Below are 60948 nucleotides of genomic sequence, written 5' to 3' on the forward strand. Positions count from 1 at the left end.
ACCTACTTAGGGCTTGTCTTCATGTAGCCATTACTCTTAGTCAGTCCTCCTGGGCCCAGGAAGCTCATCTAGGCAGCAAGTTGTCTCACGCCATTGGCTGACAACAGGCTTCCCTCACCAAGGAAGAACCAGAACTCTGATCTCCTGCCTGGTCAGCCCCAAACTGAGCTGGGCCTCTTCATTTTAACTCCCTCTCTACACCTGACATCTGCTACAGGTGTAGCAGGGCAGGGCCAATTGAGTCCACAGGCTCTCATTAACCCGCTCCCTGCCAGTATGAGCCCTATATGTCCCATCACAAATAGCATTATTTATTGTTAAGGATAACTCTGTTGGTGTGTATGATGTGTGACACTGGCAGACCAGGTGCCAACTCTTGGTAAGGCATTAGGCCTCAGCTGAGCACTGACAAATTCATTGCTGGAAATTAATCTGTTTCACCTTTGTGTTAGTATGGTTAAGATGGGTACTGGACTACTAACAATGTGTGTAGTGTTTAGACTTCATGAAATGCTTGTAAGTTGCTGCCTTCATTAATCTCTCTTAGAATTTCTATATCAGCTGCTATAAGGTAATTAAGTTTTTTTGCTTTGTAACTGGAAAAAATGTTTGCTCTGAAACCGTGAACTGCATCAGAAGGGATCTGCCCATCAAGAAGGCCTACCAAAACTAATTGGGCCACTGTGGGACATCATAATACAGATTTATTTTTTTTTAAATTTCCACCTTGCAGCCATGAAGAGGCTAGCGCAAAAGGGCTCATCCCATCAGCTTGCATTCTGAAAAGAGAAATAAAAAATAGCCAACATGAAAATTTTTCATTTCTTTTGCTGTTTGGGCTCTCAAGTCGGAGCTACAAAACAGAACGAGATCCCCTGGGTTAACCCTAAAAGACATTCCGAACTGACAGATTACTACAGTTCTGTCACCTTTTTAAAATCATATAAACACAAATGAGTTGCAGCCTATGTGCTTGCCTGCTTTAACCTTGTAATAACACTCTCATTTCTTTTCTTAATTAATAAATCCTTACATAGTTTACTATAGAACTGACTACAAGCATTGTCTTTGCTGTGAGATCTAAGGTACAAGTTGACCTGGGGTAAATGACTGGTCCTTTGGGGCTGGGAGTATCCTGAATATTTAGTGATCTTTGGTGTATAGCAACCATCTATCACTGGGTGGCAAGATAGACTGGAATGCCCCAGGAAACTGTCTGTAACTCTATGATAAGACTGTTATAGTGCTTTAGAAGTTCACCCCTGTTACTGGGTTGGTGAAATTTGGGGTCTCTGCCCTGCTTCTTGACAATATGTCCTTAGATCAGCCCTCACAGCCATGAGCAACTCCATGACATGGTGCTTTACAGACGTGGTGCAAAAGGCTTGGAATCCAGCTAACTCAAGGTTTGCCTCTGTGGCCCACCAGACAACATGCATTCAGGAATTCTTAAGCTAAGAAGGGTGAATCTCAGAGGCAGGGCATCCTCGACAGCAGGCCCTCACCTCTGAAATTCACTAAAATCCAGGCCTTGCCACATAAGGAAAGAATTATAAGAGGTGTTTTTTGGGGGGCGGGGATCAAAGCTTTTTAATAACTGCTGGCTACATTGTTTAGTCTTCGAGGAAGAGTTCCTCACTGCTGTCCTTTTAAAGTCTATATGCTGACAGGAGCGTATATATGGGAAATGCCATTGTCTTAATTTAAATGACTTACAGTGCTCGCAGAGAGCATAGTGATAAGCAACATATAAATGCCTGAGTTCAGTATGGCTAAGTAAAGGTCTTCATACAAATATTTGACCCCAACTGGAATTTCACTTGAGTGAGGGATCAGATCAGTGAAGGATCAGATCATAAGGCTCAACCTTTAGAGGGGCTGGGTCTTTGCTCCTCCATCCACTGTCTCCTCCCTCCCCTCCAGCAGAGACTCAGCATAGCAAGAACTAGCTCCAGAAGTGCTGCACACAGCCAGAAGCAGCACTGGTCACTTCTTGAAAATTTGGAAAGAGAAACAGAAATTTGAGTAAATGATTGGTATGGCTGACCATGAGACACTGCTGTCTTGTCTGAGATGGCAGCAGGAGTCCAAGATAAAGTGCTAAAATGGTTTGAGTCCTTCCTGCAGGGAGGCACCTAAGGCATAGTGATAGGAAAGTTTCTGCACCTTCACCATTAGACTCCTCATTGGTGGACTCCCACAAAGATCAGTCCTCTCCAGGGCTTAAATTCTTAGACTATTTTCCAGCCCCTTCCACACACACCCCATTCAGGGCTCCAGGCTTCAGCTGCGGGGTGGGAGGTCTCAGGACTCGACATATGTTCTCCAAGCACGTGGACTAAGGGTATAAAACAGAACACAGGGGTCCCATGCTTGGCCTTTTCTCCTCCCACCACCTATGCTGCAAGCAACGAGAATGCTCAGAAGACTGAAGACTCCAACAGATGAGACTCGCCCAAGTTTCAAGGGTGAAATTTGTGTATTATGAACTGCAATATACAGTGAGATGAGAAACTGCTTAATCTAGATATTGCCCAGCCTAATAGGGTTGAGTGTTTAGACTACGTGCTTATGTTTTAGTTTCTTTTGATAACTAACTCAGGCAAAAAGTCAATCACCTATAATCACTTAAAATCTATCTTTTTGTAATCAATGAACTTACTTTAATGTTTATCCTTACCAGTGAGTATGACTGAGGTAACTGGTAAATCTGCTTCAGTTACAAAGGCTACTGTATATCTATTTTCCATTGATGAAGTGGTGAACCAATTAATAAACTTGCTTTGCTCAAGAAAGGGTCTTGAACAATGCAAGATAGTATATTCCTAGGGTACAAGGCTGGGAGGATTTGGCTGGTGCCTTTCTTTGTGCATGAATGCTTCCAGAGCCACTCATGAATCACAATCTAGCTGGGTGTAGGGCTCCACATGCAGTTGAACTGAGTAGAGACAGCACCTGGAGGGGTTTGCTGCTTCACACCAGTAAGGCAGTGTGAGAGACAACCCAGGATAGTGAGAAAAGGGGCACAGCGGTTCCACAATCCCAGGTTGCACCCAGGGGATCCCGTCACAAAAATATATAGTGAAATTGCTTAATGCACTACTGGAAGGTGCTCAGATACTATGGTGATGAGTGTGGTATAAAACTATATAGAATATAATGTCTACAAATGCTTTTCTGATGTAAACTACTCAAGTACATGTAGCATATGGTTATTAAATGCAAAACTCTATGTGGGTCAGCTTTCCTATAAACTACGTCCTTCAAAGTAGCATTGCTAGCAGGCAAAGTGGTACTTCTGCCAACAAAATGATGCTTTTCACTGTCACACTTCTATATGTTAAACAATGATAGCATTTATAATCTTTTATTTCTGAAACAGATTTCTGTATATATATGACTATTAGATTCATTTGCTAAAGTTATGTTTTCCTCAGCAGACTGTCATATGATCATAGAGAAGAGCCCAAATAAATCTTATTAATTCCCCCTGAAACTGTTAGGACCTTCCATTTATTTCTTTGTGAGGAGACAACTCAGTAATTATGTATAACTCTTAATTAATTAATGTGGTCACTGGAGAATACAGAATCAGAGTGGCCTTAATCACCTAACCCAAACTAATACGTGGGGAGCTGTCTGCATACTGTAAATATTGTTTAAGGCAGACAATTTCCAGGTGCTCCTAAGTACTCAGTAGAGGCGGCCTTTCCGGGCAGATATTAGTAAATGTCTTCTTTAGCATCTTTCCTGAAACTAATATCCATGGCATTGGATTCCTGCATTCAAGACATGGGCATTTGCCTACCTCACAGGGGTATTATGAAGACTACTCACATTACATACTAAGCATTTTGTGCTAAGTATTATTATTTATAGCCATGACAGGCAAAGAAGGCAGGGTGGGGAACTTGCAGGTACAAGGAAGCTCCAAATAAACTCAAGAGACATTTTCCACAGAGGATGTCAGAGACATACTTAGTGCTGGAAAAGGCAAGATACGTTGCTTTGTTGAGCTTTACCAAACTTCTAGATGACTGTGAGTAAAGTGATTAATGTTTAAAGTTCCCCATATGTTATATACTGCTATACTTTAAAATAAATACAACAGCTTTCCTTTTTATCGCATCTGTACTGAATGTGTCTGTTCTGTTTGAGAAAATACTGATTGTTACTCTCTTGAAGTATGAGAACTTTCTTGCCTCTAATTCTACAAGAAGGTAATAGAGAAAAGGGAATTAACTATTGCACTGGCAGTCTGGGGTACTCAGACTTAAGGTATGCATTGGCTGGAGAGTTAACACAGGCTCTTACTTGGGTGTTGCCACTAATCCGTCTCCCATCCACACACAAAAACTGTCACCTGAGTTAAGGGTTCTTTCAGCCCGGTCTAGCTGGCCCAGCTGGGTGTGGGGGTTAGAACCCAGGTTCTGCTTTCACTTGGGCTGGTATACCACACCCACTTTGCAACAAGGACGCAGGCTCAATCACTCAAGTTCTGATAGTTGTCCAGTCTCTTTTCACAATTCCCCTACGTGCCCAGAAGAGCAGACAAATTCTCCCACATTTCACCAGGAACAAATCATAGGTAGGTCAGCTTACTGCAGCACAAAGACCCATGACATGTGCCCCTAGAAGTTCTAGCGACACACAGTTGGGTGCAGCATAAGTGGAGACCCAATAACTTTGGGAGAGTTTTGTAGTTTAGCTGCTCAGACCCGGGTGCTGATAACCCAGGTTAACTCTGTAGCAAAGATAGACCCTTAGAGGCCCACTCTCACTGGAATTGGTACTGTTTATAAGTAGGCTGGGCCCTGAAAGAGAAACAGACTGGGGGGGTGGGGGGGAGGGGGGAAGAATTTTGTGCACAAACAAATTTGCACTAAATATAAACATAATGTTTCCCCTTTTGACCTAAGGGGTTATTCAGGGTCTTGCTGTTTGTTTCTCTTAGGAAGAGAAATTAATGATTGAGTCAGTACTTCTTTAGAGCAAACATATTTGTTTACGAAGAATGTACACAAAGTCCTGTTTCCCTGAACACAGTCGGACTCAAACAACAGGAGACAGTTTAGTTAGTCAATCCTCCAAGCCTCTTTCTACAACCAGTATTCTGTCGAAAAAACTCTCTTTTAGCCTTCTCTCGTAAAATTGCAAGTGCATCGCTGGCTGTCCTGGGCTTTCTGCATGTGGTGCTTCTCACTCTGTCCACACAAACATACACACTCCACTCTGCCAAAACAATACCCAGTGCCCTGCATTTGCATCCAGTGAAAGCACTTTGCCCACAAAACTCAGCTACTGATTGACCTTGCATGTGGGCTGCGTTTTGGGGGATGGCTTCCATTGTCTCAGCAATTTTATTCCATAAAAAAGCTTAACTGCTTTTTCACTTGTATCCTGAATAAAGGGCAGCTAGCATGCTCACCATCTTCAACATGGTTTCACCCAACCCTAGCAAAACAATTCCATACAGTTTTTGGATCAGATATAGTACATTATATTTTTATACAAATCTAATAACCATTTCTAACAAAGATGAGCACATATATATGAATTTTTAACATAAGTTTGGAAATGTTTAGATCTAGAATTTTGGGTTGGCTCATTATAGAGGTTGGATCCAACTGCAAAATTCTGGATTCAGCGCCATACCACTCATCCACAAAATTTCAGGTTGTTAAGATGTAGAATTCTGCTCAAAGCAGCTCTTATTTTTCAATTCAAGGATAGAAAAATAAATGCTATTTTAAGGCTTTGTCTAACTTTTGAATGTTCTTCCATGCTTCTAAAACTAAAAATAAGCTTTTAAACAAAAATTTTCAAGATATTAACCCATAATGATTAATGTTTTGTAGGTTTTAAAATCATAAGGTCCAGGTTATTAAAGTTGGAATATGGTCTGCTTGTACATATGCTGTATAATACTCTTATTTGTTTAATATGCATCTGAATTTCAGAACAGCTTCTATATATGGATTGACATGAAAAATCATATTGGCCTCCGAACAGCCACTTAATGCCATACCATGTCAAAATACTCATTTGAAAGCATCTCTGTACCACCAAACACAATTTTTTAATGCTGTCAGAAACCTTTAGTACAAAAATTAACTCTGGTCTAATGCTAGCACTTCTAGGGACAATGCCAGGAGACATTATTTATTCACGTTACTACAATAATTGCTAACCTGTGAAAAGCTGTCTGTTGTACTCATTTAGACGGACGGTGTCAACATAACCCAGTCCAGGGGTTCTCAGAACCAATTATTTGGTGGCCTCAGAGTGCGGCCACCAACTCTTGCTGGTGGCTGCTCTGACAATTTTTTGTGAAATTCTTAATTAACTTTGGGAAAAACAAATAAATATGCACATATACATGTCCAAAGCATTGTCATTTATTGGTAGCTAGTAAGTCAGCTGTGAAACGTGATATTAACAAACATACAAGTATCATACACAAACATACACTTTTTACACCAGACTTACTCAGTTCTGGCAAGCCTGGGGACAAATTAAACCCTGGATGGGTCATCAGGGGAGGTAGCAGGGGCCAGAGAGGTGGGGGGGAGGGTTAGAGCCCGAAGCCCCATAGCCCAAGGACAGAGTCCAAAGCCACACAGCCGGAGTCTGGGGCCTTCCACAGTGCAGCCGGAGCCCAGGGCTGCAGCCTGAAGCCTGAAGCCCTACCGCTAGAGCCTGCCACCCCACCACCCCAGGACTGAAGCCCAAAGCCTGAGTCCCACTGCCCCTGGGAAGGTAGGGTTATGCCCCAGGTGTCTCCAGAAGGAGGCAGGGCCCAACCCCTGCTGGCAGCCCCAGAAACCAACACCAAGGTGGTATATCTAGGAGCACCAGGGAAGGGGAGTGGCCACTACTTTCTCCTCCCTCCCATCACAGCTCAGGAGGCCGTGGCTGCAAGAAAAGCTCCTGATGGCCACATGCAGCCATGGTGGCCGCATTTGAGAAATGCTGACCCAGTCACTGTCAAACATTAAAGAGTGTTAAACAGGTCCAGGGCTTGGTTATAGACAGGCCCCAACCTGCTTAGACCAGTGGTTCCCAAACTTGTTCCGCCGCTTGTGCAGGGAAAGCCCCTGGCGGGCTGGGCCGGTTTGTTTACCTGCCGCGTCCGCAGGTTCGGCCGATCGCGGCTCCCAGTGGCCGCGGTTCGCTGCTCCAGGCCAATAAGAGCTGCTGGAAGCGGAGGCCAGTACGTCCCTCGGCCTGTGCCACTTCCAGCAGCTCCCATTGACCTGGAGCAGCAAACCACGGCCACTGGGAGCCGCGATCGGCCAAACCTGCGGACACGGCAGGTAAACAAACCAGCCTGGCCCGCCAGGGGCTTTCCCTGCACAAGCGGCGGAACAAGTTTGGGAACCACTGGCTTAGACCCATTGCAAACACACCATTAAAAATCCTTTTAACCTTTTATTAAAGTGATAGCCTTTGAAATGTAAAGTATTAAGTAAACCTCTTGTTTTTAACAATTTGCCTTGTTCCCTTCCTCTTTAGCTGGACAGAGTTTTTAGAAGGAAAAAAACCCCTTGTTTGACAGCCAGCTGGTATTGTTTCTATTGTATTATCATGTTGCACTTCAGTAGGGATTTGTTCTCCTGTCTGTGCAATATACTGTAAATGCAAATGTAACAATATCAGAGATGGTAATAACTGTCCCTGTGGGGAAAAGAGAAGAAGTTAGTTGAGATGGGGCTGGTGCTGCTATTGTCCCTACTGTTGTTAAAGTCTGACCCCGTTTCATCTCAAATGCTGTTTGGGATTCCACTGGAGCTGGTAGGGTTGGTCATCTCAGCTGGATCCCTCTCTCTGGTCTGATCTGGTCAGCACATCCCATAGGATTAGGACAAAGAAGGTTTGGGGTCCCAGGAGGGCAGGATTGCCAGCCATGATGGTGAAGCTCGCTCCAGTAGCCTCCATCTGTTCTTCTATATACTTCCCTTCCCCTGATCCCAGCATCTTTTCTTTTAAGGACCCAAAAAGGGAGTTGTGGGCGGAATAGTTCATCCCTCATTATTTTGTCTACCAAGTTGGCCAAATAGATAACACACTAATTTTGGTTCATTAATTTCTGGCTCTACATCTTCTGTTTTTAACCAAGCATTATTTCAGCATAGTCCTTGAATTATATCAACATGGCCTTATTTATTTATTTATTTTGTTTGGGCTAATTTAAGCTCTCTGTCTGATTCACTTATAGCATCCATTATTAAATGCATCTTGACTTATTTTCCATCAACATTTACTATCGGTTATTGTAACATCTTATATACATTTACACACTTTTTACAGTTGACCTCAGCCCAATTATTTCTCACTAGCAAACAGAAGGGGAAATAAGGATGGACAAGTGGGATGAAACAAAAAGCACTTTAGGCCAAAATGATGAATGGTTCATTTAGTGTAAGAAAGCAGCATATGAACAGGTATATAGAAATTAACAAGCATGCCCAGAAAAACCCTATGTTGTTTCCTCTCAGAATCACCAGTTAATAAAGATAACATTGATAAACAAATGGAGAGTGAAGGCTAAATTTTCATAAATGGGCTGTTACAAATCAGGCTTAACACACAAAAAAGGGTACACTGAAAACTCTACATTTTCATACAAAAAACATCCAGCCATTATTTGAACTGTTTGAAAATATACTGTCGGGTTTTTAGGCTTGCCTGTGTGCTCTTCCCGCTCCAGCATCTCCAGTGTTGCCAGCTCTAGTGATACCTGCTGTTTGCAAAGAGTTATAGATTCCAAGGCCAGAAGGGACCAATGTGAGATCATCTTCTGTCCCTCTAGTCTAACACAGGCCACAGGACTTCCCCCAAAATAAATCCTAGAGCACATTTTAGAAAAACATCCAGCCTTGATTTAAAAATTGTCCATGGTGGAGAATCCATCACAATTCTTGGTAAATTGTTCCAATGGTTAATTACTCTTACCATTAAAAATTTTACACCTTATTTCCAGTATGAATTTGTCTAGCTCACGGGTAGGCAAACTTTTTGGCCTGAGGGCCACATTGCAGAATAGAAATTGTATGGCGGGCCATGAATGCTCACAAAATTGGGGTTGGGGTGAGGGAAGGGGTGCAGGTTCCGGCTGGGGGTGCGGGCTCTAGGGTGGGGCTGGGGATGAGAGGTTTGGGGTGCAGGAGGGTGCTCGCTGCTGGGATTGAGGGGATTGGACAGTGGGAGGGGGATCAGGGCTGGGGAAGAGGGGTGAGGTATGGGGAGAGGCTCAGGGGTGCAGGCTCCGAGCGGTGCTTACCTCAAGCAGCTCCTGGAAACAGTGGCATGTCCCTTCTCCAGCTCCCAGTCTGGGAACAACCCCTGACCCTCAGGGCAGGGCCATGCCATGGTTTCCAGGAGCCACGTGGTGTGACCCCCGACCCGGCGCCCCGGCTGGAGAACCAGAGTGGGGCCAAGCTGCGTGGTGTGGCCTCGACCAGGCACCGCAGCGGAAGCTCGCGGGCTGGCTTAAAACGGCCCTCGGGCCAGATCTGGCCTGCGGGCCGTAGTTTGCCCACCCCTGCTCTAGCTTCAACTTACAGTCATTGGATTCTGTTATATCTTTCCCTGCTAGATTGAAGCCCATTATTAAATATTGTTCCCCAGGTAGCTACTTATAGGCTGTAATCAAATCACCGCTTAAACTTCTCTTTGTTAAGATAAATAGAGTGAATGCTTTGAGTCTCTTGTTATACAGCATGTTTCTAATCCTTTAGTCGTTTTCGTGGCTCGTCTCTGAACTCTCTCCAATTTATCAACATCCTTCTTGAATTGTAGGTACCAGAATTAGACAGTATTCCAGCAGCAATTTCACCAGTGCTAAATAGAGGAAAAGTAACCTCTCTACCCAGGTATCTGTCAGAGAAAAAAATACAACCACCCCATGCTCCAGGTGTCCCTAGCTTGACTGCCAGAAGCTAGGAGTGGATGACAGGAAATGACTCACTCAGTGATTGCCTGTTCTGCTCATTTCCTCTGAAGCACCTGGCACTAGCCACAGTCAGAAAACAGGATACTGGGCTAGATGGATTACTAATCTGACACAGTATGGCTGTTCTTATGTTCATCATCCAAGGAGTTCCTCAGGTACAAAGAAAACAACCTTAATGATTCTAAAAGTAGAAGCTTCAGCTAGAGAAGATGTGCTGAATCTATTTCTCAGTAGATGATCCATCTTGAAAAGAGAAAAAGCAAACCAATTCATCTGGAGAAAAATAATGGAAATAGAGGTAGTTGTTGGGAAGGAGAAACCTGGAAAGTGGTAATTAGCATGAGTTTGAATGTGGTATGACACAAAGGTAATAAAACAGAACAATATGGTTGATTTTCCCACAGCCTGTTAGGGTATGTCTACACTGGAACAAAATTCCCAAATGGGCAAAATGAACCCAGGTCAGCTCACTTGGATTCCTGAGTCTTGAGTTTCAGGGCTAAAAATTGCAGTGTAAATGTTAAGGCTCAGGATTGAGGCAAAATAACCGTTGAGAAAGGCAATCCTCACCTGAGCTTCATTGGAGGATCAAAGGCAACTGAAGAAAGAGTAAATTTGTGGGATTGGCGAGGGGGGAGGGGGGGATTCAAACTTTAGAAATAAATTAGTAAATTACAAACTTACAGTGACAACCAAGTGCTATACTGCACTACAAAACACAGAGATGTGATTGCTTAAGCTACTACAGTGGTTCCTAAACTTTTTACCTCACATCCCGGACTCCAGCCAAGGCCAGGGTCCGGGCCATGGCTCTGGGAAGGGGGCTGAGGCCAGGGGTAAGAAGCGGAGGCTGGGGCCACAGCCGGGGGGCAGGGACAGGAGCAGCGTGGAGTGGGGTGGCGCCAGTAGTCGTATTTTCGGGGCTTGCTTGCTATTAACAATGTAAATTAAATAGCACAATGACAAAACCTGCCCAAACCAGGGTAAAAGTTAGCGTGCACAGAGCACTAGGAGAAGATTTTTTGTTTTTAAATGGTCAGGAAGGGAGGTCCAGTTGGCGCGAGTTACAGAAGAAAAGGAAGGCCGAGGGCGGCAAAGGAGAAGAGAAGCCAAAGGGGTGCCGGGCCCGTGGGTTCCCCGCCTGACGCCGGGGGGAGACCGCCAAGCGCGGCTGCGCGGCACGGACGCCCCGCGAGCGGGGTGGGCCTGGGGGCTCGGCTCTGGGCGCTCGAGAGTCAAATACTTCACTGACCGGAGTCCCCTCGAGCCGCCCCCCTGCCTCAAACGTCTCGGGCCTTCAACCCCACGGCCCAGCCAGCAGGGAACACGCGCCCCGCGGCCACCCCCACGCCGCCCCCTTTCCGGCAGCTTTTCTCGCCGCCGGCCCCCTCGCCCCGGGGCGCACTTCGGCCCCGGCACACGGGGAGGCCCGCCGCGGCGGCCGGGAAGGGAGCGCGGTGTCGCGGCTGGCTGCTGCCTCGGACGCTGCGGCGCCTGCCTGGGGGGCTGCCCGCCACCCCCTTCTCCAGGGCCGGGGGCACCAGGCTGGGGGGGCCGGTCTCTCTCCGCACTGCAGCAGAGAAATGCCCCTTCCCCGGCCACGGGGAGTGCTGCTCCCCCAGCCTCTCTGCGCCTAGAGGCGGGGGGCAATAGGGCCCCCCTGCGGCATGGGGCCCGGGGCCGGAGCTAAGGCGGCGGCGGGAAGAGACGAGCGGGGAGATTGCCATTGACTTCGCATTAAGCGCGCCGAAGGAAAAAAAAAAATCATCTGCCGAAACCCGGGATCGAACCAGGGACCTTTAGATCTTCAGTCTAACGCTCTCCCAACTGAGCTATTTCGGCTCATGTTTAAAAGGTTTCAGGGACTCCTTGAAAAGTCATTTCACTGTGATCCTCCTCCCCTTTTTGTTGTTTTATATTCACTGTGCATTATTATTTGCTAAGTATTAAAGTGATGCGTGGGGAAAATATAGGGAAATATACATTCTCTGCCCTTCAGCAGCTCATAAACTAGTTAGTGTTTCCCATTGTGCTTGTCTTAAATTACGTAATGAAACGTTTATGTTGGCACCCCCATCTCCACCATCAGCGTGACACAGATGCAAGACAACCTGAGGGAATACTTGTTTTGCACATTCTCATTGTTTTTGAGGTATATGTAAATAAAACAAATCAACCCTTGAAATAAAAAAAGCCAGTTGCTGCTAAACACATCTATTACCTACTGCATAGAATACAGCAAAAACAATATTCGCCAACAGATCCCGGTAAATACATTTTGCCTACTATATATAGATAATTATGATTAATAATAATATAAAATCCTTTGTACCCCTCTATTTCCAGATGCACATAATTTTCTGGAGAAAAAAAAATGATCTTTAGCAATAAAATTTCTTGTATTGCTCCTGAGTCCCAAAATATTTGCTTTGATTTTTGGTGCTGTTTAAAGGCTGATCAGGTCTGTATGGCCATCTTGGAGTTATCAAAACATGAATGAAGTGTGATGTTTTTTCATAGCACAACACTTTGAATGCCTTTATTTTGCTCCCTGATAACTCATAAACAGTAGCAGGTGTGGAGAGAGTTGTCCAGCTTGACAGTGCCCAGCCCTCCACCCTCTGGTCTTAGGAACATATAGAGTAGTTTTTCCCTCAACCTCTCGAAGGGTTTGTTTATCACCTAGTGCTCCAGCTACATGTTCTGTATGTGGAGCTCTGCACAAATTCCTTGGTTTATTTGAGTGTCTAACTCCACATCCTTGCAAAAACACAGCTTATTCTCAGTGTATACATTTATTTCAATATATACAATTATTTTAATAATATAAAGCTTTGGGGGTTACAGGGCTTTATGTACATGCATGTGGGAGTAGCTAGAGCTGGAGCAACTCATATTTGGCTCTCACACCTCTGTGCATTTATTTGCAACTCACAGCATTCCAGAAGGATCAGACTGGAAGAGGTAGCACTGTTTATATTTCCGTTGGATAGAGGGGAAAGATCACCCCCTCACTCTACTCCACCTTCTGTTTGGTAGCTTAGGTTGTTGATGGGCCCATCACTTTCTTCTTTCCAGGGGTGGGTGGGGCGAAAGAGGCCACTCCCAGACATGCCAGCTCAGGTGGAGATTGTCCAATGACGTTGTCCACATGGAGGTGGACGATATCACAGGAAACCCTCATAATAGACGACTGTAAGTACCAAGCAAGAAGAACCTGCATTGAAGATGGGATACTTCATGGATACAGGTTTGAAAAGTGGAATTGAACATAGGAGCGATTTTTTTCTACTAATCTTTAAAAAGACAAATATATTGTTCCATCAGTCTGAGCACTAGGCAGCACTAAGTACCCAAATAATTTTGAGGGTTGTCCTGGTCTCTTCTGCCACACTCCTCCACATTGCCCTGTTACTCCCCTCATTGCATCTGCAGTTAGCCTGTAAGCTCCTTAGGGGACAGGAGATTGCTTTGATTTGTACTAGAAGACAGCACCCTAGGCTTGGTTACAGATTACTTAAGTCAGGGGTCTCAAACTGGGGGTCAGGACCCCTCAGGGGGGCACGAAGTTATTACATGGGGGGGTTGTGAGCTGTCAACCTTCACCCCAAACCCCGCTTTGCCTCCAGCATTTATAATGGCATTAAATATATAAAAAAATGTTTTTAAATTATAAGGGGAGTCACACTCAGAGACTTATGTGAAAAAGTAAAAAAAAGTCTGAGAGCCATTGACTTAAGTTCTAGTCTTGTCTTTGCCATTAGTCTGGGCAAGTCATGTCATTTCTCTATGGCTCAGTTTCCCTCTCTGTAAAAAAGATGATACTGACCTCCTCTGTAAAGTGCTTTGGGATCTACTACTGAAAACCAGTATGAAGCACAAGGTATTAGTATTATTATTACTGGACTGTGCTAAGCACATTGTTGAAGCATCAATGACATAATAAAAAAGAATTAATATTTGTCTTACCAAGGCGGAGGGAGTGTGTGCATTTAAGGATAGCTCTTGCACAGAGTGTAATTGTGCCTCATAAAGTGCACCTACTGGTGACTAGTTATTTACTGAGATTTGAATAGAACTTGGTGAAGGTACCTGAGAGATTTCTCTCTTTCTGAGGGCTAACCCTCAAAAGCCTTACCATCATGATCCTGCTGTCTGCTGCAGGATACAGGAAGCAATGCACCACAGCCTCTGCCCAGGCAGCCCCTAGAGAAGAACATGGTGGCATATGTCACCTCATTTATATCTTTTTTTAAGCTTTAGACCAAGCATCAGCTTTCTCAAGCTATCCCACTGCCCCTTGGGAATTCTTTTGCTATCCACTGTTTTCCCTAGCATTCTGCATGTAGCAGCGCTAGCCGAGACATACACTTTCAGAACTCAGAGTAACAGCCGTGTTAGTCTGTATTCGCAAAAGGAAAAGGAGTACTTGTGGCACCTTAGAGACTAACCAATTTATTTGAGCATAAGCTTTCGTGAGCTACAGCTCACTTATGCATCCAATGAAGTGAGCTGTAGCTCACGAAAGCTTATGCTCAAATAAATTGGTTAGTCTCTAAGGTGCCACAAGTACTCCTTTTCTTTTTACTTTCAGAACTAGAAATGCTGAGGATATGATCAGTGGTTGCTCATGAAGACATCTCAAGAACAAAGCAAACAAAAGAAAAACAGGTGGAAGATTTCAATTGCAGAGAGCGGAAAAAACCCTCATTTTGCTTAGTGGAAAGGTGCTCTAAAGCAGCAATCATTTATGACAAAATGAAAATCTTGGCGTCTCATATTCTTTTCATAATTTTCCATTGCTCTGGTTATGACTGGCTTGTTCAAAACTGATGCATGTAATCAATTAGTGAGCACATCTTCCAGTGAACTAGCTCGCCTAATCTTGTAATCTTTAGAATCTTTTTAAACTCTACAGCATGTGTGACCATATTTATAAAATTTGAAACACTAGTTCCAGGAGAGTTCTCACAGCCCTTACACCCAGAGCAGCAAGGGCCTTTCGACTGGCCCTGACCTTTCTAAAATGTTTGTATTTGTTCCAGTTGATGGCAGCTACATCAGCATTCTCTCTGCAGCCAACATCAGCAGTGTAGAAGTGCTGGTCAAGAAACACCAACTCTGTACGTATACCTGACACTTGCCTCCCGAAGCAAGTACTCTTCTTTCCCTTAAGTCAGGGACGAAAGGCTTGCAGAGTGCAGCAAAAGTGCTTCAAAGACATACTGAAAGTACATCTTAAAAAGGGAGGCCTCAACCCAACAAACTGGGCGGACTTGGCGTGGAACAGAACACACCAACCCACAGCTCATTTTCAGGAGAACAGATGTGCTCATGAGACAGAGAAGCAACAAAGGAGGAGAGAAAGGGCACAACAGTCCAGCTGTCTATGTCTCCTCCAAGATTACATCTGTCACTTCTGTGGGAAAATCTGCAGGGCACGAATTGAGCTCCTCAGCCACCTAAAAACTCAGCAATGAACCCCCTCGGCGGACATCATCCCCATATCAAGGGATAGCTGAAGGAGGAGGCTGCTGACTTTGGGTAGTGTGTATGCAAAACTCACTTGGAAAGGTAAACTCAGTTTATAGTATAATTGTGATGGGTACCCCAGACTGAGTACCTTGTTACCCCCAGCCTCAGTAAGAGGGAGTCTTACTTGTGCTAAACTGGGAGTCAGCTCCCTAATAACACCAACCTGTTATAGTAACCCAAGCACTCTCCTCTGGGCTATGCCAGCCCTTACTTTCCCTTGCAGATTAACAATAAGTGCACCTGAGTCCCTTTGAAGCCACCCCCTGTAGTGTCTCATCCCTTATCCACTGAACACTCATAGAAATACCAGGTCTGTCGTGCACACACCACGCTTGTAAGATTCAGCAATTTCCTTAACACTACAGCACTGAGAAACTTATTCTTGTTTTCATTAAAAACATATAATTAAAAACTAGAGTTTCAGAAGATAACGAGGAAGACTATTGGAAACAAATGGTTACATGTAAAACATACAATTGTAACATGCTTTCTAGAGACTAAACTAACAAGTTAAGCTTCTTTAGATGGGAGCTTCTCATATCCCAAGTCCTTTGCAATGTTTTCAACCAAGCTTGGCTGAAATCCCATGTTCCTGAATGTAATTGCACTGTCCATTTATTGTTTAGGTGCAGGAAGAGGGGATCTCTTCTTTCTTTCCTAAATATACAACCAATGTTCATTGTTTGTACTCAGACAGGATAACCACCCATGGCTTGTTTTTCCTATGTGTTGCTTCCCTATTGATTTCACATTGCTTTGTTAACATTTGACTTCATATGTGTGTTAAGTGTTACATCCTGACAGACAGGTATGCATTTCTTACCTCTTGTCTGACGGAAAACCTGTCTTTCACTTTGCTTGAGACTGATACCTTGATACAGACTTTAAAAAACATATTTTCAGTATAAATACACAACCTCTTACATAGCATCTGTACATATATTTCACAACAGTATTAACAACCAGCATGACCTTGGCTTTCATTTAAGACCTCACAGATATTCTCTGGGGAACCAGAATGTACACACCAGAATCAGGATATGCCAGTAAGCCAGTTGGCATTAAAATTTTCTTGGGTCACAATAATATATTTTACAGTTTATAGTGCAGGGTAATTAAGGTGGGCAGACATTCCTGATACTGTTTATTTGCATTATGATAGCATGCAGAGGCCCCAGCCAAGAATAGGGTCCCCTCATACTAGGTATTGTACAAACAGAGAGAGAATCCCTACTCCCAAAGTGCATACAATCTAAATAAACAAGACAGACAAAGCATGGGAGAAAGGAAGAGTTATTATCCCCATCTTACAGATGGGAAACAGAGGTAGAGAGACACCTGGCAATGGAACCAACATCCCTTAAATCACACTTCATTTCTTTCATCACAAGGCCAGCCTTTTGCTCCAAGGAGCCACCATCGATTGAACTGTTGTGCATAATTCCCTTGCTGTGTCCAATATTTATTGCTATGATTTCAACTTGTCAGGTAACGTTACACTTCCCTCTATCAGCAGGACACTAGAGGACCACTGTCCTTCCACAGTAGAAGCAGGTGTGATAAAGGTAAAAAAATATTCCTCCCGGGACATTTCCCTGACAGGGCAATCTGACCTGCTGAATCTAACCAGCAGGTGATAGGGGAAAAGAAATGGGGAAACTACTGCTTGAGAACATTGGGTCAAGGAGAGCAGGAAGTGGTTGAAATGTGGGATTTTCAAAAGCACAACTTGGGCTAGGATTTTCAGATGTGACTAAGTGACAGACTCAAGTCCCACTGATCCTCAATAAGTCCTAAGTCACTTAGTCACATCTGAAAATCCTATCCAACCTCATTTCAGTAATATTACTCACATGACAGTTATACCACTGTTAGCTAAGTCAGTGCTTCTCAGCCTTTGTAGATTACTATAACCCTTTCACGCATCTGATTGGTCTTGCATACCCCAACTTTCACCTCACTTAAAAACTACTTGCTTACAAAATCAGACATAAAAAACACAAAAGTGTCACAGCACATTATTACTGAAAAATTGCTTACATCCTCATTTTTACCATATAATTTTCAAATAGATTGATTGGAATATAAATATTGTACTTATGTTTCTGTGATACTTGAGCCTGTTTTTCACTTGTGAACCTTGTGTGAAGCCTGAACCCAGGCAGCAGGGCTGAAGCATGTATCTTAGCTCCACGGAGCACCCTATAGCGTGGAACCCTGGGCATTTATCCTGCTTGCCATCCCCTGATGCCAGCCCTGCACTTGCTACCCTCCCAAAACCCATCCCCTGAGGGCTGCAATCCCCAGGTTGAGAAACACTGTCTAGATGAGTGGAGTACCCCCTGGGGTACATGTACCACTGGGCTAAGTTAATAGCTCAAGATCAAACATCTTTGTTTAGGACACCTTTCAACAGTGATAGAGATGAGTGGGATTTCTCCAACACATCCTCCCTCCTGCTGCAGTGAGAACAAATGCAGAAGAAATACAATTTTGCAGGGCAGTTTACAAAAGCAGCCATTTGAAATATCTAAACTACCTAAAATATATGACTCCTGAACAAGAAGAAGATAAAGTAATTCTTCTGCTTGTTAAAGAGACTATATCTGGGGACAGCTTGTGATTAAGCATGTATTCAGACAATATTCAAATTCTACTTGAAATAAACCTGTTTGCTAGACTGAAATTTTAAAAAATCCCTTTTTTAAAGAATGAGATTTAAAATGATTGTTTAGTTCTATTTTTAGTCTAATGTATTTAGCCCCATATGCCTGCAAGAACTTTATTAATTAGGTGTTCGGTTACTGGCACTGAATCCTGTGCTTCTTGTGTCCTTCCAGAATATGAGCTTAATTTCCAAAACACAAATATGGAAAAGCCATGAAATACACAGTTAAGGTGATACTTCTCACACAGCACAGCCATGCAACTTTAAATCTGCGTCCTTGAATTCCTACCTTATGGAGTCAGGGGGGTGTGGGTGGGGTGTATATTTGATTGCCAATTATTTCAAGTTAGCTACAATGCTAGCCTGGACACTCCACAAACACTTGTACTTCATCCTAGGCTGAGCCACAATCATATGTCCTGGAACAAATGTTTGCAAAGTGACCTGACTAGCATGCACAAATATGTTTGCTTACTCCAATTAATTGGCAATTAACTCACATTAAAAGCTCCACTGTATACATACCCTCAGGGAACTTGTCTTGTAACTGGAGGTAAAATCCAAGTGAATACTAGACTTTAAGCCTACCTGCTAACTCCCATGTCTTCCCTAGGATTAAGAACACACCTTTTTCCATCGTGAAAACAATGCCATGGGAATCACAGCATGTCATCCCTTCCTCAACCTTTCTGCACAGGCAAAGCGCTGCCAACCAGCGGCAAGTACTCCCAAAATCAACGGCGTATACGAACGGAAAGGACAGTGGGAGTGCATGAAATGGCGTGCTTAAGTGGAGCTGCAGGCACAGGAAAAAAACAGCAACCTACCGTTACAGTGCCAGTTCCTATTGCCAGCACCACAGGGACTCTGACTGCATTTTTGTCTGGAAAGTGTGACCATAGCGCCGTATTTCCTGATTACCCACCATTTGCCTTTGGGGAATTAAATGCTCACATTTTGGAGGGGTCTAGGATACCCTTGGAATAACCATAACTCCACATTAATGACACTTTTGCACGTGAATTTCCCTTGTTTGAGTAAGTGGGCATGACTCAGAGGCAATTGCAAAAAGGAACAGAGCTGTGAGGAGGTTTCCTGAGCGCTCATCAGCTACCAGATGGAGGCAGTGCCAGAACGTGAGGGACTGCCTCACGGACCCCCAGGCTGCATACTTTCCCATCAGGGCCCATACTCCTTTCTGCATGTTGGGAACTTCAGGAGGTTCATGTCTGTGCACCAGAGGTAGGTCATGGCTAAGCACTCCAGGAGGTCACCTGTTCACAGCTCCCCACCCCAGTCTTGGCTCTCTGGACCGGTTCCACAAAGGAATGAATGGCTAACTTTTAGGTGACCAGAAAATCCCTGGAACAACATTGGGATCCACAAAACCTAAGTTAGGCACCTAGGCTCCCTATACAATGAACACCTCAGAATGCAATCAACAAAGCCACCACACTAGGTAGGGAGCTGCTTAAGCATCATCATGCTAGTGTCCACCTTATAACTTTTACTCTAGGGGTTAGAACACTCATTTGTGATGTGGGAGACTCAGGTTCAATTCCTCACCCCCTCTGCCTGACAGAGAGAAAAGATTTAAACAGTGGTTTTCTACTACTCAGGAGCTTTAGAATATTATGATTTGAGCTTCCACCATCTTTCCTGTTTCACTATGGATTAAATAATTAGTCTTTGGAGCAGGTGGACTGGAGCCTAAGGATATGTCTGCACTGCAATTAGACACCCAGGGCTGGCCTATACCAGCTAACCCAGGCTCAGAGAAGAGGCTGTTTAATTGTGGTATAGAAATTCGGGCTCAGGTTACAGCCTGAGCTCTGGGACCTACCTCGCTGGGTCCTAGAGCCCGGACTTCAGCCCAAGCCCAAATGTCCACACTGCAATTAAATAGCCCCTTAGTCCAAGTCAGCTGGCACAGACCAGCTGCAGGTTTTTAACTGTAGTATGGAAATACCCTAAGTCTCCTCACCACAAGGTGGGTTTCCTAACCAGGCTAGAGTCATTCTTGCACACTCTCTTGAGCCCATCTCCTGCCCCATATAAGCACTGCAAGGTTCTAACAGAGGGGCAGGATCATGTGGTACTCCTCCTTGCCTGGGTTCAAAGATACAATCTAAAAGTGTTATGTCAAGCACAACACTGGCTGACAGGCCTGCAGCCTCCCCAGATATCTCCCATAAGTCTCCTCCTAAACCCCCATCCCCTGAAGTACCTTAACCTTAGAACATTCCACATCCCCCAAATCAACCAAAACCCTCCCCTAAACAGATTAAAAACTGGCTGACAGGTTTCACAGGGTAATTATAAGTGATCCTTGACTAAGGGACTCTAGTAGGGTCCCACAGGGACCAATTCTTGGCTCTATGCTATTTAACATTTTTATCAATGACCTGGAAACAAAAATAACTGATGAAGTTTGCACATGACAAAGACTGGGGGAGTGGTAAATAATAAGAGGACAGGTTATTGATACTGAGAAATCTAGATTGCCTGGTAAGCATAGTGCAAGCAAACTGTGTATGCTTTAATATGGTGAAGTGTAAAGCTATATAACTAGGAACAAAGAAGGTCAGTCATACTTACAGGATGAGGGGACTCTATCCTAAGAAGCAGGAATGCTGAAAAAGACTTGGAAGTCATTGCGGATAATCAACCAAACATGAGCTGGCAGTGTCACACTGTGGTCAAAAGGGCTAATGTGATCCTTGGATGTATAAACAGGGGAACCTTGAGTAAGAGTTGAGAGGCTGTGTTACATCTGTATTTGGTACTGATGCGACAGCTACTGGAACACCACATCCAGTGCTGGTGTTCACAACTCAAGAAGGATGTGGATAAATTGGAGAGTTTGGCGAAGAGCCATGACAATGATTAAAAGACTGGAAAATCCACCTTACGGTGATTGAGCTCCTTGAATCTATCTATCTATTTAGCTTATGAAAGGGAAGCTGAAAGGGTGACTTGATTACAGTTTATAACTATGTGAGGAACAAAAATTTAAAGCTAGATAAATTCAGACCAAAAATAAGGCATAATTTTTAACAGAGAGTAATTAACCACAAACAATTTACTAATGGAGGTGGTGGATTTCCCATCACTTGCATTTTTTCAATCAAGGTTGGATGTTTTTCTAAAAGAGATGCTCTAGTTCAAAGAGGAATTAACTGAAGGAAGTCCTTTGGCCCATGTTATACAGGTCAGACTAGATCGGCAGATGAACACATTTTTGGGGTCAGAACCCATTTGTAAATCTTGTAGCCTGTTGGGACTCAGAAGCCTCCAAAAATCCAATGTCCCCCTCACCTGGAAGGGTCTGGCAGGGGACAATAGGTTTCAAAGCGAAGATTCCAGATGCAACTGGGGGAGGGGCAGTGAGCCAAGACTATCCCCCTCCCCCAAATATACACATCCCATAAGGGGCAAAGGGAAAGTGGAAGTTGGGGGCCTGGAGGGAAAGTGGAGAGAGTGGGGGTCTCAGGGTGCACTGAGGAAGGAGCTGGGGAAAAGATATGGAGACTGGTGACCAAATAGCACCCCAGAAAACAGCCCCCACATATTAAGGGATGGGGAAAGATCTGGGAGGCTGGGGTCCAGGATGGGTAGTGTGACAGATGGAGAGTTGCCCAGCCGCCGAGGAGGGATATATTGGTGGGCCCAGGCTGAGAGGCCAGATAGGGGTTTGGAACACAGGGTGTCATCCAGCTGCAGGGTGGTACAACAAGGGGCCAGGACTGGAGAATGGGATAGAAACTACTTTCTTCCAGCTCCTGTCCCAGAGGGGTCTGGGCTTGGCTCCCCCTCTGGGCATTGCAGCAAGCTGGGTTACATTGCTGCTCAGGTTTGGCCTAGCCTTCTTGACAGGAGGCTGGCCAAGCTCAATTCGTGAGAATGGTGTTGCAATCTAGTACATGGGGTTGAAGTGCCAGTCAGTCAGATTTGGCCCAGTAGGCCCCCATCACCATTTATGCCATCTATTGCACTGGGTGCTTACGCTGTAAGCCAACCCTGAGTGACTGTAACCTTGTGCAGCGGATGGCAAGGTCTGGAGCGGAGGGCTGAGCCCAGCCTGTCCCGCAACCCTTTAACACATTCTGATGACCCAATTTTGAGTCATGACCCAAAGATAGAGAAACCCTGAACTAGAGGATCACAGTGATCACTTCCAGCCTTAAAAAAAAAAGTTATGACAGCCACCTCTGCCTGAAAAGAAAGGAGATTTAATCCACTCCTGTTTCCAAGACTGAACTGCTTTTTAAGGACAAATCATTTTAGAAACTCCCTGCTGGAAAAACATGGGAGCTACCTGCCACAATCCCAGAGAAGAAGACCAGAAGCCAGCTACATCAAGCTTGTAATGTTCAACATGTACCAGGCAATTTAACTGCCAAGGAAGTGTACCACAGAAAAATGGCAATGGCAATATCAAGGGAAAGGAGACTAGACGAGCCCCTTCTCCTTGATGTTCTACTCTTCAGATAGGTGGGATGACTCCAATAACTATGGGGGGAAAAAAAAAAAAGATATAAAATTATCTGATGCCCCATCACAGCCTGAAAACCAAGGTAGAACCACCAGGAAACCTTGTTTAGTAAAAGGGAGAAGCCTCCAATGATACAAACTGATCTGCAGGGGTGAACCTCTATTTGTTCACACAAGCCCAACTGGGTGACTGGAGACGCAGATCAACATCCAGCTGAAACTACAAAAGAATATAAAGAGAATTACAAATACCAAGCCAAATTCAATCAAGCCACAAGATCTCTACTCTTGCAAAAGTAATAGTTCTTTCACACAAAAAGTGGCCATGTACTCAGTAACATCTCCTCTGCATTACAGTACCAAGACCTGCAGCATTATGAGATCAATACTAAACCAGTGCCCCAGCAGAAGGAAGAATATCACCTACTTAATCAACATTAGGACTTTCCCTGAAGGGCTCTAGTCCAAAATCTGACCCAGGTAGATGCTGCTAAGCTTGTGAGACGTCACAGAATCACAGCACAAACTGGTAGGCCTATTTGCCAAGGCAAAACATTTTGAATTGGATCTTCAAGTGATTAAAGAGGCAGTTAAGCTATTTGAGGACAAGTTGATGCGATCATAAGTCTTGGTACAGACAAGTAAGTGCAGAATAGAAGCATACGACCGAGGTGAGGGATCCAGGATTTATGGAGACTACAGATTAGGGAGCTGCAGTTTTCAAGATCAGAGATAATGAACTGTCATTACTATGAAAAACGAGATTGCAGTGTTGTTGTAGCAGTGTTGGTCCCTTGATATGAGAGAGACAAGGTAGGTGAGTTAATATCCTTTATTGGACAAACTGCTGGTAGTGGAAGGGACAAGTTTTTGAGCTTCACAGAGTTCTTCCTCAGGTCTAGACATGGTAACCAAAGTGACCAAGCTAAATGCAAGTTGAGACAGACTATTAAGCATAAGGGGTTCACACATGCTGTAGGGACCATTTAAAATGAAGTGGACAATTAATACCTCTGCAGTTTTTGCCAAACAAGGACATTCCACTCGAGAAGTAGATTGTATCATGGAATGGCCACCCAAATACCTCAGGAGAGCCTGCTTCAATACAGAGGGAAAAAACCCACTGCCTGCACATCTCTAGTAGTCACCCCTCAACCCACAACAGAACCTATTTGGGGCAGCAAACACTTACAACCCATATTTGATGGGGACTACATCCTGAAAGAAATCTTTCCCAAACCCCCTCTTCTGGCCTTCAAACAACCCAACCTCATCACAAGAAGCAAGCTCCTTACTGACCAGGACACACCAACCAAAGCAGCACAAGACCCTGCCAGAACAGATGCAAAACCTGCAGTCATAGCTCCACTACTATGACCACCAATACCCCCCGCCCCAAAACACATCTTTTAAAATCCATAGGTCCTACATACACCTGTTACAAAATAGGGTGTACCTCACCCAATATATCAAATGCCCCAACAACTATGTGGATGAAATCAATCACTGTGCTCTCTAATGAACTCAGGCAGCACAATGATAAGACAAAAATATTGTATTACCCATGAGTGAACACTTCACTCCAAAGCAATCACTCCATATCCAGCCTCAGTCCTCATCCTCAAAGGAAACCTCAAAAGACGAGCCTGAGACCTTAAATTCATAACTCTGCTCAACACTACAAACCATGGACTTAACAAATACACTGGTTTTATGGCTCAGAACAATCCGTAACACACTCTGCTGCTTAACGTTCCATCGTCCTACGACTGCAGAGCTATTCATTGCCTACTTAATTTTAAGTCGTCTCCTACAAAACGTGCAAACCCTTATGCTTAACAATATGTCCACCTTGCATTTAGATCTGACACTGTGGTTACCTTCTCTAGACCAGAGGAATAACTCTGTGAAGCTCAAAAGCTTGTCCCTTCCACCAACAGCAGTTGGTCAAATAAAAGATATTATCTCACTATCTTGTTCTCTACAAAAACCTTGGCTTTTTCCATTCCTTATGTGTTTAGTGTTACAAGCATGAGCTTATATTAAAATAGTTTATGAAACAATTTCCCTGGTGACCATTTAATGCTCTCTTTACTTATTCACATCCTTGTCATCTCCAAGAGAGGGTAATGTCTTGTTCTCGACTTAGGGCTACTCTTCAAGACCCCTGGAAGATTCAATTAATATACAATGCCATCATTTAATTTTTTACCAAGAGAGGCACAGATTGAATCAACTCATGCATACCAGAAGATAATCAAGTTAGACAAAAAGAAAAGGAATACTTGTGGCACCTTAGAGACTGACCAATTTATTTGAGCATAAGCTTTTGTGAGCTACAGCTCACTTCATCGGATGCATTCAGTGGAAAAAGTTAGACAAGCACTTTATATTCAAAAATCAACATTGAAAAATCCATATTAGCAGCTTTTCCATAATTATAGTTTTCTACAGAATTTTGTGAAAATTCAGGATATTTCTCCCTTAAAAAAAAAAACAAAACAAAACATTTTACAAGGAAGTTTTACTAACAAGCAATGTATCATTGATAAGATGATCTAAACTCTGATAATGCAAACCATCCCTCAACTCAGTGAAACAAAAAACTATTTAGCTTTTATCCCTCCGGCAAAAAATATTCTTCATATCACAGGACATAACATTTGAAATACTGTAACAAATTTAGCATTCAAGTTTTTCCAAACATTCCAATTGTAAACATGAAGGAGAAAAATTATTTGGGGTAATACAAGAGGTAATAACTGGATAATGATCACAGTGACAAAATCCTTTGAAAATAATGGAGACAGATAATGGAATGAAATTAAATACAAGCTTCATGAAAGATCTTTTAGGGTGAGAACAATTTCCCAAGAAAGGTGATACATACTATTTAGGATATTTAAAATTAGACCAGACAATGTTCTAGAAATGTGATCTATAGAGAACAATACTGCAATGGCAGGGAAATAGACTGTAACCATTTAGGTCTCATCTCTACCTTTTGTGATTCTGTATACCTTTGGTAGAGTATAGAACATTTGGCTCCTTAATGTTTAAACAGCTGAACAGAAAATATAATTTTGCAGCTAACATGATGGAATAAGTATAAGAAGTGATGACCTCTCTAGTACATATGATACATTTCTGAACTTAAACACACCAATAACTTATTTTCATCAAAAATACCAAGAGTTGTATTCAAAATGTTTCTTAATCAAAGTGAACAAAACAGGTTTAAAATCAAGCGTATCAATGTATAGTATTATAAAAATCCTTCATATAGTTATTTAAAATAAATGTTGATAAAAATTTAAGGATATTGCACTGAAAACTGATGTTAACAGATTTACATCTATAAAATCAAGTATTAAAAAGCTCTGAAAATCTTTCCCATTTTGTTCCTTATATAAAACTGTGAATTCATAATTGTCCATGTATCTTGAAATATGAGAAGACTTCAGCTTGGTCACTTGACTGCAAGTTTCTATAAAGAAGACATGGTCACGAGGAGAGAGGATGAATTTCCTTTATGTTCTCTCTTCCTCCCTACAGTACATCAAGCTGTGCAAATAGTTCTCTCACAGGAAAGGGTTCCAAAGCTTTCTCCGCATTCTTCCAGTTGCGAAAATTGTCTCTGTACCACTCAACTAGCATAAACGAGAAGGTTGAATTTAAGACATAGAACAAATTAAACAGAGAAACAGATAGTTAGGTATATTTGTACCCTTTTCCAGATACCACAAGGAAGCTAACACAGCAGTAGTATAGTTATACATAAATTGCATTCTGTGAAATATATAGCTAATAATATTTGAAATCTTCAGTGAAGTCCTTAACCAAGATACTATTGTACCATATCAAAATGTCTACTTTATTTTTGCCCCTGTTTTTAAATGATATTAATAATGTTAAGGTGACTTAATGGGTTTCTTTTAAAAAAAATACTAATAGGAACATAAGCTACTTAAAGAGGAATCAGTTCTACTGGCTAGTTTGAAGAAGTAAGCTCGGCAGCATTCTAACTTTAGCTACTCGTAATATAACACTAAATTTCAAAACCAAAATAGTCTCTACTTCTTTACTCCCAAATAACCACCCCTAAGTGAGTTACAGATATTAAATGTAGCATACTTGTTTTCTTTATTCCTTCCTTCCAAGGAACTTTAGGTTTCCATCCTAAATTGTGCATTTTTTCTGAATTCATTGGATATCTTAGGTCATTGGTAGGTCTTAAAAAACAAATACAAAAATACAAGTTTAAAGAAAAATACAGTTAAAGCATGTACAATATTTTTCAAAACAATTCAGTGTACAGCACTTTGCCTAATATGAGTGCTTGAGGGCACTGTAGAGCATTCTTTAATTAAAAATGATTTCCCCATTCAAACAGATCTACTTTGTCACATTTTCAAAACATTTCTATCATGCATGTGATCATGCACAAAACTCATCATGTGCAGCTGCCCAGGAAGAAAAATGAGGAGTTCGGCCCCTACAGTAACTTAAACCCCACTGTGTTAGTGTGTTTATATTTCCACCCATCCACCCACTCTGGAGGGCTTTAGAACCCAGATGGTGCTTCCCACCAACCCATGTGGCCTTTGGAGAAAACTGCAGAGAAGCTACCAGAGACTCCAGCTGATAGCGGCAGAAGCACCCAAAGCTGAGACCTCATCCTTTGGGCATTCAGAGAATCTTGTACAGTTTTCACTGGACTTTCTCTGCCCGCTGCTGGTTTGCTGTTTGATCCTCTCCTTCCCCTTCCCCCACCCCCAAGTCTTTTCACCTTAGTTTCACTCCACATCTGTCCCTCTTACCCTCTTCTCTACCTTTTCTTTCTCCCTCACCCCGTTTCTTTCCCTTTGCGATCCGTTTAACTTATTCCTTCCTAACTAACTGTGTGTGTCCCCCAAGTTATGGAACTAACGATCATGGAAATTTATGTCCAGAAGAAACCTCAAGAGGTCATCAGTCCATCTGGCTGTGCTCAGACAGGACTAAATATACCTCCCAGACCATTCTTAAAGATGTTTGTCTAGCCCATTCCTAAAAAACTCCAATAACTGGGATACCACAAGCTCCCTAGGCAACCCATTCTAATGCTTATCTATCTCTCTGAACTGATTAATTCTTGTCTTACCATCAGAGAACAGGAAGAACAAGTGATCACCATGCTCTTTATAACAGCCTTTTACATATTTGAAACCTTCAACCTTTGCACCTTGAGAGTCAACAGGCCCAATTATTTCAGCTTTCCTCAGAGGTCATATTTTCCAAACAACCTCTTATTTTGTTCTCTGGGCTCTCTCTAATTTATTCACTTCTTAAAGCTGAAGCCTCACCAGCGCTGGGTAGGGAAGAATAATTACTTTCCATGTTTTACATAACATGCCTGTTAAGACACTGCAGAATTATATTTGCCTTTTTCGCAACAGCACCACACTGATGACTCATTCAATTTGTAATTCACTATAACCTCCAGATCCTTTTCTGCAGGACCACTGCCTAGCCAGTTATTCCCCATTTTGCAGTTGTGCATTAGATTTTTTTTTCCTTCTTAAGTGCAATACTTTGCACTTGTCTTTATTGAATTTCATCTTGTGGATTTCAGATCAATTCTCCAATGTTTCAAGAAACCTAATTCTGTCCTCCAAAGTGCTTGCAACCTCTCCCAGGGTGGTGGTATCTGCAAATTTTACAAGCATACTACCTCACTCCATCATCCAAGTTTTTAATGAAAATAACAATAGTACTGGACCTTGAACAGACCCCTGCAAGACCTCACTGGATAGGTCTTCCAAGTTTGACAGCAAACCACTGATAAATATTCTTGAGTAGTTTTTCAACAAGTTATGCACCCACCTTATAGTAATTTCATCTAAACCACATTTCCCCAGTTTGCTTACAAGAATATCATGTAGGATAATGTAAAAAGTCCAGATATATTATGTCTACTGCTTTCCCCCCCCCAACCACTAGACCAGTTACCTTGTGAAAGAAAGCAATTAGATTTGACATCATTTGTTCTCGAGAAATCCATGCTGGCTATTAATTATCACCTTATTTTTCTGTAGGTTTGAGCAAATTGATTATTTAATAATTTATTTTAGAATCTCTACAGATATCAGGCTGAGTGGTCTATAATTCCCCAGGTCCTGTTTTTATCTCTTTTTGAAGAGAGGTACTATGTTTACTTTTTTATAGTCCTCTGGGAGGTCATTCATCCTCCATGAATTGTTGAACAGTTAATGATTCAGAGATTGCTTCAACTAGTTCCTTAAGAATAGTAGGGTGAATTTCGTCATTGTCTGCTGTCACGACACAGTTTCTTCTGCTTAAGTGTTCTACCCTTCTAGCACTCTGTGTATGTTTTATCTATTTATATTTTAAGCTCTTTGGGACTGGGACCATATACTACCCTTTGTACAATGCGTAGCACAGTGGGGGTCCATTTGGAGTTGGCTCTTCGGCACAACCATACTAAACATTATTAGTAATAGATACTAATAATACACTGTTAGGAAGCTTCAAATATTCACCTTGTTTGAAGCTCTGAAGATATGGCAGTACTCTAGAAATCTAGAACAGCAACATCACTATTAGTGAGAGCTCAGTGCTGCTCAATACATGGAACCTAAATGTACCAATATCCACTGATGGAAAGTGAATGAGGAGAATCCTACTTATGTATTTCACCTTTTATCGAAAGTGCTGCTTACTTGAGGAGAAAAGCTGCTATATCACTGCATCTAGGAGCTCATGCACCTAGGCAGTAAGCCATAGCTACATTCCAGGAGTTGACATAAGACACAGATGCTGCTGAACCGTTTGGGTGCCAGTGGAAATATGGATAAACTATTTTCAACACTGTTCCAGTAACTGTAGTGATTTCTGTCACATAGACACAAAAGTCTTGTCTGTTAGTCTCCTCAACCACATACCTTCTAGACATTGAATAACCGTTACTTAAATCAAATAGAATATAAAATGTCTTCTGCTACATTTTAAGATGTTATAGTACTGTCACCATAATTATTTTCCAAGATGCAGCCTACAGAGCTAGTCTTTCCAATTTCCCTTCTTTATGTTTGTTCACAGCAAGTGAGGCAGGGTTCATATTTTATAGAAAACTTAGTTTTCATAGGACAATGTCCTATTCTTCTTCAACACTTCAGGGCTCATGTGTTCCCATCTCTAAAGTTCATAAGTCTCTTGATCTTATCAACAGCACAATGACAGCTTGTGTATTTAATGCTCTAGGAATTATTCTGGGGAAGTTCTATGGCTTGTGTTATACAGGTCACACTAGATGATCACAATGGTCCCCTCTGGCCTTGGACACATCCATCAGTCTAAATTACAGTCAAAGGGCTGCATTTGGCCCATCTGACGTATTTATGCAGCCCATGTAATTACATTCAGATTGTCCACAATCTAAGGTTTAATCTTTTTAAGTTAATAAATTTAAAGGCCTCCTAGCTGCCAAGATAACCTTCAAAATATGAACAGAATAACTGATAGTTATGGATAAGATTCTATCCCAGAGGTCACAGATTCCATGACTTTCTGGGACCTCTCTGACTTCTGGGGCAGGGCCGAAGCAGCGGCCGGCCCCTGGACGGTCAAAGCAGCTGCCGGCCCCCTGGAGCTGGAGCAGCAGTGGTCATCAGGGCTGGAGCAGCTGCAAGCCGCAGCAGCGCTCTGACAGTGTGTTGTCCTCCCCGCCCCGCAGGGTATTTTAAGTAAAAGTCAGAGACAGGACATGGGCAATATATCCATGACAGAATCTTAACCTGATAGTCTTTCTGAGCCTGCAGATCAACTGAAACAATGGCTCAGAGGTGTGACCCTCCTGTTCCATTCTAATCTCACTGGGGGTGTCAATTCTAAAGCCGTTGATGCCATGTTAATGGTGATATTAACTATTCCATTAGTGATCATTTCAGAATAGAGAATGGGGGCACAAGTGAAGCCTGCAGAAAGGTGGGAAATTGGGAGTTGCTTCAAGGAAGGAAATGCAGATGGAGAACAGAGACGGCACACAAAAACAGGAAGTTAAACAAATGACAGAAATAAGACTGGTTGTAAAGGTCAGAGTTTCTTCCATCCTGCATGATGGTGAATGTAACAAGGTACTGAACAAACAAATTAAAACAGTTTAGTTACGACATAAAGGCCATATTTCTACACTTTATCTTTGTGCGAATCTCCTACTGACAGTATGCATTCCTCTGTGGATTAAAGGGAGGAAGTACCACTGTACACACACACCCTGGCCTATGACTAAAAATGGAATATGCCCTTCAGGGTGAGCCTGACATCACTGATCTATGTAGGAACAGACTAGTGTCACAAAAGGAGATAATTAGATTTTTTTTTTTTTTTTTTTTTTTGCGCAGTGGTACAAAGAAAGTACAACACAAAAAAAGATAGAACACATCTTTAAGATAAAAAATCCCCCAATAGACTGTTAACCAATTCCTCACCTGTCTTTGACATAATCCACCCAATGTTCCATTTCAGATTCTGAATTGGTCTTTTTTATCTGTCAACCAGAAAAGAATAAATCGTTTTCTATATTACAAACCTAGTTACAATGCACAGAAATAAATCAATATTAAGGTTTGAATTTAACACTGGATTAAGAACCACCATTTCTGTATGCTTTTTCGTTTAAATTTTATGACCTGTGGCTGGTGAAATTACTGCAAGTTAACTAGTTTTGACCATTTATAGTGATTCCAATGGCCACTCTTCTCCAGATATCTTCCAATACTTGTTTAATAACTGGATTTTTGTATAATTCTAAATTACAGCAAGTTTTTACTTATGGCAATTCCACATTCCCTGACCAAAATGAAACAGACAGTATCAAGAAGTAGTTGTCAATTGATGACTGGTCATTAGCCTGCATGGAAAGCAGGTGGAGAGCTCTCAGTGCTGCCCCCTTTAAAAAAAGCCTTGCAACAGTGAGAAACAATCACCACCTATTCCTTATACAGCACTTTTCATCACTAGATCTCAAAATCCTTCAAAGTCTTTAAATGTATTTATCCTCACAACATCCCATTTTACAGATGAGGAATTGAAGCACTAAGAGGCTACATTACATGCCCAAGGTCACACAGGAAGTTTATGGCATAGCAGGAAATTGAACCCAGGTCTCCCAAGACCTAGGAAGATTGCATTAGTATGGAGACTGAGCTATCTTCAGACTTCTAGATAATTTCTTCCAGGTCAAGATCCCAGGAGGAATGACAAAAGTCTGTAGTGTGGGGTAGCTTGCACAGCTGTTTTGTGCACTATACCTGTGCTACCTGTTCTGTGGATCTATGGCACTTCTGTCTCTCTAGGGGACTGTCAAACCTCATCTTTCCTACCCTTTGAACATTAAACTCACATAAACCCAAAGTAATTCAAATCCTCTGCAGTTCAATTGCAGATGTACCATTAAGAAGAAAAGAAACCACAAATACTCTGAACTGTCTACATTGTTTACTTACTAGATGGATTAATTCTTTAGCAAGCTGTACAATGGACATTTCAAAATTGGTTCCAATGTTATAAATTTCACCTGGCTTCCCCTTCTTTAGAACAGTAAGGAATGCTTCTACTACATCAGTGGCGTAAAGAAAATTCCTTCTTTGAAGCCCAGAACCATGAACGCAGCTAAACAGGAAAAAAGATACTGTGTGGTATAAAAAATTCTTTTAAAAACAGAAGTATCCAGTTATTCTATCAACATTTAGACGTGTGTTTTTAAGTGGATAAAACTATTAAAAATCAAATATGCTTTTTGGTTGAAAGAAGATTCTGTTTGAGTTAATTTTAAAAATAGCCTTTTTTGGTTCCTGATTGCAATGTAACTAAAATGCAAGTAAGTTATGAACATACTCAGATTACTAATGGGACTAATTTTAAAAACATTAAATTTATGAAGAACACTGCATTGATTACAATTATAACCAAAGCTTTTCCACCACATACTCCCTGCCACAAACCAAAAAAACACTGTAGAAAACAAGTTACATACCATTTCCTGTTCTGATGCAACAAAGATATAAACTTTGGAATAACCTAAACAGCAATAAATAAATAAAGTCTGTTCATTTTAGAAAAAGCTGAAGCTCTACAAGGACTTGCAAGGTGAAATCATGGCCTCACTGAAGTAAATGGGCCCAGGATTTCACCCATAAAGAAGATCTATTTAAAAACAGAGCAAAACAAAATTGAAAGTTAGATGGAAGAACTGACCTAATATATCCATTTGAATTTTAAAAGCTGTTTAATAGAAAAAAGTTTAGGGTTTTTTTAAAAGCATATTTGTGAGAATGCATGCCTTGCAACATTCATCCTAACACCCAAGCTAAAAGTTCCTTGGGCATGGAAGTTACATGCATATTTATTTTCTTGTTCAAAGTGAACATTTATATACATATCAGAAGTCTGTTCAAAGGATTTTACTTGAGACAGGAAATATGATCTCCGATTCTATGATACAAACCAGTGTAACAGTAGATAAGCAGAATGGGGAACTAGAATTCATAATTTTCTGCTCTAAAAATCACTGGAGATCACAGGATCAGTAGTTTTAAATCTTACTCTCTTTAGGGAGCCAGTGAGGTCCTGATCCTACGAATATGCTTAACTTTATGCATATGAGGAGTCCCACGGACATCAGTGGGGTTACTCAAGTGCATAAAGTTAAGCACATGTGAAAGCATTTGCAGGATCAAGGCAAATGGGGCTAACCACTTGAGCAAGTATGAGCCTACCTTGCAAAGAGCTGTCACACCCAAACATCCACATGTAGGCAAAAAATTACTCAAACATCTGTGAGCATGAGTTAAAATCCGGTGGTCTGGTACCTACCTGTAACAAATCAATAGCTACAAACAATGGTTACTACAGTTGCCAGCTAAACAGCACAAACATGGCACAAAGATAGAAAGATTGAGGTACTAATTTTTGAGCAAGAGTCCCAGGCTACCTGTAAGTACTTAAGTTGGCAATTGTGGTATACAGCTGTGGCCAAGTATTCATCAAAAACATATAGCTTCCTACAGAGCTTTAAAATGGTTGTTCCAGGAGTTATTTTTTCTAACTATAAACAGCTATAGATTTTAGTTCATTTTGACTCTTCATTAGTCAGTCCATTAAGTCCCTAAATATTTTTTCTTTATTCTTCTATGAGTTACCTCCAATTTGTCTAAATTTTTCCAAGATGGTCAGAACTAAAAGCAGTGCAGAGAGGCACAACCTCACAAAAATAGCACAAATATGCCTTTGCAAAATGCTGCATTTCTTCATCAAAATGTGCATTAACTTTCATAGTCATTTATCCACTATCACCCACATGTATCCCATGTTTGGATAGTAGCAATACAAAACACAACTCCCTCCTATTTAATATCTATTTTGAATTATTCCTTTCCACAAGATAAACGTAGACAAACGCAATCCACTTCAATTTCATTTCTGACCAGATTTCTGACTTTTTTAGGCTTATTTTTGTCTTTACTGATGCAACTCCATCTTCTTTCATATCTGAGGTATTTTTTAAAAAACATACTGTTCACTTTCATATTATCAATGGAGTTGTTAATTAAGACTGGAATTAACACCAATCCCTGTGGCACCCTAATATTCTCTGAAAATCTAGAAGCATTGAGTATTGTCAGAATTTTTTACAAATAGGTATATGAGACACTCTAGCAAATGTTTTATTGGAAAAATGTAGTTCCCGCTTTCCCCTACATCAACCAACATGAGTCATCTATTCTAGGTGGTTAGTTTGGTAGGTTATTAGTATCAGACTAGGCCAGATGGTGCTTATTGAGCTTGACCCATTTTGCCTGCGATACAATGTTTTCCAAAGAAAATAATTTGTAAGTATATTCTGACCAAAAAAACCAAAAGAAAACCCCCCCAAAAACAAAAAAAAAACCAGTGGTAAAACATCTAAACCACCTTTTTACAATGGATTAGAGAGTTAAGATAGAAACAAGCATCTAACTTACTTACTTTTTCTGGATACTGATGTGGTCCATAAACATTGCTGCTTCGTGTGATAACAACTGGGAACTTTAAAATATTAAGCACATGAGTATTATCTGTCAAGGACTGTAGACCCAAACTGCCTTAGCTTCTTCACCGACCAATTAATAGTAGCAATTCACAATTTTGTAGTGCCTATCCAAATATCTGGAAGCACTTTATGAATAAATGAACCCCCAAGACACACCTGCCAGTAGACAAGTACCTCCAGTTTAGAGATGGAGACATGCAGTCAGCAACAGAAGTTTCTGATCCCCATTCTCATTTGCATTCCTGTCTAGAGGACACTACAAACATGTCTACGGTAGACTCTATAAAGAGCCTTTATGTGACATTTCTTATTCAAAAGAAATGTTTCACAGTCACTAACAGACATCTTTTCCTGAGTTTTCCCCATCCCAAGACAACAAATTTATGAAGAACCTTCAAAGGGCCTGAAAAAAATATGATGAAGAATGAAGCAAGACAGTTTACAATTGAAATGTTTAAACAAACCAGGATCTGCATAGCAATTTAAAGCTTCAAATAAAAATAAATAAGGGAAGATGGAAGGTTGCTTTCCCCATGGGAGCAGACAATGCAATTTGGTTACCGTAACTTTGCACACCCCTACTTTGGAATATATGATTTCTTTTACGTTTAGCTCTAATTTAGAAACTAGGGCATTTAGAGTTATTTTTGATAGACTGGTAGAAGAAAGATGAAAATTCAGAAGTTTACAATTACAGTGAAAAAAGAGACAATCTTTGCAAGGGGCAGATGTGCCTGACTGAATGGGAGAGGCTAGGGCTCAGCCAGTCTGCATGGAGCAAGCTCCCTAACAATCCCTTTCCGCCCCCACAAATAACCGGTTCCATATTTTTCCCACCCATACCCAACACAACTCCCTCCTATTTAATATCTATCCAAGTTCACACCCAGGCTCCTTCCCAGCAATTTACTTCCCTCCCCCTCAGCTCCTCCGCTACCCCTGAGTCCCCCAAGCCTTTGCACTGCTTCTGAGGGATGTGGGAAAGATGATTCTGTATTGTAGTTTAAATGAATTATTACTCAGAGTTCTGTATTAATATGCCTAGTAAGGAATATATTGGTCAAAAAACATTTCCTGAATCTTTTTTGTTGTCTGTATTGTTACAGACGTATTTGCTGACAGGCATTTTGAAATAAATGACCAAAAATAATTGAAACTGGTGTGATTATATTGTGTTATTTTGACAAATAAAATATGCAGAATTTTAAAATATTGTGCACGGAACTTTTTATTTTTTGGCATGGAATTCCCCCAGGAATATCAATGTAAGCATATACTTCCTTATATTCTATACCCCTAGCAATGATACATTTTGGCTATTGCTTATAATTGTAACAGATTCAGGCCCAGAAGGTACCTTTCTATCATGGCATGATTCCAAAAGGGTCAGTGCTTTTCTGTACCAAGAACTCCTAAAAAAATAATGTCATTACTGGTTATTGGACCTTAATGAAAGTTACCTGAAACAGTTTAGGGCTACACTTTGCTCTCTTCTGGGTTTCCCCATCTTATTTTGTTGTGTTTTCCCCTAGCCACTGTACTCCACATGTCTTTCTAAACAAACTTACATAACTAATCATTTACTGCATCTAGTATCCAATCTATCATGTTTTCCTTATTTCTAGTATTCAGCCCAAACCTTAAATATTTCTAGGGTCACTATAAGTTTAACAAACAACCCCTCTTTCTCATAATCTCATTATTTTTGGTCATGTGCTTCACGCCTATTACTTATGTCAAAATCCAAACTCAATTTAAAACTATAATTCATTCAGATCTAATGTGGGCTTACATTCCTACACACAGTGTTTACACATTGTGAGACATTTTCCTTTGACATATATGGAAGGGATGCTATTGCAATGAACCTTATAGCTTCTGAAACCTGAATAAGCTTACCTGATACCTTTCCCAGTAAGACTGAACAAAGCATTCTGCAGCTGCTTTAGATGAGGCATAAGGATTTGTTGGTCGTTTGGGTGAAGCTTCATCAAATTCCTGAAATAAAAAGAATGATAACTTTCACTACATAACAGCTTTCACCCCAAAGAATCCTACAATGGTTTTAAAGCCTCATACTGAAGCTATGGTCAGACCATTTCTACTAGAACTGGGGAAACATACAGTAGTTGTCTGACAGTACTGGAAGTGAAGAATACATCATTCAGCTGAGAACAAAGGAGAAATTTAAGGCAGAGTATAAATGCCCATACTGAAAATGGGCCAGAACAGCAGGGCTAACATTCTTACACTTTCAGAAATACCTCACCTTTTGTGAAAGAGCCTCAAAGGATAAGGATCTCTGTTTTCCGTCTTGTGTAAACCAGTATCTCCAGAAAAGTGCCTTAACACCATAAACATTATTCATACCTCAACACTGGTGGGACATTAGTTCAATTCTTATTTAGACCTCAATCCTCCAGAGTTCCACAGGGGCAGATCCCATTGACATCAATGGAATCAGCCCATACAGAGTTCAGTGCAGAACAGATGCCTTGGATCAACACCACATCATGCAGCAGCTGGTTCCTAAAATGTCTCCCATCCACTTACAACACATGTCCAACTCTGCTTAGTTTAAAAAGATCAGTCTGTCTCAGGTGGCACGGCTACAAGCCATAAAGATGTACGAGTTTTGTGTTTTTAATCATGGATGATGCCAAGAAAATGCTATTTTAGAACACTACCTTAAATTCACATTGAAGTCAAAACCTCCTTTTATAAGAAATATTCTTGATGTATTTAGTGTACAAGTAATGAAGAAGGTCACATTAACTGAATGCGTCCGATGAAGTGAGCTGTAGCTCATGAAAGCTTATGCTCAAATAAATTTGTTAGTCTCTAAGGTGCCACAAGTCCTCCTTTTCTATTAACATACTAGAAGGCAATAAGCAAAAACCCGAACCCTACAAAACAAATATATCTTCCCACCATACTGCAAAGGCTTACTAGGCCAACTCATCAGTATTCACTTCTCTCTAGTCAAAAATTATCTGAATCCTCTTTGCCAGTCAAACAGTATTTTGAATGGACTCCCCCAGACAGTTACATCAAGCCCAGGGCAATCAGCAGCCAGCCACCTACCTCATGAGGCCAAAGCAGAAACACTGAGACCTTCACCTCATGGTGATCAGCACATCAGTGGTCAATTAATCCTTCACTATCTATGAACTTTTCATCAAAAAGTCACCTGCTCTTTTATGCATCACAAACATTTGGCTGACACTGCAGGCCCAGTGTCGGTTCACCTCACCCCTTGAGGCTACTCTAACAACACAGGCCTAAGGAGAACAAATCCACAAGCATCGTAGCCATTCTATTCCCTTGTGGGCTCAGATGCAAGAAGAATTCACTCAAAATAGAATCAACGGAGCTAGTCCACTTAACCTACAACTGGCATTTTATTAATCTACAGACCTTCAGATGTCCAAATTTTAGGCTATGCCTACACTGCACTTTCATCGGTAAAACTTTTGTTGGTCGGGGTGTGAAAAAAAACACACCCGACGGACAAAAGTTTTACAGACGAAAACTGCTGATGTGGAGCGCTCTCCTGCGGACAAAGAGTGGCTACTCTGTGTACCTTACAGTGGCACTGCTGTTGTGGCACAGCTGTGCTCCTGTAAAGTGTGCAGTATAAACATAGCCTTAGTAAAGGAACTGACTGAGGTTCTGTCTGATATGGTGATGAAATTCACACCACTTATCATGGGAAAACTTTAAAATCCACACGATCAATGGCACAAAACCTCCTACCCAATCTCTCTACTTTCTTGAAGGCAATCTCCAGACCCACACACAGCTATACCCCAGACTGGATGAGTTCTTTAGAGCAACATACCTCTGCGATCCCAGTGGGGTCTGCTGCAATTTAGAAGCAATTGGTACTGAAAAAGACTCTCTTATCACTAATTTGCTACGATGCGTAACCTTACAAATTGGTAGATTTGAGATGAGAACCTCTTAGTTAGCTGGATATAGATCCAAAGTAGGCCATATAAAATTCTTTAGTGCAAGAACATAACAGCGGCCATACTGGGTCAGACCAAAGGTCCATCTAGCTCAGTATCCTGTCTTCCGACATTAACCAATGCCAGGTGCCCCGAGAACAGAACAGGTAATCATCAAGTGATCCATCCCGTTGCTCATTCCTAGCTTCTGGAAAACAGGGACACCATCCGTGACTATCCTGGCTAATAGCCATTGATGGACCTATCCTTCATGAACGTATCTAGTTCTTTTTTTAACCCTGTTATAGTTTTGGCCTTCACAACATCCTCTGGCAGAGAGTTCCACAGATTGACTGAGTGTTGTGTGGAAAAACTACTTCCTTTTGTTTTAAACCTGCTGCCTATTAATTTCATTTGGTGACCCCTTCGTTCTTGTGTTATGAGTAGGAGTAAATAACACTTCCTTATTTACTTTCTCTATACCACTCATGATTGTATAGACCTCAATCATATCCTCCCTTAGTCGTCTCTTTTCCAAACTGAAAAGTCCCAGTCTTATTAATCTCGCCTCATATGGATGCCCTTCAATACCCTAATCATTTTTGTTGTCCTTTTCTGTACCTTTTCCAATCCCAGTAAATCTTTTTTGAAATGGGGCAACCACATCTGCATGCAGTATTCAAGATGTGAGCGTACCATGGATTTATATAGCAGCAATATGATATTTTCTGTCTTATTATCTATCCCTTTCTTAATGATTCCCAGCATTCTGCTTGCTTTTTTGATTGCCTCTGCACATTGTGATGTTTTCAGAGAACCATCCATAATGACTCCAAGATCTCTTTCTTGAATGGTAACAGCTAATTTATACCCCATCATTTTATATGTGTAGTTGGGATTATGTTTTCCAATGTGCATTACTTTATGTTTGTCAACAATGAATTTCATCTGCCATTTTGTTGTCCAGTCACCCAGTTTTGTGAGATCCTTTTGTAGCTCTTTGCAGTCTGCCTGGGACTTAAACTATCTTGTTAAGTTTTGTATCATCTGCAAATTTTACCACTTTTATCAAAATTTTGTATCATCTGCACATCACCTCACTATTTATCCCTTTTTCCAGATCATTTATGAGAGGACCTTCCCTCTTATCCCATGACTGCTTACTTTGCTTAGGAACCTTTGGTGAGGGACCTTGTTAAAGGCTTTTTGAAAATCTAAGTACACTATATCCACTGGATCCCCCTTGTTCACATGCTTGTTGACCCCCTCAAAGAGTTCTAGTAGATTGGCGAGGCATGATTTCCCTTTACTAAACCATGTTGACCCTCCCCCAACAAATTATGTTTATCTGTGTGTCTTAACAATTTTGGGATTAATCTATGAGAAATAGTATTCCTTTTCTCTTTCTTTTAATCAAAGTGGGCTTAAGTTGTACAATTCTCCCTGCTGATTAAAAAAGAAGTTGTGAATGGGTAGTAATCAGTAAGGTTTCGCCGCAATACTGAGAAGTAGTTATCGCCATTACTTTTTGCACTGATGAAGGAATCACTGCCACAAACTGTCAAACAAGGCTATGTCTTTCCTTATTTACAAAATGCCCAAAAGCGTGTTTGGTATTTTAGGGCTTTTCTACATGGCAAGTTATTGTGCTGCAACCCACGGTGTGAATCTACAGTGCACTAGATTGCTGCAGTAACATCACACAGTAACATCCTCTGTTGTCACAGCTACAGCTCAGTGAATGTCCAGGGGTGCAGCTTGACATACTACTACTTGAAAGCGTAGTTCGCCAAACCATGCAGATTTACACCCGGGTTTGCCACACAGTAACTTACCATGTACACAAGCTCTTAAATATATAGCAAAACAAGTTCCTGCCACATAAAGCTTACATTCTAAGTAGACAACACACAAAGAATGCCAGAAAGAACAAAATGTTCTTTAAATAAAGACAGGCTCTAAAGCACCCTGGGCAGAATTTGTGACAGGACGTTCTTTCCATACCACTTAAAATGTATTTCTTCAAATGCATTTTTGTTGGTTATTTTTTTTTTTACTGTCTACCCATTGTTCTAGGCATTTTGCATTAAATGTAATGCACAAATGATAAAAGATGATGAATAAGAGACTGTTACTAAACTATGTTTTAGTAACTATCAGTACTTGTTTATAAGTTTCATCATCTTCAGGAACAGCACAGACAGTATACAATAGTTCATTCACAGAAGTCATGGGAAGTTATTAAAATCTTATTTTTTTCTGTTTGAAATCTTTAAAAATATGCATAAAACAAGCAGAGGTACAAAAAATACAGCTGTGTTTTCAAGCTCACCTCATCAATGCTACCTCCATATACTTCATCTGTGCTGACATAAATGAACTTCTCCACACTGGCTTCATATGCAGCAGTGACCAGAACATGAGTGCCATAAACATTCACATAGGTGAATTCCAGGGAACGCCAAAATGAAAGATCTACAACGGAATGAGTTTATTTTAAAATTTAATCTCACTAGGGTAGAGAATGAAAAAAAGTTTTCAATTCAGGCACTGAAGACTTTAAAAAGATGACTTGGCATAAAGAGATTAACAGTGAACCATATCATGAGGCACTGTAGAGATGAAAGTTTCTGGTGGTGTTTTAACTTGAGTTACTTGATTATAATCATGTTAATTGGCAAAGACAAATATAGACACTCCCAATATCTGCTCCAAGACAAACATTTGTACCTGGTAACAAACCATGACCAATTCCAGAGTGAACTACAACCAGGAATAAAATGTTTGCCGAATACTTATATTTGCCTTTACAGTAGTGTTAGTTAACTACTGTATATACTTGTTCAAAAGCCAAATTTTTTTTAGTAAAAAAAGGGAAGCATCAGAGAAGGGGGTCAATTTATGAACGGGTATAGAGAAGGGGAGAGGTGACACTTTTCACATCTGACCTGAGAGCAAAAAGAAAGGGCATCACCCAGTCCAAAGTCTCACAAATGACTTACAATCCAAATGTCTTGGTTTGTGAAAAGGAGTTCAGAATCCAAAAAGCCAGGTTTTCCTAATACAAGTACTACAGTTGTTCAAGGTATTGTGCATGAGGGTGGGGTGAGGGAGAGGAGGGCACTGAAGTAACCTTTTAAGGCCCAGTCTCATGAACTGACAGTGCAAGAAACAAATTTGAAGGAAATTTCCTGTCTAATGGTACAGAGGTCCCATTCTAGTCAGGATGGTCCTGTGATGCTAAACTTTAAACCTATCCCTGGACCAAAAATGAACCATGCCTGGCACCAAATACCAGTATAATTTCTTGGGGGAGAGGGAGAATGGTGTGGGAGAATGGTAAAGAGAAAAAAAAAAAGTAAAGGAATATTTTCTCTAGCTGGTAGCTTTTAAGAAAATAGGAGCTGACTAAAACTGCTCACAGTCTGGAATGTTGGTAGCAGTACCATTGGAGATGAATTACGGTGCGGAGAGCAGATAATGGTGGTCAAAAGGCATGTGAATAATGGACTTTACCATATTGATACCTTCTCTTGACAGTTCCATTGAATAATGTTAGTTCGTATTTAGGCACCTAAGTGTAGGGTTTTTTTTAAATCCTTTGGCGTCCTGCACTTTCCTGGATGTTTACATGACTCATTGATTATAAACCTCTGAAAATAGGTTTGTAATGGAAATGCTGACAGAAACGGCTGGATTATGACATTTTGATAAGTTATGTCAAGTGTAAGATGCCCCATACCATAAAAAAAAAAATATTATTTTCACAGAAAGGACACTGAATATATGAACATGAAAGCTTTATATATGCATATATACAAAAATAGAATAATAACCTAACTAAAACATATGTCTAGCAATATGCCTGTTTGCATTATAAAATAGCTTCAAATTAACATATTTTCATCTAAGATTTCTTAATTCGTAGATACGAAAACTTTATATCTACAACACAAAATCAGCTAAACAGACCAGTTTACTTAAAGGAAGCTGTACAGCCTGCCGTATATCTGTTTGCACATCACATTAATTTTAACACTGAAATTTAAAACATTTTCCTTTGTGATTTTTGGAGAGCAAAGTCACTGATGGTGTCCTCAAATTATAAGCTATGGAGTTTGTCACTTTCGATGCACAGAATGCTTGGGTGGATAGATGTCTGCCTAGAAAATGCTGCAAGAAAAGCTCTCTTCGTGTTCACTTCTCTAGCCTCTGTCTCCTCCAGGACTATTAATTAATCTCGAGTAAACACCTCGGACACACAGTGATAACAAGCTATATGCGCGAAAGAAAAAGAATTTACCAGAAAAGAGAGACTGGTAATCTCTAGACAGGCATTGAGAAAGTGAGAAAAGCTAGCCTATATTCAAGCAAATATAACGAATATCATAGCCTATTAAAGCCTATAAATCATATATGCACATAGTTTGAAATAACTTGCTCAGCAAGTACTCAGAATATTTTGATATATAAGTATATCTTCCTTCACTTCTCTCAAAACCCTCTATCTTTTTGTCAGCACTCTGATATTTACTGTGAGGGTTCTTGAAACTGACAGAGGGAAGCCAACACAAATTTATCCTCAAGAGCCACTCGACCCAAGTCCATAAGAGATCACCTGCAAATTCAATCACGTGAAGCATGAATAGCGCATAAAGCAGAAAGCGGTGTGCCCTAAAATACACAACAGTATGTATGAAAAGATCAAAAGAAGAAAGAACACACTAACTCTTAAGAAAACTTAGAAAAACAGGAATGAAGGCACTATATGACTGAGCGTGCTGTACTGTAAACAAAAGATGGAGGCCTTCCAGCTATTACCAGCCAAGGGGGACAGTATACGAGAAGCAGCTGGCCAACAAAATGCTGCCTTAGGAGACTGACAGCAGACTTACTCATAAAAATACTAATTTTATAAGTGCAATTATTGTTTTTCTTCCCCTCATCCGGGCCTCCCACCTGTCAATAACAAACAATTAGTGAAGGGTAACAGAGGTCAAGGGTATTTGTGTAGCCAGATGTGTATATTTGTCATATTTGAAAGAAAGTGTCTATATTTAGAGAGAATTTCCTTTTCCCCCACCATCTCCTTTATTTATCAGCCAATTTTGATAACATTTGAAATGGAGTCAGTTTTTTCTTTTTTAGAGGCCCCTCATATTGTGAGGCCCTAAGCTGTATCTTAGTTATCTTATGCCTTAATCCGGCCTTGCTGACAGACCCTGAGCCTTAACGATGCTACTTGGTGTTGCTATAATAAATAGACAATTATCATCCTTTAGTTTAATATGAAGTGACAGGAATGAAAACAGCATCAATATGAATAGGTTACTTATTTCAAACAAAACAACCTAGAAGATTTATTACAATAACCACATGCAACAATGCTCACCTACGTGGGTTTGTGCTGCAAAATGTAGTACTATATCAATTTTCTCAGTTTCAAAAAGTAGTTTTATAAAATGGGGTTCACAGATGTCACCCTAAAGAGAAAAACAATTAGATTAAAAACAAAGATAGCAATCCAAGTCAGCTTTTAATAATGGAGTCACGACTCTTAACTCTACCAAGTTTTATCTATAGTGTGAAAACAGCATGTAGTCTGTTTTGTTCATTTTATCCATGACTTGATGCAGGACTGCATTCCTGTTGATTACTTGTAATACTACCATGTCAGTCCATATTTATTGAATAGCTTATTTTTAAAAAAACATAGTACACAAGAATCAAAAAGAGCTAAGCACTTACATACAAGTGGGACTACCTCAATAAGTAAATGCTCACCAGCATGAGTAAGGGCTTTACAAATTTGGCTTAGAGTTATGAAGAATGTACCCTTTGGCATTGCCGTCTATCACTGTAAAATATACTAGAAGTCTTCTCCCCCTCCAGACTCTCTGCCTGCCCTGAATTAACGCTCTTAAATTATAGTTGGAAATTTTTAACTCAAAAACTTCCTTTTTCATGAGATAGAAATATGTATTTTTTCTGAAGAGGGTGAAGGGAATGGGGAGCCGTGAGATGAACAATTCCGTTTCAGCTAGTACGGTTTCTCTTCCCTCACACCAAATTCTCATTTTGGATGGAAACATATTCTACTGGCAGTTGCATCAACATACTCCTAACCCACTCTTCAAATAGCAAGGCAAATAGCTGTGTCAGTCGCCTAATTAGGTCAGCAAGATGTACAAATTGGGCAGTGTGTAATACCCTATAACACAACTACTGTTAATCTATAAACATAAAATCATAGGGGAAGTACTCTGTTGATACTTACAATAAGCTATTACATAAAATAAATTACCAAATCATGTCCAAGTGTCATTCAGTTGTTCCCTCAACACATTTTATAGCTAAAGAAATAAAATACTGTGTAACCCTCATACTTGCAGTCAAACTAGCCATACTCTTAAAATAGCAGAAATGTTACTTTAAACATAAAATGACCAGTTAATTTAACCTATACTCATTAACTGAATAAAGTTCATATTAAAAAGCCACAATCTCATGAGGGGAGGGGGGAATTCAAACCAACAGCCTCCTTGTCAGAACCTGTTGGTGATGATAAAAGAAGGATATTCTTAAATTTTAGAACTAGCTGCAGTCAATGTTAAAATAGTTTTTAAATTACACAGAACAAATATTAAGTGAATTAGCAATGGCAAGAGACACTACGTTTATTAGAGAAAACTGCAAAAATTACATCTTTGAAATTATCTAATTAGTTTACTTCAGCACTTACACTTCGAAGTTAATGTGCATTTTCATGAATTGGAATGTGAACTATCACAAAAACAGCAAGTGAAAAAACTCTCCCCTAAAACAATCTTCGTGAAGCCAGAATTCATAGGCTAAGCCACAGGGTCAAAAGTTCTGTTATTTTAAAGAATAAGTCAGTTAACAGAAAATTAAAACAGCCCATAGGAAAAAAGTAAAGTCTTCAAAAGAGCAAGCAAAAGCACTGCTAAAAACAAAGAAAAGAATCACATATCTAATTTTTTTAAAAAGTGATTCAAAAACTATACTTTCCTGTAGTTTATGCATTAATAGAGAACAAACTATAGCTACCTCTAAAAATGAGGAAATAGAAATGTACTTCATGCTTTTCAAGCAAGGTTCTCCAATATATTCAGAATCATATTTGATTTTTAAATCTCAGGATTAATTTATGTACATTACCCATTAAATATGAAGCTAAATTATCACCACTTGAAATTTTATAAACATCTCCTATACTAATATTCAAGCTACTTACAAGTTTTAGCTATACTATACATAAACCATAAAGATGTTATGAATAATTAGTGAACGAACAGTGACACCTACTGGCTTTAAAAAAAGAAAGATGAACTGAACTGAAGATCATTCTAGGATCCAGTTCATAGTTTTCAGAACTGGCTGGCAATAGTTCCAATAATATAACTATTCTGTATAACTACACAGGCAAAGGTGTTAGTTTACCTTTGCTCAAAATACTACACACCAAAACACACACTAGGGAAACATTAGGTTGACATTTTCCCATTTCTCCACCTCAAAGCTAACACACACTAGTAAATGTTCTTTAAACAGCATCAGCATTATTTAGCCTTTGCTACTAAAGGTTCACAGATTTTGACAACTCTACTGTAGGTTGCTGAGTTCCCATTTTTACGGAAACCAGTGCGTTTTCAAAAAGTCGATGAAGGATTTAAAATAATGTGTGTTCCTTATTCTACCTCCAGAGAAATACACCCTTGAGTCATCAAAATTTCAGTAATTTTCAGTGGGGAATGCTGAACAATGCTAATACTCTTAAAATTATACACATATATTAGAACCTGCAGGCTTTTGGTTTTGGTCCTTGCAATGCATAGCGCATAATACTTGGTATAACTAAATACTTTGTAGTATGCTCTCATAATCTTAAAATATATCACCAGCTCAATTATTTTTTACATTAACATTCTTCCCAGTTTCAGAAGCACTTTACAAACATCAGCTAACTAATCCACACAACACCCTTGTGAGGTGTGTAATGAAGTATTATCCCCATTTTACAAAAGAGGAAGCTGAGGCATGTAAGATTTAAGTAACTTGCAGAACAATCCCCCTCATCTGTCAGGGAAAAGAAGCTCTTTACTACACCAGTATATTGTTTTTAAAAGAAGAGGGGACACCATCTAACCTAATTTTATCTGAAGAAACAGCAGGAGAAACCCTAATGGTAGGGCTTGTCTATATATAGGAAAGTTATTAGGTATAAATTGCCTCATGTCCACACACACTGGGTTTTTTTAACCTTATCTGGCATCTTATCCCACTTTAATTAATCCTCTTTGGAAGATACGCAACTATTTTGGAGTGAGTTATACTGGAATATGGTTTGTATGGACCCTTCCCTATTTCAGATTAACCATACCACTTCTGGAAGTCCTTCCACTGCCATCCCACAGTGCACTGTTTCACATTTAGGTCAGCCTGTTTACCTGTATGCTTTCTACTGCTCTGGGATCATCTTGACTGGATGTCACCATCCTGTTTAAATACTAGCATGTTCCCAGGTACACCCCTTTGTGATTCCAGATCATGGCAAGCTCATACACATGAAGTTACATACCTATTACATCAGCAGCCATGCCACATTCACATCCTCGACTTTGGCTCCCTGACCAGCTGGAACATTTTGCAGAGGCACCGTCTCTTGCTGTTCACAATGTTAACAAAGTAGCTCCTTTCTCCTATCTAAGCCCCCAGTAAGCCGTCATAAACCAGGTAAGCTGAGTCTCCCAGAATGACAGGGGAATCACACCAACATTCACGTTCATAGTGGTCTTGGGAGCAAGCGTCCCATTTTTCCTTGCATAAAACAATGCTGAGTTTCTGAAGTTCCTAGCATCACAGATTCCCACAATATCCCATATTAACCCTGGTTGCCCTTCCATAGTGATCAGCCAGGTCTTGCAGCATCCTGGTGAAATACACTTTTCTCCGAATGAACTCAGAGGTCTGGTTTTGGGGACAAAGACTGGACACCTGGGTCCCATCAATGACCCCAATACAATTCGAAACGCCACTGTGCAAATCCACCATCAATAACTTTCTATGGTGTGTCCAGGTTCTATGATCAGCCAGCAGCATCTGCTCTACAGCAGCATAGACCTCCATGACAACAACCCAACCACCTGATCTACCAACACCAAACTAGTTATAGCAAAAAACAGCATACCAAAGAAACTCCCCCATTCAGAAAAGCCCCTAGTCACAGAAGTTCAGGATTCATGTCTGTGTTCTCATCTTGAATTTCCACTTCAATACTCATAACTAATGCACATACAAGGTCATTCTGCTGTCTACACTTGCACTCATTCCCTGGAATCTATATCATGCCATCCTATAACCAGGCATTGTATCAGTCTGACTAGGGAAGCGGTATGAAATTGGGTTTAAACTGGTAACCTTTATAAAAGCTGTAAATACCACTTCTTCAGCAATGCCACATGCCTCCTTAGCCGTCATGCCTCTCAACTCATAGCATTTCACGTGTTTACACTTACGTTACTAAACTGAATATCTGAACAGTGGGAAAGAGGAAGCCAGAGGATAAACAGGCATTTAAGGCTTCTAAACGGGCAGGCTATGTTTAAACACACATTTGTGAAATCTTCCAAGTACAGTTGAGACTTTGAGTCATGGAACAGATAACATTACCAGCAGATCAACAAGCGCACAGGAATTGACATAATAGAACATACTAGCAGCCCATATAATTCAGTATTCTGCTCTGGCAGTGGTCTGTATTTGATACTCCAAAGTACAGTTATTCATAAAGTTAGCTCAAAAGTTAGGAGAGTAAAACAAAGATCACTCCATTATGATGCAGAGGCTTGATTAAATTCTAACCTTTAGTCTATAATTATGTCTTTCAGTTTTTGAGGGGTTATGCCATGCGTTGGTGGCATATACTTTTGGATTACAGCAACTGTATCAGAAGTATGCAGTAATATGCCATGTTCACACCCATATACACATGGCCAAAAGTGGAAGTTATATAGTGTAACCAAAAGCAGAAGCCATAGTTCCATGAGAAGAAAATGACGGAGATTCCCAAATCAGGTCTCAGTTCTGCAGAAGCCCAGATATAAAAGCCTGTCCAACTTCAGATTTTACAACCATAACTTGCTAGTTTGCTACTAAAAAGTCTGCCATACCTGGATAAACTTGTAGTTTTGCTTCTCAGAAATGGTTTCAAGATTCTTCAAGCTTGCACAATAGTCCAGCTTAAGAAAAAAAACCAAAACAGAATATTACTATGAAGAGGAGTTTTCTTTAAAGATTCTATATTAGATTCTGCTTATTTACTAACTGAGCAAGTCTCTAATTAACAGTCTTGAGGAGAAGGTGCTAAACTATTGTTTAAAATAAATCTGCAGAGGTCAACTTCTCTGTTTAAAAGGTGTATTGTGTCATTATATGGTGATTGACAAATCTAGCAATAATCAATTAAATAAAATCTGAGAATCCTAGTCCCCCAGAATTGATCCATCTGCCCACACTTACTTTGTTGACAACATAACTCTCGGATATCATTTGGTAGCCAAAACAGATGATTATTAGATGGGGAAATAAAAATGAGAAACAGTTAAGTCTTCCAAAACAGAGCCATTTTCATATGAATGCTCTGTAATAGAGTGTGTGGAAGGAATTTATGGAAGTTGTCAGCTGAGCTGTCTCTAAATGAGATTTTTCCTCACAATCTTTCAGACATAATCTGCTTTCAAAAAGTTGCTGAAAACTAGATTAATTCACTGAAGATTTGAAAAGACCTTGTCATTATTCCATGGATACATCATTAACAAGTCACAAGTTGTGTACTCAACTTTGTGCACAATTCTTTGAGGTATGTAAACAGGTTTATAATGTAACTGCATAATATCATAACTCCAAGGCCAATTAGCGACCTCAAGTATTTTTAGGCAAAGGAGCACAGAAAGTATTGTGACCAGCCAAAACACTCAACTCTTTGTGCTTTATATAAGAACCACTTGGGTGCACTGGGACACAAAAAGGTTTAAATATTTTAAAAATCCTATTTTGTCTAGTATTTATTAACGAACTGCCCTTAAATCTTCTGGAGGGACTGCTCGATCCCCATACTCTCAGGGCACAAACCAGTGGCATTACTGTTAGCGAGACGCCCTCCGTAGCACCTCAGTACTTAGTTACATTGGGATTTTCACATAAAGCAGGACTAAAACACTTCTGTTTTATGCTTCAATTGAAAACAGTCTAAAAGTTTAGACACAATCTCTCACGGGTCCTCTAATTTTCAATAATTTTGGGGTAAAATATTAAATTTTGGCAGAGGAAACATTTGAAAGTGATCCTCTTTTTAAAAATTCCCAAACTCGTTTTTTCACCCTGTAGAGACAACATTATAGATTCTGATTCTAACAATACATACATGATTAAGCATCTGCTACAGTGGGATTACTCACATGAGTAAAGTTAAGCTTCTGTACCAGTATTTTCAGGATTGGGCCAGACTTTGCTAGGACACATGCTGTTGTGGTTGGTTATATTATGAAGTGGAAAAGAGTTTGTTGTGAAGGTGAAGAGTCTTTGAAACTTTTGCTCTAAGGATTACCTTACCTGGAGATTTTCAGTGATTGTGTTTTATGGGATCTGCAGTTGAGCAATCGCTACTCTAATCCAATGACTCTCAGCCTTTCCAGAATACCGTACCCCTTTCATGAGTCTGATTTGTCTTGCATACCTCCAATTACACCTCACTTAAAAAAACACTTGCTTACAAAATAAAACATAAAAATACAAGCACACTATTACTGAAAAATTGATTACTTTCCCATTTTTACCATACAATTATAAAATAAATCAATTTCCACATAAATATTGTACTTACATTTTAGTGTATAGTATATCGAGTAATTAAACAAGTCTCTCAGAAATTTTAGTTTGTACTGACTTTGCTAGTGCTTTTTATGTAGCCTGTTGTAAAACTAGGCAAACATCTAGATGAGTTGATGTACCCCCTAGAAGGCCTCTGCATACCCCTGATTGAGAATCACTGTCTAACCAAATAAGTTGTCTGGAGTAGGAGTTTCAAACCCACTGTAGAAAGCATGACATGGCTGAGAAGCGGATTTGAAACTCATGGCTACTCCAAAAAAACCCACCTTTGTTTGTTAGAGTTAATATATGTGAAACAAAGAACATGTTAGCAGAACTGAGGTGGGCTTTGAGAATTGGGCTTTGGATCAGGCCCTAAATTAGCACATAAAACGTGCCAACTCTGAATTTTAAAAAATTCAAGGTCTAATGTAAAACTTTCCATATCAAGCAAACTTTCAACATATTGTATATTAACTGATGCATATTATTTCACATTTCTTTAGAGAGAAAAAAAAGAACACAAAAAACGTACCTTATCTAGATTTATAATCAGATAGTTTGGATAGTTTTCTACAAGAGACACAACCACATGTGATGCACTGCCGGTTTAAAAAAAGAATAATCCTGTTTTAAATTACGATTATAGAGAGAACTTTAGGATATCAGATGCCTACAGACAAAACCCTAATTGACACAAAAATACACTGATTTTTTTTTTAATTTGCTACTGTTTCTTTTTTTAATCTGTTTAATAAGCATGTAATGTTAGTGAATTAAAAGCTAGAGAAATAATTTTATTCTATAATTAAAGTTCTGATTTTCTAGCCACTTCCCCTGCCCCCCCCAAAAAATCAATAAAATCATCTCATTTGTTCAATTTCAGAGTTTTCTAACAAACTGTATAAACCACATATCAGCATATCTTTGACCTCAATTGTGCATATACTTATACATGGCTTTAAAATTTACAGGTGTGTGGTTCCACTGCACAGATAAAAAAATGACTGTTTGCAAGACTGACATCTGTGTAACCTTAAGCCAGCTCAAACATTTTTTTTTTTTTTTTTTAAAGAGCTGATCCATCCTGGGCCACACCAATAGTCCCAATGATCTGTGCTTCAATACTGAGCTGTGAACCCCCACATTTGTTTTCACTTACCGTGGTTCTGTTCATACATTACATTCGTTTCTACACCTAAGCATATTTCAGAATTTGTTTTTTTGCATTTCTCTCTGCACCTCAATTGACCAATTAAGGTAGAGAGAGAAATGCATCACACATGGAGCCCCATTCATCTGGTTAGCAAATCTAGGAGCTTCAGACACTTCTGGAGGATGGGGGCACAAAGAGCCCCAACATAGAGAGAAGGGGGAAATGGGCAACTTGCATACCATTTCTCCCCCCAAGCTCCCTGTGGACCATCCTCACAGCCCATCTATTTCAGGGATTCTTGTCAATTCTGCCCACCCACCCCCATCAAGGGGCTCTGTATGCCACTCCCATATCTCCCTCCACCATACTATTGTCCTTCATTCTCCCTCCAAGCCAGGGGCCGTGTGTCCCTCCTTCCCCTCTGTGCTCATACTACAGTACTCCATTCTCTACCCAATCCCCTATGCCAGGGGGTCCATGTGCCTCCCATTCCTTCCATGCAAGGGTCCCTCACTCTCTTTGCCATGTCCTTTCTTCTCCATGGCTCCCCAACATTCTTATTTCTTTTATTTCTGTCTTGAAGATAAGTAATTGAGGTTGTCAACACTTAAAATATTAGGAGGATGAACAGAGCTGAGATGGGGCATATTATGCTGGAAGGTGTTCACGGCTTTGATTAACCAGTTCTTTGATCTACAGATCATATCTCTGAGGTTCTATTGTAACTAAAACTTCAGGAATGGAGGTTCTTAATAACTCTGAACAAACATCATGGTGGTTCTTTCAAAAGTTTACAACTGAACATTGACTTAATACAACTTTGAAACTTTACTATGCAAAAGAAAAAAGCTGCTTTTAACCATCTTAATTTAAATGAAACAAGCACAGAAAGTTTCCTTACCTTGTCCAATTTTTTTTTAAACTTTCCTTTTTTAAAATAATTTACGTTTAACACAGTACTGTACTGCATTTACATTTTTTTAAATTTTTTTTTTGTCTTTGCTGCTGTCTGATTGTGTAGTTCTGATTCCAAATGAGGTGTGTATGGGGCCGGTCACTTCGTAACTCTGAACTGTAACCACTGTACTGAAATTGCTAATTTTGCTATCCAGACACAAGGAGTGCTTACGTGTCCTCCATTTCTCCCTTCCAGTTTTCTGATTTTCACCAAAAAGCAAAGGATTCTGCCCACTGATACTTGAAACATTCCTTGAAATTTTGGAATTGATTGAATACAGCATTTAAAAGTATCACCTATGTGGCAGGCTTGAACTTACTAGCTTCTAAGAGCCCTGTGTACGAGAGTTCAAAACCCAGGGTCCCTGACACTCAGGTCTTACTCATGTGTACAAGGGAATGATGAGGAATAAACTCCATCACCTCTCTTTTATGAGGCAAGATTAAAAAGACTGGGACTTTTCAGTTTGGAAGACAACTAAGGAGGGGATACAACAGAGATCCATAAAATCGTGAATGGTGCCAAGAAAGTGAATAAGGAAGTGTTATTTACTCCTTCACATAAGCAACATATTTAAAACAAAATTAACTTCTTCACTTAATGCACAGCCTGTGGAACTCATTGCCAGGTGTGGTTGTGATGGCCAAAACTATAATTGGGTTCAAAACAGAATTAGATAAGTTCATGGAGGATAGGTTCATCAATGGCTATTAGTCAAGGTGGTCAGGGATGCAACCCATGCGCTAGATGTCCCTAAGCTTCTGAATACTAGAAGCTGGGAGTGGATGACAGGGAATGGATCACTTGGTAATTGCCCTGTTCTGTTAATTCCCTCTGAAACACCTAGTATCAGGCACTATCAGAAGACGGTATACAGGGCTAGATGGACCATTGATTTGACCCAGTATGCCTATTCCTATACACAAACAGAAATGTCATGGAATATACCTCGCTTTGCTTGGCTAATCAACCTAGCTTAACAGATAGAATCATAGAATATCAGGGTTGGAAGGTCATCTAGTCCAACCCCCTGCTCAAAGCAGGGCCTAATCCCCAACTACATCATGCCAGCCAGGGCTTTATCAAGCCTGACTTTAAAAACCTCTAAGAAAGGAGATTCCACCACCTCCCCAGGAACCCATTCCAGTGCTTCACCACCCTCCTAGTGAAAAACTTTTTCCTAATATCCAACCTAAACTTCCCCCACTGCAACTTGAGACCATTACTCCTTGTTCTGTCATCTGTTACCACTGAGAACAGTCTAGATCCATCCTCTTTGGAACCCCCTTTCAGGTATTTGAAAGCAGCTATCAAATCCCCCCTCATTCTTCTCTTCTGCAGACTAATCAATCCCAGTTCCCTCAGCCTCTCCTCATAAGGCATGTGCTCCAGCCCCCAATCATTTTTGTTGCCCTCCGCTGGACTCTTTCCAATTTTTCCACATCCTTCTTGTGGTGTGGGGCCCACAACTGGACACAGTACTCCAGAGGATCCTCACCAATGCCGAATAGAGGGGAATGATCACATCCCTCGATCTGCTGGCAATGCCCCTACTTATACAGCCCAAAATGTTGTTAGCCTTCTTGGCAACAAGGGCACACTGTTGACTCATATCCAGCTTCTCATCCACCGTAACCCCTAGGTCCTTTTCTGTAGGACTAGTGCCTACCCACTCAATCCCTAGTCTGTAGCAGTGCATGGGATTCTTCCATCCTAAGTGAAGGACTCTGCACTTGTCCTTGTTGAACCTCATCAGATTTCTTTTGGCCCAATCCTCTAGTTTGTCTAGGTCCCTCTGTATCCCCCTCCAGCGTACCTACCACTCCTCCTAGTTTAGTGTCATCTGCAAACTTGCTGAGGGTGCAATCCACGCCATCGTCTAGATCATTAAGATATTGAACAAAACCAGCCCCAGGACTGACCCTTGGAGCACTCCACTTGATCCCGGCTGCCAACTAGACATGGAGCCATTGATCACTACCCATTGAGCCCAATGATCTAGCCAGCTTTCTATCCACCTTATAGTCCATTTATCCAGCCCATACTACTTTAACTTGCTGGCAAGAATATTGTGGGAGACTGTATCAAAAGCTTTGCTAAAGTCAAGGAATAAGACGTCCACTGCTTTCTCCTCATCCACAGACCCAGTTATCCCACCATAGGTTAGTCAGGCATGACTTGCCCTTGGTGAATCCATGCTGATTGTTCCTGATCACTGTCTTCATTTCAAAGTGCTTGAAAATTGATTCCTTGAGGATCTGACCCATGATTTTCCCATGGACTGAGGTGAGGCTGACTGGCCTGTAGTTCCCCGGATCCTCCTTGTTCCCTTTTTTAAAGATGGGAACTATATTAGCTTTTTTCCATTCATCTGGGACCTCGCCCGATCGCCATGAGTTTTCAAAGGTAATGGCCAATGGCTCTGCGATCACATCCGCCAACTCCTTTAGCACTCTCGGATGCAGTGCATCCAGCCCCATGGACTTGTGCTCGTCCAGCTTTTCTAAATAGTCCTGAACCACTTCTTTCTCCACAGAGGGCTGGTCACCTCCTCCCCATACTGTGCTGCCCAGTGCAGTAGTCTGGGAGCTGACCCTGGTCTTAGAATCATAGAATCATAGAATATCAGGGTTGGAAGGGACCCCAGAAGGTCATCTAGTCCAACCCCCTGCTCAAAGCAGGACCAATTCCCAGTTAAATCATCCCAGCCAGGGCTTTGTCAAGCCTGACCTTAAAAACCTCTAAGGAAGGAGATTCTACCACCTCCCTAGGTAACGCATTCCAGTGTTTCACCACCCTCTTAGTGAAAAAGTTTTTCCTAATATCCAATCTAAACCTCCCCCACTGCAACTTGAGACCATTACTCCTCGTTCTGTCATCTGCTACCATTGAGAACAGTCTAGAGCCATCCTCTTTGGAACCCCCTTTCAGGTAGTTGAAAGCAGCTATCAAATCCCCCCTCATTCTTCTCTTCTGCAGGCTAAACAATCCCAGCTCCCTCAGCCTCTCCTCATAACTCATGTGTTCCAGTCCCCTAATCATTTTTGTTGCCCTTCGCTGGACTCTCTCCAATTTATCCACATCCTTCTTGAAGTGTGGGGCCCAAAACTGGACACAGTACTCCAGATGAGGCCTCACCAATGTCGAATAGAGGGGAACGATCACGTCCCTCGATCTGCTCGCTATGCCCCTACTTATACATCCCAAAATGCCATTGGCCTTCTTGGCAACAAGGGCACACTGCTGACTCATATCCAGCTTCTCGTCCACTGTCACCCCTAGGTCCTTTTCTGCAGAACTGCTGCCTAGCCATTCGGTCCCTAGTCTGTAGCTGTGCATTGGGTTCTTCCGTCCTACGTGCAGGACCCTGCACTTATCCTTATTGAACCTCATCAGATTCCTTTTGGCCCAATCTTCCAATTGGTCTAGGTCCTTCTGTATCCTATCCCTCCCCTCCAGCGTATCTACCACTCCTCCCAGTTTAGTATCATCCGCAAATTTGCTGAGAGTGCAATCCACACCATCCTCCAGATCATTTATGAAGATATTGAATAAAACCGGCCCCAGGACCGACCCCTGGGGCACTCCACTTGATACCGGCTGCCAACTAGACATGGAGCCATTGATCACTACCCGTTGAGCCCGACAATTTAGCCAGCTTTCTACCCACCTTATGGTGCATTCATCCAGCCCATACTTCCTTAACTTGCTGACAAGAATACTATGGGAGACCGTGTCAAAAGCTTTGCTAAAGTCAAGAAACAATACATCCACTGCTTTCCCTTCATCCACAGAACCAGTAATCTCATCATAAAAGGCGATTAGATTAGTCAGGCATGACCTTCCCTTGGTGAATCCATGCTGGCTGTTCCTGATCACTTTCCTCTCATGCAAGTGCTTCAGGATTGATTCTTTGAGGACCTGCTCCATGATTTTTCCAGGGACTGAGGTGAGGCTGACTGGCCTGTAGTTCCCAGGATCTTCCTTCTTCCCTTTTTTAAAGATTGGCACTACATTAGCCTTTTTCCAGTCATCCGGGACTTCCCCGGTTCGCCACGAGTTTTCAAAGATAATGGCCAGTGGCTCTGCAATCACAGCCGCCAATTCCTTCAGCACTCTCGGATGCAACTCGTCCGGCCCCATGGACTTGTGCACGTCCAGCTTTTCTAAATAGTCCCTAACCGCCTCTATCTCCACAGAGGGCTGGCCATCTCTTCTGCATTTTGTGATGCCCAGCGCAGCAGTCTGGGAGCTGACCTTGTTAGTGAAAACAGAGGCAAAAAAAGCATTGAGTACATTAGCTTTTTCCACATCCTCTGTCACTAGGTTGCCTCCCTCATTCAGTAAGGGGCCCACACATTCCTTGGCTTTCTTCTTGTTGCCAACATACCTGAAGAAACCCTTCTTGTTACTCTTGACATCTCTGGCTAGCTGCAGCTCCAGGTGCGATTTGGCCCTCCTGATAACATTCCTACATGCCCGAGCAATATTTTTATACTCTTCCCTGGTCATATGTCCAACCTTCCACTTCTTGTAAGCTTCTTTTTTATGTTTAAGATCCGCTAGGATTTCACCATTAAGCCAAGTTGGTCGCCTGCCATATTTACTATTCTTTCGACTCATCGGGATGGTTTGTCCCTGTAACCTCAACAGGGATTCCTTGAAATACAGCCAGCTCTCCTGGACTCCTTTCCCCTTCAAGTTAGTCCCCCAGGGGATCCTGGCCATCCGTTCCCTGAGGGAGTCGAAGTCTGCTTTCCTGAAGTCCAGGGTCCGTATCCTGCTGCTTACCTTTTTTCCCTGCGTCAGGATCCTGAACTCAACCAACTCATGGTCACTGCCTCCCAGATTCCCATCCACTTTTGCTTCCCCCACTAATTCTACCCGGTTTGTGAGCAGCAGGTCAAGAAAAGCACCCCCCCTAGTTGGCTCCTCTAGCACTTGCGCCAGGAAATTGTCCCCTACGCTTTCCAAAAACTTCCTGGATTGTCTATGCACCGCTGTATTGCTCTCCCAGCAGATATCAGGAAAATTAAAGTCACCCATGAGAATCAGGGCATGCGATCTAGTAGCTTCCGTGAGCTGCCGGAAGAAAGCCTCATCCACCTCATCCCCCTGGTCCGGTGGTCTATAGCAGACTCCCACCACTACATCACTCTTGTTGCACACACTTCTAAACTTAATCCAGAGACACTCAGGTTTTTCTGCAGTTTCGTACCAGAGCTCTGAGCAGTCATACTGCTCCCTTACATACAGTGCTACTCCCCCACCTTTTCTGCCCTGCCTGTCCTTCCTGAACAGTTTATAACCATCCATGACAGTACTCCAGTCATATGAGTTATCCCACCAAGTCTCTGTTATTCCGATCACGTCATAGTTCCTTGACATCACCAGGACCTCCAGTTCTCCCTGCTTGTTTCCAAGGCTTTGTGCATTTGTATATAAGCACTTGAGATAACCTGTCTTGAAGACAGAGGCAAAAAAAGCATTGAGTACGTTAGCTTTTTCCACATCCTCTGTCACTAGGTTGCCTCCCCCATTCAATAAGGGGCCCACGCTTTCCCTGACCCTCCTCTTGTTGCTAACATACCTGAAGAAACCCTTTCTGTTACTCTTAACATCTCTCACTAGCTGCAACTCCAAGTGTTGATTTGGCCTTCCTGATTTCACTCCTGTATGCCTGAGCAATATTTTTATACTCCTCCCTGGTCATTTGTCCAGTCTTCCACTTCTTGTAATCTTCTTTTTTGTGTTTAAGATCAGCAAAGATTTCACTGTTAAGCCAAGCTGGTCGCCTGCCATATTTACTATTCTTTCTACACATCGGGATGGTTTGTTCCTGCAACCTCAATAAGGATTCTTTAAAATACAGTGAGCTCTCCTGGACTCCTTTCCCCCTCATGTTATTCTCCCAGGGGCTCCTGCCCATCAGTTCCCTGAGGGAGTCAAAGTTTGCTTTTCTGAAGTCCAGGGCTAATGTTCTGCTGCTCTCCTTTCTACCTTGTGTCAGGATCCTGAACTCAACCATCTCATGATCACTGCCTCCCAGGTTCCCATCCACTTTTGCTTCCCCTCCTAATTCTTCCCTGTTTGTGAGCAGCAGGTTGAGAAGTACAAAACACTATGTATGCACATTCTCAAATTAATAAAAACCTATTCTTACATTGATTTAGCTGAAGTCAGTCAGGAAGAGGTTTAAGCTCAATCAGTATAAACTAGCCTTTTGTCCTGCTTTAACTAATCAATTTTCAAACCAATTTAAGTTATCCTGGTGCAAGTTCTGTATTTAAGACAAAGCTATTAATTATAATAATAATAATAATAATAATAAAGGAATAAAAAAAAATTCCTAGATATTTACCTTGTCTATACTAGGCTTTGCCAGTACAGCTCTACCGGCAAACCCTCCTAGTGGACACACCACCTTCCCCAACAACATTTTTGCTAGTGTAACTGCATCTACATTAGGGCTTTTGGCACCACTGTTATGTAGTTTTGAGATGTGATTTCCCCCCTTCCCCAGTTGAAACTGACATAACTATGCCAGCAAAACTTTTAAGTGCAGACCACACCTCAGTCTTTCACAGACAGCTAACTTGATGGATCATCCTCTCCGATCTCCATTATGTGATAACTTGCATGTAAGAAATATTTAATTTATAAGATAATTAGTATAAACGGTTATCCCTCCAACTTGGTAAAGAAAGCAGAATGAGGTTTTTGCCATAAAGGGCCATTGAACTGAATAACTACTTCTGTCTGAAATTGTTTGCTTACTGCTGCTAACTAAAGCTAAGATTATGTCATGCAGGATCACAGTAGTCACAGATTCCAGACTTCCAGACACCTCCGTAACATTTTCCATTTCAGCCCCATGGCAGCAACCCCGAAACTCCAAGCCGCAGCACGGGGCAACCCCAGAGCTATGAGCCACCATGGGCAGCAGGTGCTGCACAACCCTCCCCTCTCCTTCCCTCCCCAGCAGGACTTAGGCAAGCATCCCCTTGTCAGCCCTATTGTGTCACAGTTATTTTTAGCAAAGTCAGGGACAGGTCACAGGTTTCTGTGAATTTTTGTTTATTGCTTGTGACCTGTCCCTGACTTTTACTAAACAGTGACAAAATCTTAGCCTTACTGATCACATCCAGGAGCACTATAATGGGAAACTTCCGGTTTCTTTCTACCGACCAGTTACTTACTTCATTTGACATGCTCTCTCTCTATCCCGTGTATAACCACCGCAGCCCATTTCCGAGCAGCTATCCGCCAGGGCAGAGCTGCCAGCTTCCAGGGTCAGGGCCATCACCAGCTCCCCAGCTTCAGGCGCAAAGTCTTTCACAAAGCAACCAGCGAAAGGAGGGCAACGCTGAGCGTGGGAACGTGCGGGCCCGCGGAAGCCGGCGCGGGGACTCAGCGGCAGGCGCAGCCTCTGAAGCGGCTGTTCGCGCTGGGCTGGTGCGAGCTGCCCCAGCCTGCGGTTACCTGCCCCGCTGCCAACCCGGGACTCCAGCGCTCCGGGCAGGGGCAGGCAGGCTAGGACTCCCCGGCTGTCCCGGAGGAGCAGGGGAGGCGCCCGCCCCGCCCCCGCCCGGCTCCGGCCGGCCGCACAGACAGCGAGGGGGACCCTAGCCGCCGCAGGGGGACCCGGGTCGGCAGCCCGGAGCCACCGCGGCCCAGCCCCAGGAGGCGGAGCCAGGAGCGCGGGCGGCAGCGGCGGGACAGCCCCGCCCCACTCCCAAGCGCCGCTGCCGCCGCCGCCGCCGCTACTCACATGAACCCGGCGCCGCCCGTCACCAGCAGCCGCTTGGCAAAGCCCGAAGGCCCCGCGGCAGCCCCAGGAACCCCGGCACCCGACATCATCCGCACTTTACGGCACCACCGCGGCTCGCCGTCGCTTCCTGGCGTTCTGTCTCACGCCCCCCCCCGTTTTCCGCCACTGCGCATGGGCGACGCCGGCCCCTCTTTCCCTGCGCCCGCACAGTGAAACCCAATACTCCTGCCCTCTCCCGCCCCCGTCGGGGGCGCGGGGGTGGAGGGACGCGCCTGCGGCGGCGTGGGCCCATGCATTGGGCCGGGGCCGCCCCCCGCCAGCAGAGGGAGGACGGAAGCTCGCTCTGGGGCGTCCCGCAAAACGTGTCCACACACCCCCCCCACCTGCCCCCTCCGTGGCAGCCGTAAAATACGGTTTCACGACACTTGGCCGCCGTAGGGCCAAGCTAAGCAAGGGACACGTCGCGGCCGGGCTCTCGCTG

General features: G+C 41.7%; 1 protein-coding gene and 1 non-coding gene across 4 annotated transcripts; both read right to left on the bottom strand.

The window, feature by feature from the left end:
- Positions 1 to 11724: 11724 nt before the first annotated feature.
- Positions 11725 to 11797, bottom strand: TRNAF-GAA (transfer RNA phenylalanine (anticodon GAA)). Its single transcript has one exon. It is a non-coding gene; the product is annotated as a tRNA-Phe (tRNA).
- Positions 11798 to 24943: 13146 nt separating this feature from the next.
- Positions 24944 to 60599, bottom strand: TGDS (TDP-glucose 4,6-dehydratase). Of its 3 annotated transcripts, none has more exons than XM_073347731.1 (12): positions 60468 to 60599; positions 51118 to 51184; positions 48884 to 48952; positions 44086 to 44176; positions 41026 to 41168; positions 36643 to 36741; positions 34680 to 34739; positions 32689 to 32732; positions 32159 to 32324; positions 31142 to 31200; positions 26787 to 26884; positions 24944 to 26302 (listed from the first exon to the last, which is right to left on the bottom strand). In XM_073347731.1, the coding sequence occupies exons 1-12, from the start codon at positions 60554 to 60556 to the stop codon at positions 26202 to 26204; spliced, it is 1086 nt and encodes a 361-aa protein (XP_073203832.1). In that variant the 5' UTR covers positions 60557 to 60599; the 3' UTR covers positions 24944 to 26201. The 3 variants fall into 3 exon arrangements, with proteins under 3 accessions (XP_073203832.1, XP_073203824.1, XP_073203841.1); XM_073347723.1 differs by lacking the exon at positions 60468 to 60599 and adding an exon at positions 59896 to 60461; XM_073347740.1 differs by lacking the exons at positions 51118 to 51184; positions 60468 to 60599 and adding an exon at positions 59896 to 59999.
- Positions 60600 to 60948: the final 349 nt, after the last annotated feature.

This window comes from Lepidochelys kempii, chromosome 1 (genome assembly GCF_965140265.1).
Source record: "Lepidochelys kempii isolate rLepKem1 chromosome 1, rLepKem1.hap2, whole genome shotgun sequence".
In the NCBI taxonomy this organism is placed as follows: Eukaryota; Metazoa; Chordata; order Testudines; family Cheloniidae; genus Lepidochelys; species Lepidochelys kempii.

Bases quoted from the DNA above. Each gene is read 5' to 3' on its own strand.
- TGDS (XM_073347723.1), bottom strand. From the start codon at position 59,999: ATGGCCCTGACCCTGGAAGCTGGCAGCTCTGCCCTGGCGGATAGCTGC. The intron at 48,953-51,117 runs GTACGTTTTTTG...TTTTTTCTTAAG, and splicing joins TGATTATAAATCTAGATAAG to CTGGACTATTGTGCAAGCTT. The intron at 32,325-32,688 runs GTATGTAACTTG...TTTCCTGTTTAG, and splicing joins TTGCATCAGAACAGGAAATG to CTGCGTTCATGGTTCTGGGC.